The 72,089-nt window shown below is 36.6% G+C and overlaps 1 protein-coding gene, 1 long non-coding RNA gene and 1 pseudogene across 2 annotated transcripts; 1 reads left to right on the top strand and 2 right to left on the bottom strand.

Moving 5' to 3' along the window:
* Positions 1–12,292: 12,292 nt before the first annotated feature.
* On the bottom strand, positions 12,293–53,587 carry LOC122278312 (ankyrin repeat-containing protein ITN1-like). Its single transcript, XM_043088501.1, has 8 exons — positions 53,489–53,587; positions 52,755–52,860; positions 51,556–51,648; positions 26,095–26,349; positions 20,699–21,181; positions 19,806–19,955; positions 13,114–13,553; positions 12,293–13,016 (listed from the first exon to the last, which is right to left on the bottom strand). The coding sequence occupies exons 4-8, from the start codon at positions 26,279–26,281 to the stop codon at positions 12,387–12,389; spliced, it is 1,890 nt and encodes a 629-aa protein (XP_042944435.1). The 5' UTR covers positions 26,282–26,349; positions 51,556–51,648; positions 52,755–52,860; positions 53,489–53,587; the 3' UTR covers positions 12,293–12,386.
* On the bottom strand, positions 42,554–42,912 carry LOC122278472 (annotated as a pseudogene).
* Positions 47,928–50,107, top strand: LOC122278314. Its single transcript, XR_006229324.1, has 2 exons — positions 47,928–48,899; positions 49,904–50,107. It is a non-coding gene; the product is annotated as an uncharacterized LOC122278314 (long non-coding RNA).
* Positions 53,588–72,089: the final 18,502 nt, after the last annotated feature.

Here is a 72,089-nt window from a genome sequence, read left to right as displayed (position 1 = left end):
TTTGGCGTGCGTGTAAAAATGTGGTTTTATGGGATATGTGCATTTGCATTCTTTCATGCATATTGTTTGAGTTTAATATGTTTTTATCTTGTGGCGTTTAGATCTTTACTTACCTGCAGCACCATTTTGGTATCGTAGATTTTGATGCAAAGGTCAAGGAAGAAGAGGAGGCAGAGCCCGAGGAGGTGGCTCCACTGAAGTTTTGATTTGGAGTTTATGCTCTGTTCAAACGGGAAGAATTTATGTTCGAACAAAAGTCACTTGAAAAATGTGTTGGTTCGAATGCATAAAGTCTGTTTGAAAACTTTGTTCGTTCAAATAGGATCAAATATGGTTATTAGTTCGAATAAAAGTTTCATATTGTTCGAACAAAAGTGTCGGTTCGAACAAAAATTTTTTCATTTGAACGAGATTTTGAGACAACATTTTTTTTGTCTTAAAAAAAACATTTCGAACGGTTTCGACTGGTTCAGTCCAATTTCATCCCTAAAAGTACTTTTTGGAGACGAAAATTGATTTTTATCTCCAAAAATATTTTTAGATGATTATTTGGAGACAAAATTTGGATTTTTTGAGACAATTTTTTTGTCTAAAACACCCAATCTCTTGTAGTGAGATGATATTGGAGATGGCATAATTACTCCACTGAGCTTCGAAAGGTTTCTTAATCTATACAACTTTATAAGCCTATTGCAGCCATATATATATATATATATTTATACATATATATGAGTTTTGCTATACATAAGCCCACACACCTCATTTTTTTTAAGAAAAATTTTTGGATTGATTCTTCTTAAATTAATTAAATTATTCTACTAATTATCTATATATCAAATATTTGGTAAAAGAAAAAGAAATAACGTTTGGTGTGTGGGCTTATGTTTAGAATTATATATATACATGGAAAAAACATCACTTGCATGCTCAATCAAGCAACTGTATCAGTGGCTTTAATTATTAATTGATTATTTTATGAATGGGTACATATCCTCATCTAGCAAGTCTCCTTGTTGAGAAATGTCGTGCGTATAATATTTTTCCGGTTGATTGGTTGTTCCAAACTCTATGTTGATGAGAGTACTCTATCAAAAATATATGGCCGAAAGAAAAAAGAAAAAGAAAAGTATGAGTATGAGTATGAAAAGTATTGAGACTTAAGCCTAGTATTGAGAATGGGTATGAGTATAAAAAGTATGGTGAGTCTCTTGTTGCCAAATGTGCTCTCAACACACAAATTAAGGTAGATGAAACAGAGTAGCAGCGAGAGAACATTTTTCTTACTAGATGCCACATCAATAACAAGGTGTATAGTATAATCATTGATGGAGGGAGTTGTACTAATGTGGCTAGCACTACTTTAGTTGAGAAATTAAATTTACCTATCTTGAAACACCCTAAACCATACGAGTTGCAGTGGTTGAATGATTATGGGGAGGTTAGGGTAAATAAACAAGTGTTAGTTTTTTTTTTTTTTTTTCAATTGGGAACTACAAGGATGAGGTGCTTTGTAATGTAGTGCCTATGCATGCTAGCCATATTTTGTTGGGGAGACCGTGGCAGTGTGATAGGAGAGTGAACCATAATGGGTTCAGGAACATGTACAGTTTTGAAAATGATGGAAAAACAATCAAACTTGCTCCTTTAACTCCAACACAGGTCCATGAGGATCAATTGAAGCTAAAAAGTAAGGTTGATAAAAAAAGAAAGGGTGAATGTGAGGTTGATCAAAAAAGAAAGTGAGATTGGTAAAAAAAAGAAAGAGCGAGGATGAGGTTGATCAAAAAAGAAAAGAAATAAATTGAGATTGATAAAAAAAAAAGAGAGTAAAAGTGAGGTTGAGCGAAAAAGAAAGAGTGAGAGTGAGATTGAAAAAGAAAGAAATAGTGAGACATAAAATGAGAGAGAGAAAAGAAATGAGAGTGAGGCTAAAACCTCAAGAAGAAAAGAGAGTGAAAAGAAAAATGAGAATGAAAAGAAAAACAGGAGCGAAGAAAGTGAGAGAGAAATAAAGAGAGAAATGAGTTTCTATGCTAAGGCAAGTTTTTATACTAAAGAATTTAATGACTCGTTGCCTAGTGTTGCTGCTTCTTTGTTGCAGGGATATGAGGTCATGATTCCTAGCATTGTGTTTAGTAGATTGCCACCTATTAGATAGATAGAGCATTGCATTAACTTTGTGCCAGGTGCAACAATCCCTACCTGACATTTCTTTGAAGAACATGAGTCCTTGACACACTTAAAGGGACAAGCCAAGTTGTTGACTAGAATGCATGTTAAGTGGAGGACTGTATTGAGACTTTTCCTCATGAAATCAAATACACACATGGTGAAAAAAATTTTGTGGTTAATGCATTAGCAAGAAAGTATGACCTTATCTTTATTTTAGATGCAAAGTTATTGTGATTTGAATATGATAAATAATTGCATGCTAATGATGATGACTTTGCTAGTGCATTTGGAGTACGTGAGAAAGCATTGCTTGGTAAGTACTATAACTATATTGGTATTTATTTAGAGAGACTAGACTCTATGAGCTTGCTAGTCTTATGCATGAGTTGCTTATAGAAGGTTTTTGTCATATTGCATGAACACTTTTTGGAGTATGGTTTACCATTCATTGAGGTTGCATATAATTGGAGATGTCATTTTGGTGTAAGGAAGACTTTAGATGTGTTTCATGAACGTTTGTGTGAACATCAATTGCCATTCATAAACTTGTTGCATGAATGTTTGCGGGAGTATCATTTGCCATTATTAGAGTTTGCATATAATAGGACCATACATATTACTATTTCTTATTCTTCTTTTGAAGTTTATGGTTTGAATCCACTAATTCCTTTAACTTTGATACTTTTGCTTTTTGATGACAAGAGTAGCTTGGATGAACTTTTCCAAATTCTTAAACAAATTAATGATAATTCATATCAAGTGAATCTTCCAGGAAAGTATCATGTTTATGCTATTTTTAATGTTACTGAACTTTTTACCTTCTATGCAGGTGGAAATTCAACATCAAATCCTTTTGAGAAGAGGGGGAATGATGGGCCCCAAGGTGGACCAAGCCTTAGAGATCATTTGCAAGTTCCAAATGGGGCAATCACAAAATCAAGAGCCAAGAAGATCAAGGAGGCAATGTAAGGATTGATGCAATCCACTTGGGATGAAGCTAGTAAGAGCCCAACACTCAAGATGAGTTTGAAAGAAAGAGAACCAATTTTGATCAATTTGATACAAGCTATAGAAAGAGCAATATGACTTAAAGGCTTTAGGCACTTAAAGGCTTTCAACTTAGTTAATTCATTTAAATGACTTATTTTATTAGTTTAGAATAATTAGGTTTTTTGAAGGACTTAAAGGCATGTTGGGAAAGTTATTATTTTGTTGAACTAGACCTATTTTATTAGTTTAGAATAATTAGGTTTTTTGAAGGACTTAAAGGCATGTTGGGAAAGTTATTATTTTGTTGAACTAGACTTATTTTATTAGTTTAGAATATTTAGGTTTTTTGAAGGACTTAAAGGCATGTTGGGAAAGTTATTATTTTGTTGAACTAGACTTATTTTATTAGTTTAGAATAATTAGGTTTTTTGAAGGACTTAAAGGCATGTTGAGAAAGTTATTATTTTGTTGAACTAGGGTTTCAAGAAGTTATTGTAGCACGGCAATATTCACGATACTGTAGTGCCGCACCGTTCACTTAAGGGTAGTTTTGGGAAGGGGCCTTATTTTTGGCCTAGGGTTATTTTTGTTAGGGAGTATTTAAACATCTTTGGCCGTCCACTTCAAGGTTAAACAATATTGAATTTTCATTGTGAATTGAGTTTACTCCTCTTATTCTTGATTGAACTTTTGAACTCATCAAAGATAAATCACAACTTTTGTGGCATTCCTCCTTGTAATCTGGGTTCTTGATCAGACAAATTTTTCAACAGGTCTAGATTTTAATATAATCTAGGTTCTTGAAACGAGTTCTCAACGGGCTTAGATTCTCTACCCATTGACTTGATTTAGCTTTCTTGGATGAGTTTTCAAATTGATTGTGGGTTCAAGGGGTTCCAATTATGTCGGTTCACATTAATACCAAAACCACTAAGTCTGTTGCACCTTTTAATCTTGTTTTTAGTGATTTATGGGGTCCTTCACCTCATGTCTCAACTAAGGGTTTTTGATTTTATATATCATTTTTAAACGATTACTCCAGACGTACATGGTTGTTTCCTATGCAACACAAGTCTCAAGCATTATCTATTTTTATTAAATTTAAGGCTTATGTTGAGTTGCAATTTAATACCATGATTAAGCAAATTCAAACAGATTGAGGAGGGGAATTCAGATCTTTCTCTGAAATCCTCTCTAACTTTGGAATTGTTCACCGTGTCACATGCTCTCATGCTCACACCCAAAATGGCATAGTGGAACGTAAGCATAGGCACATTGTAGATTCAGGTTTGGCCTCACTTGCTCACATTTCTCTTCCATTAACCTTTTGGCCCAATGCTTTTCAAAATGTAGTCTGTTTAATAAACATGCTTCCATCTTCTTCTCTTAGTAACTTATCTCCATTTTTTCTTCTCCACAAAACTGATCCTGACTTCAATTCTCTACAAGTGTTTGGATTGGCTTGTTGGCCTCTAACTCATCCATTCAACCATCACAAATCCTTCAGTATGTTTATTTTGGTTTAAGCCCAGACCAATCCGCCAAAGGTGGAGATGGTAAAGACAAATATTAGCTAAGATTAGATGACTATATGATAAGACTTATCTTATCATTATATTTGAAATTATTTGATGAATGTAAAATAATTATTGATTTATCTCTAAACAATGTTGGGCCTATCTAGAAGTCTTAGAGATTGTTTACATAAGTCATTGAGGTAAAAATTGAGTCCAGGAGGATCTATATTTATCTAGAACGAGAGCTTAATAGAGATCAATCACTACAGAAGAGTGTTATCGCGAAATATCAGCAATTCGTCAAGAGACGTTCTCACGACAGATTCTATCAGTCAGCAGAATCCTACTTCAACTGGAACTCTTTTCAGATTGTTTATTTAAGAGATCATATTGGTTAGGATCTGTAGAGATTCAAATCTACATATTTTTTAGAGCACTTTCTAGTGCAGATTTTGGTGAGAAAATTTCTTAGTGAATTTTTATATTTATGATCTCTCATTGTGTGTGATCGTGCTTCAAGTGTGAATGATCATTGATTAGATTTCAATCACTGGAGTTCCAGGAGGGAAGTCAACAGTTTGAAAATCGCTAGAGGTTCTGGTTGCTACTGCGATAGAAGACAAATGAGTCATTTGTTTAGACAAGTAAGAGAGTCAAGTTACAAAGGTTTTGTAATTGAGAATTACTTGTAATTGATTTTTAAACAATAATATTGACTTTCCTAGGTTTGGCTGCCCGTAGGGTTTTACCTTAAATGAGTTCTTTTAAGGGTTTCTCTTAGTAACCAATCGTTATGTTTTGCAAGTTTAACTATTTTTTTAAGTATTTGATTCGTTTAATAATCATATTATTGAGATCTAACCAATTTGTTCAAGAAAATTGGTAGACAATTTCGTAATTTTACAGGGGTACGTTGGGAATTTCAATTGGCATCAGAGCGTGGTTCATTCATTCGAGTGTGATCCGTGCGCTTGTAAATCATGTCGATGTCATTATATGTTCCACCACATTTCGATGGGAAAAACTATGCTTATTGGAAAGTTCGTATGAGGGCTTTTCTTAAGTCCTTGGATGAACGTATATGGCATTCGGCTGAACGAAGATGGACTAAACTCGAGACATCTATAGATGCTTGGACAAAAGATGAAATCAGCAATTGCAATTTGAATAGCAAAGGACTTAACGCTATTTGTCATGGCTGTATCCCTCGAAGAATTTAAAAGAATCTTCATGTGTGAGATTGCTAAAGAAGCTTGGGATATTTTGAAGGTTACACATGAAAGCACAAGAATAGTAAAAAATTCAAAATTGCAGATGCTAACCTCAAAGTTTGAAGACATTAAAATGTTGGAAGATAAAAATTTTAATGATTTTTATGCTAAACTGAATGATATTGTAAATTCCAGGTTTAATCTCTCAGCTAGAAGGTGGAGGATTCAAGGATTGTGAGGAAGATTTTAAGGTCTTTACCTGAAAGATTTCGAACCAAAGTTACTGCTACTGAAGAAAACAAAGATCTTGATGCAATAAGGGTAGAAGAGCTGGTAAGTTCTTTACAAACGTATGAATCTTCGCTTCCTCAAGTAAGAAAAGGCAAGTCCATTGCCTTAAAAACTATAGAAGAAAATCATGAGGATTTTTCTGATGAAGAAAACTTAAATGATGAGGAGATAGCTCTACTTGCAAGAAAATTCAGAAAATTTATGTTTAATCAAAAGGCAAGTGGTAAACAAAAACGAGGAAAAAATATTTTTGTTAAGAAAAACAAATTTGAAAATTGGAAGAAAGAAAAAATTGAGAAAAAGGATAAGATACAGTGTCATGAATGTTTTGGGTATGGTCATATAAGAATTGAGTGTCCAAATTTCAAGAAAAATAAAGGAAAAGTATTGAATGTCACACTTAGCGATAGTTCAAATTCTGAAAGTTCAAACTCGTCTTCTGATGGTGAAAAAACTTTTATGGCTTTCTCTACTATTGTGAATGATTTTCCTGAAATTACACTAACAAAAACTGAAAGTGGTTGTGATTACAGTCATTCGGATGTATCACTTGTTAATGTTGATCAATAATTGAGTTTACAGGAAGCTTACAATGATGTGTGTAAAGAAGTGATCAAATTAAAGAAACTCAACAAGAAGCTGTACAAAAAATTCACTAATATGGAGAGTGAGAAAAATAACTTTTCTGAGGTATTAAAAATTTCTGATATTGAAATAGCAAGATTAAGAGATCAAAAAATTGCACTAGAAAAAAAATTGGAAAAGGTTCAAGAAAAAAAGCAACACAAAAATTATAAGAGATGTTAAGTGTTCAAAAGATGAGTAGTGATAGAACTGGCCTACGGTACACGACTTCAAAGGGGAAAGAAAAAATGGTCTTATCATCCGCTGCCACAACTTCCAAAGGTATTGTTTTTGTTAAAGGAAGTCAAGGTAAGAGTTTTTAAAATCATGCTGAAGCTAAGCCAATTTATTCAAAAAATCTTTATGGTAAATTTATTCCCACTTGTCATTATTGTGGTGTTGTTAGTCATATAACGCCAAATTGCTTTAACTTGAATAAAGTGAAGAAAAATGGAGGTGCAGGAAATCTAAAAAGGAAAATAAAGAGTATAGAGAATTAAGTTTGTGATATTAGTCAACAAATCAACTTTTTAAGTCTCAAACTTGGTGAACTAGCAGATTTTTACTTTCAAAATAAAGAAAAGATCATACAAAGTGGTGTTGATGAAAAGAATAAACCAAAATTTAAAGCAAAGTGGGTGGTCAAAGAAGATGTCATGTCACATTAATTAATATGAGTACTTGCATATTTTTGCATTCTTTATATTATTGCATTAGTCTTGGACATGCATTTTATTTTTCTGTTTTGCTATTATGTTTCTGTTTTTCAATTTTAAATAAGAAAAATATAATATAAAATTTTTTTCTGATTTGGTTCAAAGCTATGATATTGAGATGGCATAATTACTTCACTGATCAGCTTCGAAAGGTTTCTTAACCTATACAACTTTATAAGCCTATTGCAGCCATATATACATTATTATATTTATACATATATATGAGCTTTGCTAGACATAGGCTCACACACCACATTTATTTTATTTTATTTTATTTTTAAAAATTGGATTGATTCTTCTTAAATTAATTAAATTATTCTACTAATTATCCATATATCAAATATTTGGTAAAAGAAGAAAAATAAAAATAAAATGTGGTATGTGAGCTTATGTTTAGAATTATATATATATGAAAAAAAACATCACCTGCCTGCTCAATGAAGGAACTGTATCGGTGGCTTTAATTATTAATTGGCTATTTTATGAATGGGTATAGGGGTGCTACCCGCACCATATGGTGCGGGGTAGCCCCCCCCCCCCCCCCCCCCGCCCCCCGCCCCCGCATGGGGCGGATGGGGAAAATTCCCTCCATCCCCCGGCCCCGGTGTGCGGGGGCGGGGTACCCCGTCCCGCATGACGGGGTACGGGGTGGGGGGGCAATCCATCCGGCCCCCCGGTGCCCGGGTACAAAGGGCACGTACCCGACCCAGAAACCTCTCAGCGACGGCAGCAAGGGCCGTCCGACCATCAGACGGCGCCGACGAAGTCACCGGAAGCGGAAGGCAACAAATCCGAGGCCAGATATGACGTCGAAGTTGATCCGCTCACCCAGTTGTTATCGGCAGACCCTGCTCCAGAACCTGTGGTGGTGCTCCCTCCACCTCCGAGTGGTGGTCCACCTATGGCGACTGATCAGAACCTGTCGGCCTTTCAACAGACGCCGTGGAAACTGCCGACGGGAGGGGAAAACGATGCAGTGCACTTGGGGAGTCAGAGCTTGTCGACGGGACAAGGGGATTCAGATCCTTTAGTGCTAATATCGGGAGGCTGTCATACTGTGGAGATGGTACAGCTCATGCCGATGGGACAAGGGGAAAAGGGTGGAGGCCAGCTGAGAATTTCAGGGATGAACAGTGCCATCGTGGAGAAGAACGGGGCGGGGGAAAAACGGACCGGGGGGGGTCCGTCCCCGTCCCCCGCCTCAGCTGGGGTTACACCATACGGGCCGGGGGGCCCCGCCCCGGCCCTGACGGTGCGGATGCCCCGCCCCGCCCTATGCGGGGGCGGGGCGAACGGGGCGGGGCAGCGGGTAACGGGGCCCCACTGCCCACCCCTAAATGGGTATCCTCATCTAGCAAGTCTCCTTGTTGAGAAATGTCGCGCGAATAATATTTTTCCGGTTGATTGGTTGTTCCAAACTCTATGTTGATGAGGGTACTCTATCAAAAATATATGGCCCGAAAAAAAATAAAAATATAAAATAAAATAAATAAAAAAATTCTAAACATAATCCCACACATTGCATTTTTATTTTTTTATTAGTTTTTTAGAATTTGTTTTGAGTTCATTTTTCTTAAACTAATTGAATTTATCTACTCATTATTAATAAAAAAATAAAAATAAGAAAAGTATGGTGTGCAATCAAAAAATTTAAAAAAACTATGAAAGCTTACAATTAATTCTTACAACAGAATGAGATATATGGAAAAGGAAATCATTTATCTTATCAAAATTTCCCATAGTTTAGGAAGTAGTACTAGATGCGATCGAGTAAGACTAGTAGCTAGTTTCTCATGATTCCCAACTAATTAAGGACATTTCAGTAAAAATGTCATCAAATATTTAATTAGCCTACTTAAATCGATTAGTTGTCCCGTCGAAACAAAAGTCAACTAGTTGGTAAATCATTTATACATAGGAAAATTCCATCTATCATCATCACGCACCGCACATCATAGTTATTTTAATTTTAATTTTTTATTTATTTTATAATAAATATGTAATGTATGAATAATAAGAAAAATGTTAGTTATAGTCGTGAGTACATAAATGCTATGTAATCACTTTAAAAAAATGAATAAATACAGGATCTATATAAAAAAAAATTAATTTTTTAATAATAAACTGCACTCTTTTTTAAAGTGACTGTACGGTACTTATGCATTCTACAATTATACGTATTATTACTCAGATCATGATAAATAGAACAATTCAATTAGTTTAACAAGAATAAAATAAAATAAAAACAATAAAAATAAAAAAATCTTGATTAAATATGTAAAATATGTAAAGTGTGTGGTGTGGAATGATGAATATAATCTGTCTTTTATATATATATATACACGTGCGTGCCAGTACTAAAGAAAATTGGGTTGGCAGCAGAAGTTTAAGCATCTTTCATTCCCAGATGGATAGCTGACTTTTGCTGCCGATTGCATCAGGTTTTTTGGCCAGCTCTTGCAATGCTATCTTCCCAGACTTCCCATATGCATTCTTCATTGTTGCTAATTCTGGATCTCTTTTCAGAATTTTCAATGCTATATCTGTCCATGAAGCAGCAGTAAAATTGAATTGATCACAGTCGACGGATCAGGTTAATTAGGCTAGGTAATTGGCCCATGGTCAATAACATTATTAATTAATGTTAGTCATTTTGAAAACTGAGCATGATATAATTAATGTTAATCGACCGACGATTAAGTCAAGTTGATCAATTACAATAAAGACATCAAACAAACGTAACGGCCGCATTGTAAATTATTTGCCACAAAACTCACAACAACAACAATAATAATAGTATTTAAGGAAAATGCTAAATGTATTTAAGGAAAACTTATAAAAACTTATTTCTCTACATTTTAATTATTGATATATTGAAAATCATGAAATTTGAAATTCAAAATTTGAATAATTTTAAAATAAAACTAACAAAATGAGTTTTGTAAGTAAAAGTGTAAATAAAATTGTAAGTACTTACAAGTTGTGATTTAGGGTAAGGGTGGGCATTTCTAGCCCACATTTATAAATTGCAAACTAGTGCAAAAGTGAAAATTCCAACAATCCTTTATGACATAAAAACAATACGTATGAGGGAAAAAGCCCAACAACATAACTCAAAAACAACTATAGTTAAATTAGGAAATTCACAACAACACTTATGCAATAGACTAAAAAAATGGACAACAAATAAGAATTATACTAGAAAACCATACAAAATGCCAACACTTCCACAAAGACACTCAGCCACAAAATAAAAACGTAGGGAGAGAGAGAGAGAGAGAGAGAGAGAGAGAGAGAGAGAGAGAGAGAGAGAGAGAGAGTCTATGGGAGAGTCGGTCTAGAATGGAGCTGAAGAAGATGGAAACAGACAACACGACAGTGGCAAGGCGGAAGAAAGGAAGGAAGTGGCAGTTACATTTGTTAAACTCTGAAGTGTTATGGTGCCTATTTGATTAATAAGAATGACATTGTTTATTATATGTTTATTTATGTAATAAGTTTAGTAGCATCGTTCTAATAGGCCCTCATGGGCGTAATAGGCTTCAACCTTGGTTTGTGGAGGAGGGCGGTGGTCAGGGGTAGTAGGGCCTAGCCAGCAGGCTAGTTATAGTATGGGTAGAGGTATGAGATGTTGGACATAGGAGAGGGAAGGGGAAGATGACAAGGAGGGGAGAGAGAGAATGGGGGAAAGGAAAAAGGAAAGGAAATTTAGGGTTTATGATGGATATGAAAGGTGTTGTTTTGTCAATGGGCTAGCCAATCTTTCCTGAGGGCTTGGGTAGGGTTTGGGATAGTGAACAATTTAACACCCAAGAAATATTGCATCTCCATGAGGTCTCTGATGACCAAGTAAGATTCTAGATTGGTGACGATGGATTGAATGGCAGGCCAGGAGGAGATAGTGATCAAGATATTAAATTAAGGTAAACTTAATTAATTTAAATGATATCTTAACACTTCTCTTCACGTATAAGTCAGACTATTCTTCAATAAGTAGACCTAATTACCTATAAAATATTTAAATAGAAAAATAATATTTGTTGTTCTACAATGAGAATGCTCCGCACACTCCCTTTGACAAGAGTGTGTAAATCTAGGACCCACATCAAAACATCGCTTTTTTTAATGGAGGACTTCACTTTTACTTTTTTCAAATGTAATACGTAGGTCTTGCTTACTATAGGATTGCATCTAGTATTACCCATTAATGAAAGAAAGTTTGGCGTAGAGTCAAAGTTCGAACTTAAGATTTCTGCTGATCTAATACCATTATAAGAAAATGAATGAAAGTTGAATATTTGTCTCAAGGCCCGTATTGAATAGGTGGACTTTTATTTGTATTTATAGAGCTTACTTAAATACATTTGTTACAACTGATAAGATACAGACTCAAGATATAAAAAGAGAGGCTATATATATAGAGCATAGTTTACACCAATCGTGTGGTGGAAAAACTTCAGAGCGGAACTCTTGAGATCACACAGATACTACTCAAATGTGTAACCCATACCCTAGTATATAAAACCTTATTAGATCAGAATAGCATGCAAATTTTCACAAAATTAAGGATATGTAAGTCGAGCATGTGCTTGCAAAGTAATAGATATAACAAAAGGAGGCATACAGAGGATGGGCACATTACAGCTTGACAAATGGAAGTTCTTTCTAAATGGCAGTTTCACTGCCATCAAACTGTGGATTTGGGAATGCAAAGTACAATTTATAATCAATATAATCAATTTACAATGCAAAGTAATACATCTAGCTAGTTGAAAATCACTTGATTTGCTTTAACAATTTCCCTTCCTTTTCTTTTGTCTATCATTTTAGATTTTCTACCAGTCAATTGCCTAGTTGAATTCTTCCTAGAAAACTCTACGTTCATGTGGTCGGAAAAGAAACCTATAAACATATGTTGAGCGGAATATATCCAACCAAAGTCTATAATGTAAAGTTAAAAACAATGTAACTGGAATGGCAGCCAAACTTGTTATAATAATTGGAACACTTGTGATTTCACTGTCGTATACCAGAAAGCAGGTAGCGCTGAAAGCTATCACCATGCTTGCTATAGAGATGAAAAGTGTTGCAAGTCCAAGCAACAACCTTGCAGGTAATGAGTACAGGAAATCCTTTTCTGCATAACGTGATGTGAGGATTGACAAGAATGTTAATATCGATGTCGATGAGGAGACCAATGCAATTGCATCTGATATGAAGAACGCCATAAACCATTTGCCACTTAATAAAATTGGAGTGCCTTGTTCTTGATGGTTGCCACCTGGTACAGTGAAGGCTGCAGCGAAAACTACAGTCGCAATCAGTGTCGCCACAAGCATGCCATAGTTTGCAGTGTCCTTCATCCACTTTTCACCTTGTTTCTGCAAATTCTTATGTGTCTTCGTAAATAATTCCCATGGTGTATATAAAGTTTTGTTGTTTTCATCTATATTCTTCTTCTTTCTGTATGAAGGCTGAACAATCTTTTCTATCTCCTGTAATATTAATTCAAGTCTTAAGTAGTTGACAAGTAATTTAAAGTGAAATAAATAGCCAGAATAAATAGAATAAGTAAATCAAATAGATCTGAACCTTAAACCACAATAGCTCTCGTTGCAATTTAAGTGCTGCCCCTGATATGATATTTAGTCGGTCTGGAGGAGCTATTTCTGCAGCTAAGTGCAACATATTGTTATGGTGATTGTCAGTATAGAGGGCGATGATACCCTTGATGGCACCTAGCTCATATATTAGACTAAATACACTCTCTTGCCGATATATAATAGCAAAGTGAAATATACTTCTTTTTTTCTCATCTAAACTCCATATGAGATCAGGATATGATCGTATAAGTATAATTAGAAACTCAACATTCCCTGATATTGCAGCATCAAAAAGGAAAGACGAATGGTTTTGAACCATGTCTGAGAAGTCTTTCTCTGGCAATTGTCGAACGTTTACCCAGAGTAGATCAACCAATTGATGGGCTATTGCGCGCATCAAAGCTTTATTATAGATCCCTTTGAACGGCCCTGGGATTAGGGGAAAAAAAAAAATCAACCGTCACCTCATTGAAAACAAGTATTGATTTTATAAACAAAAAAGATGGAAACCCTGCATGGATACATTACACTAAGAAGAGACCTGATATTGGAGATGGCATAATTACTCCATTGAGCTTCGGAAGGTTTCTTGACCTATACAACTTTATAAGCCTATTGCAGCCATATATACATTATATATAAATATATATCTATATATATATTTATACATATATATATATATATATCTATATATTTATACATATATATGAGCTTTGCTACACATGAGCTCACACAACACCTTTTTCTTTCAAATTTTTTTTAAAATTTTTTTTGGATTGATTCTTCTTAAATTAATTAAATTATTCTATGAATTATCCATATATAAAATATTTGGTAAAAGAAAAAAAATAAAATTAAAATTTGGTGTGTGGAGTCTGAGTCTGATGGCTTGACATGGGGGAGATGCCTTCGAGTTAGAGTTGCAGTGGACCTACATAAGCCCTTGTTCAGAGGAAAATGGTTGCAATTTGAGGAACACCAATATTGGATTTCCTTCAAATATGAAAGGTTTCAGAACTTTTGTTTCAATTGTGGGGTTTTGTTTCATAAGGGTAGGAATTGCTCAAGGTAGAGGATGGAACATCAAGGAGATAGTGTAACATCTTAGCAATATGGTCCCTGGCTTCGTGCACAACCCATGATCACCAACATTTTTGATGGCCAAAAGTATGGGGGAAGAGATAGTCAGAACCGCCACCCAAGGTGGCAGCAAGCTGATGCACAGGGAGGAGTTGGTGGTGCAGCCACATTTGGCAAGGAGGAAAACAAGGAGAATGTTAAGGCTGAAGAGAAGGACTTACCTTATGGTAAGAAGGTGCATAAGGTAGTTGAGCCTGGAATGGAAAGTGACCAAAAGGAGAGTGCTGAATTTCAGGACATGCTTTTCTGCGGCTCTAATACAGCTATGCAGAATAATTGCCTTTCTGGTACTTCTAAGGAGAAGGTCTTGGATAGTAATTCAGATGAGGTGGAGGTGCTGACAGTTCAGAATGAGGGCTCTCTTTCCTTTTATGAACCCAAGGCTACAATTAAGGGGGAATTTGATTGCCTAATGAAAGTTGTTAAAGCCAAGCCTGATATGGTAAGTGTCTCTCAACCTGAAGTCCTTTCCAATTCAATCGAGGGTCATAGGAATCCTACTCCTACAACTGATTCTTTGCCACGTGGCTCCACCTCCAAGACCAAGCCAAAAGGACCCACGTGGAAGAGAAGGGCAAGAGGTGTTAATAGGGACCTGGTAATTACTGAGGTGGAGCCTAAGTCAGGTCTAAAGAGAAGCAAAGCTGTCTTAACTTCAGAGTCAAGCAGTGTTTTGAAGAAAAACAAGGGTGAAAAGGAAGTGACACTTAATAGCAATGAAGCTAAGTTGGTGGAGGTTGCAATGCAGCTCCACCAACAGCAATGATAGGCCTTAGTTGGAACTGTAGAGGGCTTGGGAACCCTCGTACAGTTATGGAGCTTCACATGTGGGTGAAGAAAAAGTGGCCCAAGTTAGTTTTCTTGATGGGAACTAAGTGTGGAAGGGAGAGAGTGGAAGCCGTCAGGACTTCTTTGGGTTTTGATTCTAGTTTTGTGGTAGGTAGTAGAGGTCTAAGTGGGGGGCTGGCTCTCTTATGGGATAGCTCTGATGATTTTCTTTTGGAGTCCTTCTCCCAGCATCACATCTCAGTAACTTTGAAGAGGGTAGAAGATAATGAGGTTTTATTATTCACAGGTTTTTATGGGAACCCTTTAACTGCTCAAAGAGAAGGTAGCTGGCAACTGATGAGGATGTTAAAGCCTCCAGAAAATAGAGCATGGCTGTGTTTTGGGGACTTTAATGAGCTTCTGCTTCAACATGAGAAGCAAGGGTCTAATATCAGGCCATACCAACAAATGGAAAAATTTAGAGCAGCGGTGGATGATTGTGGGCTGAGTGATCTGGGCTGTGAAGGGTCTAAGTTCACATGGTGTAACAATAGAGAGGGGCATCATTTTACTAAGGAGAGGCTAGACCGTGCCCTTGGAAACATGGCTTGGACTAGGAAATTCAGTGAGTCTAAGGTCCTTGTATTGACAGCACAGTCCTCTGACCATTGCCCACTTTTATTTTCCATGAGTAGTAGGGCTGAGAGGAAGATTTTTGAAGGAGGGAGAAGAAAACTGTTCAGATATGAAGCTAGCTGGGACCAAAGGGAAGATTGCAGGGGTATCATTCAAAATAGCTGGTTTCACCAGCATAATAGGCAGGGTTCTTACTTGCAGAAGATTCAACAGAATTTGAACAGATGTAAGGATTCTTTGCTGTCATGGAATAAGAACACGGTCTGCAAGCATAGAAAAGAAGTGAATTACAAGCTAAAGCAACTTTCTAAGCTCCAAAACCACAATGTTGGAGATCATACAGTGGCTGTGAAGCAAGTTCAAGTAGAGGTTGACAAGTTATTAGAGGAGGAAAATTTGAAGTGGAAGCAAAGGGCTAAACAGATATGGCTCAAAGATGGGGATAGAAATACCAAATTTTTTCATCACAGTGCAAACTAGAGGAGAAAAGTCAATGAGATAAGGAGTATTACAAGGGAGGATGGTGGAGTGGTGTGTAGGGATGAAGACATTGCTGAAACTTTCTGCTTGCACTATCAGAAACTGTTTTCTTCTTCTAACCCTGTTAATATTGCAGCTTGCTTGACAAAGGTGGAGAACAAGGTGGATGAGGACATGAACTGCATGCTATCGAAAGAGTTTACAAAAGAAGAAGTATATACAGCTTTATTTCAAATGAACCCTCTGGGGTCTCCTGGCCCAGATGGTTTCTCAGCAGTGTCTTACCAGAAACATTGGGATACAGTGGGAGAGGACCTAACCAAAGCTGTGCTTGAGGTCCTTAATTTTTCAGGAGAGGTGGGGAGTATCAATGAGACATATATTGTGCTCATTCCTAAGATTAAAAAGCCACAAACTGTCTCTGATTTCAGACCTATTTCTTTATGCAATGTTCTTTACAAAGTAATCTCAAAGGTTCTTGCCAACAGACTCAAACTTATTCTGCCTCGAATCATCTCCCCTACTCAAAGTGCTTTTGTGCTTGGGAGATTGATTCTTGATAATGTTATTGTGGCTTTTGAAACCTTGCATTCTATGAACATGAAAGGGAAGGGCAATCAGGGATATATGGCTTTGAAATTGGACATGAGCAAGGCCTATGATAGAGTGGAATGGAGGTTCTTGGCTGAAGCTATGAGCAAGTTGGGGTTCAATTCAAGATGGATAAGGTTGGTGATGCAGTGTGTGGAATCTGTTTCTTACTCTCTCCTTATCAATGGTTCTCCCCAAGGCTGGTTCAATCCTTCAAGGGGCATAAGACAAGGGGACCCTTTGTCCCCTTATCTATTCATTATTGTGGCCGAGGTACTTAGCTCTCTTTTGCACCATGCCGAGTCAGTCAAACAGATTCATGGCTTTCTTATAAGCAGGGGTAGTTTTAGTATCAATCATCTCTCTTTTGCTGATGACAGCTTGTTGTTTTGTCGAGCTAATGCCATGGAGTGGGCTAAAATCCTTGAAATGCTCAATATTTATGAAAGGGCTTCAGGTCAGAAACTCAACACAGATAAAACCTCTATTTTCTTCAGCAAAAACACTAAGAGGTTGACTAAGGAGTATATTTTGGAGATGGTTGGTCTTAAATCCACCTCTTGTTATGGAAAATATTTGGGCTTGCTTGCCCTTGTTGGCAAGTCAAGGTTCCAAGCTTTTAAAGGGTTGTTGGACAGAGTAAGGTCTCGGGTTAGTCAATGGAAAACCAAGTTGTTGTCCTTGGCAGGGAAGGAGATCCTCTTAAAAGCTGTGATACAAGCTCTTCCTACCTACTGCATGGGGGTCTTTAAACTACCAAAAGTCCTTCTTAAAGAGATCAACAGAGTCATGCATCGGTTTTGGTGGGGCCAGCAACAGCAGGAGCATAGAATTCACTGGGTTTCTTGGCAACAAATGGGAAAAGCTAAGGCTATTGGAGGTTTAGGTTTCAGGGACCTGGAAAGCTTTAATTTGGCTTTATTGGCCAAACAAGGATGGAGAATCCTACAACACCCTGATTCTCTGGCATCTCAAGTTTTGGAAAGGAAGTATTTTCCATCTTCTGGTTTTCTTGATGCTAAGGTGGGATCGAGGCCTTCTTTCCTATGGAGGAGTATATGTGCTGCTAGGAATTTAGTGGAAAAAGGGTCTTTTTGGAGGATTGGTAATGGTGCAGACACATTGATTTGGAAGCATAGGTGGTTTCCAACCCCTACTAGCCACAGGGTTCAGTCTCCTATAAGATGCTTATCAGAATCTGCTAAGGTGGCTGACCTTATAGATGCTGAATCCAAACAATGGAAGAAGGAGCTGGTAGCTGTAGTTTTTAATGAAGATGAAGCTACTGTTGTATCTAAAGTTCCTATAAGCTCTGTTGGCTCGGGAGACAGATTGATCTGGTTGGGTACTAAGGATGGATCTTTTTCAGTTAAGAGTGTTTATCACCTACAAATGGAGCTTAATGACAGGCCTAAAGGACAAACTTCCTCAAGGCTCTCTCTGCCTCTAGAGTGGACTTCATGCTGGAAGCTCAGTATTCCCAATGCTACAAAAGTCTTTCTTTGGAGAGCATGCCTCGAATCTTTACCAACCAATCTCAACCTTTTCAAGAAAAAGATCACTAAATCTCCTCTTTGTCCTATCTGTTTAAGGGAAGAAGAAACAGTTACTCATGCCCTGTGGGATTGTTCTTCTGCGAGGGATGTGTGGAGCCAAGGTCCTAGTGTGATCAGTAAATGTTCTATTAGGCCTGGTATTTTCAGAGAGTTGTTTAAGTGGGTGGCTTCAACTAGTTACAGCAAGGAATATATAGTACAGGAGAAACAAGTTTATCTTTGAGGGAGGATTTGAGCATCCTTCTGTACTTGTAAGGAAGGCTAGGGAATTGATCAATCAGTTCCATTCTGTTATTCTTGGCTCTAAATCTTCATCCAGTGTTTCAGTTCCACCTAAGGTGAGTTGGATCCCTCCTACTCCTGGTCAAGTCAAGATAAATTGGGATGCTGCATTATCTGAATCTAAGGGAAGAGTAGGTTATGGTCTTGTTGCTAGAAATCATGAGGGTCGGGTTTTAGCCACCAAGAAGTTCTCAAAGCCTAGCTTGTTTGATCCTCTTCTAGCAGAATCTCAGGGAGCTTTATTTGCAGCAGTTTTGGCAACTGAATTGGGAGTGAATTCAATCATCCTGGAAGGTGATTCACAACAAATTGTTCTTAGGCTTCAGCAGCAAGGGTACAGAGTTGATCGAGTTGGTATGTTACTTAATGATACTAAGACTCTACTGTCAAACATTGGTAATTGGCGGGTTGATTTTGTTAAAAGAGGCGGCAATGTTTTTGCTCATGATCTTGCTAAGGGTTCTTTAGAGTTAGAGCCTGATGTGGTTGAATTTATTATTCATCCTGATTGTAAGTCGTTTGATTTGACAATTAATAAAATTTATCCTTTTCTTTAAAAAAAAAAAGGAACTATATCGGTGGCTTTAATTATTATTTGGTTATTTTATGAATGGGTATCCTTATCTAGCAAGTCTCTTTGTTGAGAAATGTCGTGCGTATAATATGGCCAGAAACAAAAATAAATAAATAAAATAAATCTAAACACCATATTTTTGTTTTTCAATTTTTTTTAGACTTTTTTTTAAGTTCATTCTTTTTAAATTAATTGAATTCATCTACTCATTATCTATATAAAAACAAAATTATTATTTTTTAGCTTATTTTTTCTATAACAAATATGTAGTGTATGAATCATGATAAGAGAAATGATAGTTACAGTAGTGAGTACGCAAACTTTATGCAATCATTTTGAAAAAAATAAATAAATATGAGACCCATATAAAAAGAAATTAATTTTTTAATTGTAGATTATTTTTTTTCAAAACGACTACAATATACTTACGCACTCTACAACTATACGTAACATTACTTGGATGATAAATAGAATAACTTAATTAGTTTAATAAAAATAAAATAAAATAAAATAAATAATAAAAAGAAAAAATCATAGTAAAATATATAAAATATGTAAGGTATGTTGTGTAGAATGATAAGTAAGATCCCTCTTATATATATATATAAACGTGCATGCCAGTACTAAAGAAAATTGGGTAGGCAGCAAACTAACAGAAGTTTAAGCATCTTTCCCATATGGATAGCTGACTTCTGCTGCCGATTGCATCAGGTTTTTTGGCTAGCTCTTGCAATGCTATCTTCCCATATGCATTCTTCATTGTTGCTAATTCTGGATCTCTTTTCAGAATTTTCAATGCTATATCTGTCCATGATGCAGCAGTAAATTAAAGTTGAATTGATCACAGTCGACGCAGGTTAATTAGGCTAGGTTGGCCCATGGATAATTAAGAACAAATTCCCTATATGGTCAATAACATTATTAATTAATGTTAGTCATTTTGAAAATTGAGCATGATATAAGTTTTGTACGGTAATTCGATCCGACGATTAAGTCAAGTTGGATCAATTACAATAATAACATCAAACAAATGTAACGGCTGCATTGTAAATTATTTGTCACAAAACTCACAACAACAACAACAATAATAATAATAGATAAATTCTATTTTCAATCATCAAATGGGGATTGCACGTACAGACCATTTATTAAAAGAGAAAAAAATTATTTTAAAATGGATATTTTAGTAATTTTAAAAAATTTTAAAGATAAAATTATCTATGCCTGCATTGCAGTCTCCAAATAAGGACTGTACGTAGTATTGCTCATAATAATATTAAAGAAAATGATAAATATATTTAAGGAAAACTTACAAAAAATTTATTTCTCTATATGTCGATTATTGATATGTTAAAAATTGTAAAATTTGAAATTTAAAATTTAAATTTTATAAAAAAATTAACAACATGAATTTTATAAATAAAAATATAAATAAAATTATAAATATATGTAACACTGCAATAAAATGAGATCAAGAAGTAATTTATAAGTATAAGTAATTAATAAAATAATAAAATGAGATCAAGAAGGGCGGAGTTCGTACATACCATACAAATCAGTGGAAATACAGACGACAAGGATATCAATGCGTTCAGGAGGAGTCAAATCTTCAAAAGGAGTGACAGAGTACAGATAAGACACCATGTTTCTACGTCCGTGCAAAGCTGCCATGTAAAGAGGCGTGACTGATTCGATACTAACACGAATCTGCGGCAGTTGATTGTTCTTATTCACCATCTCCTCCGCAATTGCCACGATTCCCGATGCAGCAGCGTAGCAAATGGCTGTATTATTACTTCTATTTTTTATTTCTAAGTCGCTTGGATTCATCCGCTTTACCAATTCTTTTACAAAATCAGTGCTCTCTGCTGCAGCCGCGATGTGAAGAACTGTATCCTTCTGTCTTGTTATGGAATATGTAGCAGCTTTTGGATATTTATCAAGTACCTCCTTAGCAGCTGACCAATCACCTTTTAGGGCAGCTTGGTAGAGACAAACAGAAGTGTCGAGGAAATGAAATCTTCTTGTCCCTGTATATATATTTTTTTTCGTGCATAAGTAATCACAATATTTAGTTTGTTGATATTTCAATGCCGTTTAGATTCTAATTAAGAAGCCGGAACATTTAAGAATATACTGTCTGGAAACAAATTAGTTTCTGTGTATTAATATAGAAGATATTGATGCACCAAATACAACAACTGTAGAGGCACCGTAGGCATTGTATAGAATTATATATTCTGTTTTTTGTCTCAAGTTTTATAACTGATTTTATTCCTTTCTGATTCTAGAATATTGTACAGAATATATGTATAAATACCCTTGTTATTGTAATGAAAGTGTGTTGAGAATTCACATAATATTTCATTCTATTATGGTATCAGTAAGCTCACGACTAACAGTCCTCTGATCCATGGCTACTTCTCCCCCCCTTCCATCTCCAAACTTCTCACATTTAGTCACCACCAAGCTTACCAATGAAAATTATCCATTATAGAATGTGCAGATCTCAGCCTATCTAAGAGGTCAGGACCTCTATCAATACATTGATGGCTCACTATAACCACCTCCTGCTCAGGTTGACTCTCAACCTAATAAGGCTTATGCCTCCCGGAAAAGAAATGACCAACTGGTACTCAGTATACTCTTCTCATATCTCTCATACTCAATTCTTGGACATGTTCTTTCCTCTCAAACATCTCGTGATCTTTAGCAATCCCTCTCCTCTCTGTTTGCTTCTCACTCTCAAGCCAAATGGTTTCAAGTTAAATTTCAACTTGCTAATCTAACTCGAGGTGATGTAAGCATCACAGATTATTTTGGTAAAGTTAGAGCTCTTGCTGACATGCTTACTGCCTCTGGCACTCCCCTATCCGATTATGATTTTGTTACATATCTACTCACTGGTCTTGGTGATACATATGATTCATTCATCACCTTTATAACAACACGGGTAGAACCCATTTCTTCTCATGAACAATTTCAGTCGCTTCTTGTCCATGAAAATAGGCTTGGTCACAATACACGGAGCTCTATCTCTTTGCAACCCTCTATCAATGTTGTACACACTAGTGGGCGAGGACATCTTCAATCTCCAGGTGGTCGCAATGGTAGAAATGGGAGAGGCAGAGTCAATTACCCAAACAAAGGAGGTCGCAGTTTTTCTCCAGCTACTCAACCAAACCCCTTGACATCACAAAATAATCACTGCCCCACCTGCCAAGTATGTCAAAAAGCAGGCCATGTAGCCCTACAATGCAGGCACCGTTTTGATCATAGCTATCAATTCAGTGCGCCTCCTTCCTTCTTAGCAAATTTCACCCAGCCTAGCCCCATCACAGATCCAACCTAGTATCCTGATTCGGGAGCAACCCACCATATAACCCACAACCTCAACAATCTGAACCTTGCCTCCGAACATTATTGTGGTAATAAACAGATCCTTGTAGGAGACGATATAGGTCTTTGCATTCAGAATACGGGTGAATCCTTCTTATCTCCTTCTTCTTCATCTTCTTCCTCTCCCTCATTTCTTCTTAAAAATCTTCTTCATGTTCCTAAAATTACCCAAAATCTCATCTCTGTTTCAAAATTTTGCAAGGATAACTCATGCTTTTTCGAATTTCATGACTCTTTCTTCTCTGTGAAGGACACATCGATGGGGACGATCCTCCTCACAGGGCCAATCCGTAACGGCCTCTATGCCTTCCCTTCGACGTCCAACCTCTCCTCCATCCGCCCTTCTCCATCAGTCAACATAGGTGAAAAAGCTTCTGTCACTCAATGGCACCGAAGACTAGGCCATCCCCATCACTCCACTCTCTCACATATCCTGCGCACCAGCTGCTTGAAAGTTCCTCTCAATGTTTCCAAGTTCCAGTGCCCCGAGTGTCCTTTAGCCAAAAACCATCAACAGCCGTTTATTTCTCATTCGGCCCACTGAAATAAGCCTCTAGATCTAGTTTGTGCTGATGTTTGGGGCCCAGCCCATTTTGTTTCTAGACAAGGCTACAAGTATTATGTCTCTTTTGTAGATCAATACACTCGGTTTACTTGGTTTTATCCATTAAAGTTCAAATATGATGTTCTTAAGGTCTTTTCCAATTTTTTTACCTGTTGTTGAACGCCTCTTAAATACAAAACTCATCACTCTTCAAACTGATGGTGGTGGTGAATTTCAATCACTCACATCAATGTGTCAAAAACTCGAGATTCATCATAGGTTTTCATGTCCACATACCCATCAACAAAATGGACTTGTGGAACGAAAACACAGGCATATAGTTGAGACTAGGCTTGCCCTTTTAGCCCAAGCTTCTCTTTCTTTCTCTTATTGGGCTGATGCGTTTGATACGGCAGTCTATCTCATTAATCTCTTACTTTCACTAACAATTGACAATCAAACACCATTCTTCAAAGTATACAAGCATGATCCCGACTATAATTTTCTAAAAAGTGTTTGGGTGTGAGTGCTTTCCCAACTTACGTCCTTACAATTAACACAAATTAAATTTTCGTTCTACATCATGTCTCTTTCTTGGGTATAGCTCAATTAATAAAGATACAAAAGCTTCGACTTAAAAACAAATCGGCTATACTTCTCCCGTGACGTCATATTACATGAAGATAAATTTCCATACTCAACTACTCGGCCACGTGTTTGTCCAAATAGCAATCTTCATATGCCAACCTACCCATTTTACATTCACAGTCCTCTCTCTTAGGCCCAGGCCCAACCCGTAGACCACTCTCATCTCACAGCCCACTAACGCACATTTCCCCCATTTCCCCTTCGTCTTCTCAACCTGAAATCCCTAATTCCTCATCCCGAACATCACCTGCTATTTCCCCTCTCATACCACCGACCCACAATTTACCAACTTCTTCTTCGTCTTCTCAACCTGAAATCCCTCCTTCTTCATCCCGAACATCTCCTGCACTTCCCCTTCTCATACCTCCCCAATAACCCATCATCACAAGAGCTCAAACAAATTCATCCCGACCTCGTATTTGAATGGATGACACTGTGCCTTATCCCTCTAGGCACTGTCTTGCTACCATAGTGGTTCTTGAGACACCCAATAGCTATACCATTGCCTCCAAATGCCCCGAATGACAGGATGCCATGACCTAGGAATATCAAGCCCTTTTAAAAAATAAAACATGGACCATCGTTCCTCCTAACCTATCCTTTAATGTACTTGTTTGCAAATGGATTTATTGCACAAAATTACATGTCGATGGGTCTATTGAGCGACGGAAGGCACGACTTGTTGCTAAAGGGTACCATCAACAGTCTGGACTTGATTTCCACGAGACCTTCAATCCTATAGTCAAGGCACCAACTATTCAGTTGATCCTCTTAGTTGTTGTTGCTCGTGGATGGCCCTTGCACCAGATTGGTATACAAAATGCGTTCCTACATGGAACCCTTACTGATCAGGTATATATGCATCAGCCTCAAGGATTTATTGATTCTCAATATCCTCAATATATTTGTAAATTGCGAAAAGCGATATATGGCTTGAAACAAGCTCCACGGGCATGGTTTGCCCAATTAAGTTCATGGCTACTTAATTATGGTTTTTGGGCATCTCAGGTTGATGCCTCATTCTTTGTGCTTAGTCAGGATAATCTACGTATATATGTCCTTGTTTATGTTGATGATTTTATAATCACGGCTTCTAAAGACTCTGCCATTGATATGTTTATTTCAAACCTGAGCTTGGCATTCCCAGTTAAAGATTTAGGTGCTCTATCATACTTTCTTGGTGTAGAAATAAATCATTTGAGCACTGGTCTATTAATCTCTCAGACAAAATACATTAAGGATCTCTTCACTAGGAGTAAAATGTTACATGCCAAGCCTGTTACCTCACCCATGGCAGTAAATCTTAAGTTGTCCAAATTTGACTCACCAACTTTTGAGGATGCTACTCTATTTAGAAGTATTGTTGGAGGGCTACAATACTTGTCCCTCACCAGACCCGATATATCTTATGCTATCAATAAGGTGTGTCAATTCATGCACACACCAAAAGTGCCACATTGGGTTGCAGTGAAACGCATATTGCATTACTTAAAAGCAACAATCAACCAGGGTCTGTTCTTCTCTTCTCAATCCTCCTTTAAATTACACGCTTACTCAGATGCGGATTGGGCTGGATGCCCTAATGATAGAAAATCTACGGGTGGTTTTTGTACTTTCTTGGGTAAACATCTCATTTCTTGGAGCTCAAAGAAGCAAAGAGCAGTTGCAAGGTCAAGTACCGAAGCTAAGTACAAATTTGTAGCTTCAGCAGCTACTGAACTCATATGGCTCCAAACTCTTATTTCTGAACTTGGCCTCCCACTCAGTCAAGCTCCAACGCTATGGTGTGACAATATTGCGGCCACTTACTTGACTGTCAATCCTGTCTAACACTCAAGGACAAAGCACATGGATATTGACTTTCATTTTGTTAGAGACCGCATTTCTGCCAAAACACTCAACATCTCCTTCATCAGCTCCAAAGATCAACTAGCGGACATACTTACCAAACCCTTGGTAACTGACAGATTTTGTAAGCTGAAGACGAGTCTCAATGTTGCTGACACGCCCTTAGACTCGAGGGGGCGTATTAATATAGAAGATATTGATGCAGCAAATACAAAAACTGCAGAGGCACCGTAGGCATTGTATAGAATTGTATATTCTGTTTTTTGTCTCAAGTTTTATAACTGATTTTATTCCTTTCTGATTCTAGAATATTGTACAGAATATTTGTATAAATACCCTTGTTATTGTAATGAAAGTGTGTTGAGAATTCACAGAATATTTCATTCTATTAGTGTGTATCCAGTTATTTATGTCGTTTTTCTCTTTGTGAACGAATGCAATTTATTCGCGTGTTAATTACATTTGCACATGTGGGCGAGCTAGAGAGAAAGAAAAAGTACTTACTCTCATCAATGTCATCATGATTAGACTCATTTTCAGATTCCTCCTCGATCGAGCTCAACGCATTTAATGATTCGGATGCATCCCAATAATATTCTGGTTGAGGAGATGATGCAGATGGAACAGAGTGGGGTCCTCGTTTACTCATGCCTAACTGATCACTCCTTGCAATTATCTTTGTGATCTTCATAATTTTGAGATGCTCTTTTAAGTATTTGATATATAGCGCCTTCGTTGACTTAATTCGTTTGTTACTCCCTGGTAAGAAATATTACAAACAGATTATGCATAGAAAAGAAATAAATAATAAATATACTTAATATATGTGACGTTATGTATGCACAGATGAATTCCTCATGCACTTGCGCATGATTTGTGAGTCAATTTTAGCAGAACACGATGACAATCAAATGCACAACGTACGGTAACTACTCATTTATATCGCTCATGATCACAATTTATTGATCTTCTGATTTTTCTCCGAAATTTCTTCACACGTAATTGCGAAGTACGAGTACATGCATGACTAGTATAGACACACACCAATGGATGAAAACACGGGTTTGGGCGAATGCCATAAATCCTCTTTGCTGTAGTGGCTTGAATGCTTCTGTCAACAGATTAGTATGAACTCATCATAGTAAATCTGCCCTCCAAATGACTCATGAATATAGGCTTATGACAAACTACGTAAATTTGTATGTCTCATTCTCTATTTATATTTCTTCTATTTATTTACTATTTACTATTGTGGATTTACGTACGGGTACCGTACCGACTCCCCAAACTGCCACTGTGGGCTTCAGAGCCTATTCATTATCGTGGGTCAGGGATGATTCTTTCTCTCGTTCTAGCCTGTTGTGTGATTAATTTATTCATTAACAATATGAAAAGTACCACAATATACTATAAGAGAAACATAAAATTAGTCCACACTTTCTATTTGTATTTGTCACAATTATTATTCTACCATAGCCACAGACGGGATAAAAAATATTTGCATCTTCGAGTTTATTTTTTATAAGGGCATACTACTTAATACTTCAGTAGGTTTTTTTAATAATTCAGTAGTTATTAGCTAGTCAGGTAAATATACTTTTTGAACCTCGTCGAACTCTTATAAATATATTATAAGAAGTCAATCTGGAATATTAACTGGAGGAAAAGGGAAAGCAATATTTATTTTTAATGACACAATTAAGGCATCTCAAGCTGCTTGTCAGAGAACAGATCAGAAATTCAATTTTAGGAAGAAAAGAAAAGGAAAGTTGTCGAAAATATGCCCAAAGAATGTTCGATTAGGCGACATTACTAAGAGTGGGGCAGCGCTTGGCACCCATCATACGCATCCATCAAACCGAATTTGAAATAGACGGAACCATGCATACCCAAACAAATACTTCAAGTTTATGAAAAAAGAATTTACCTTGTATCTAAAGCAATGGTGAGAAATAGAGGGAAAGTCCAAAAGAAATATATTTGGAGTACAAGGAAATCTTGGAGAAAAATAATGCAGCTTTACATCAGAAGAGTTCTTAATGGGGAGGGTCTAAAAATGTTCTTATGCGATCAGTTCTGGGTACAAGTAAATTTTTGCCTACTACAAAGTTACCTTATCAAAGGTACATGAAGGCGAAATGCAAGAAAGAAGAAAGAAAGAGCTATGCTATTTTTACAATGATAAGTGGTGTCAAGGCCATTGATGTGTGAAACCAGGAATGTATTTGATGGAGGGCATGCAGATTTTTATAAGTTCTAATACTGAAGTGGTAATGGATACGGAGCCAGTATTTGATAATGCCCTCAATGTGGTTGGAAAATGTGGAAACGTTACCTCCATTTCATTGTAAGCCATTGTTGCGACTCCGAACCCTAAGACAATGAGGGTTGTGGGTGATATTAATAAGAAAAAGGTTGTCATTCTGATTCACAGTGGTATTACTCAATATTTTGAAGATACTGCAGTGGTAGCTCTATATAATATGGCTTTGTAGATGGACCACCCTATTTAGGTGAGGGTAGCTAATGTGATCTATTGAGTAGTAAGGGCAAGTCTACATTTGTTGGGGCACACATGCAAGGCTCTATATTTACAGTTGATTTTTTCACATTGAATTAGGGAAGTTGTGATGTAATTCATGGAGTAGAGTGACTTTCGTCATTAGGTCCCTTACTTTGGGACTTTGTAGAATTAAAAACGGAACTTTTCTTATGAACAAAAGTCAGTTTGCCTCAAGGGTCTCATTTCCACTACCACTGAATTAGTTGATGATATAGAGATTTGAAGAATTTCCAAAGTGGGATCTAAAGGGTTGTAGTTGCAACTATTGTCTTCTACAAATAATTGATTAGGGCCTATTAAAAGCTCTGAAGTTTCATAGTTATTATAGAAATATAGTAAGGTTTTTGATGAGCCTAATGGTTTGCCAACCCAAAAATCTCAAGATCACGAGATATTTATTTAGGAGTCTTTCCTAGTTAGTGTCAGGCCTTATAGGTATCCCTATTATTAGAAAGTAGAAATTGAGAAGATTGTCGCTGAGTTGTTGAAATCTAGTGTAATTAGCCCTGGCCAAACCCAAGTTCCTTCTCCAATTTTGTTAGTATAGAAGTCAAATAAATCATGGAGAATGTGTATTGATTATAGGGTGTTGAATTAGACTACTATTAAAGATAAGTATCCCATACCTATCGTGGATGAGTTGCTAGATGAGTTGTTTTGCTAAATTAGATTTGACACCAGGTTATCTTCAAATCTGTTCAAGAACTAATAACATATATAAAACATCCTCCAAACTAATGAGTGGCATTATGTGTTCCTTTTCATGCCATTTTGACTCACTAATGCACCCTTAAGATTTCAAGCCCTCATGAAAGATGTGCTCAAGCCATTTTGGAGCATGTTTGTAATACTATTTTTCACTGTTATACATGTTTATATCCAGGATCTAAAATCTTATCTACAACAGCTTGTTTATGTTTTCAAGACATTGGAGAAAAATCAGTTGTCTACAAAGAAATCAAAGTGTCATTTTACATGTGTTGAGATCTAGTACTTGGGACACTTGATTTCTAGGCATGGGGTGAGAGTTGATCCAAAGAATCTTGATTCCATGATAAACTGGCTAGTTCCTAAAAATGTTAACACTTTAAAAAGGTTTTTTAGGGATGACAGGTTATTATAGGAAGTTTATTAGAGGCCATGGTCAGATAGTTGCTCCCTTGACAAATTTATTAAAAAGGGATGCATTTCAATGGTCCTCATAAGTTATAGATTCATTTGAGCAATTGAAACAAGCTGTGACTAATGTTCCTATGTTATCGTTCCAAACTTCACACAGAAATTTGTTATATAATGTGATGTTTGTGGCTTTGGGGTGGGTGTTGTTTTGATTCAAAATAAGAAACTAATAGCCTTTCCCAGTCAACCTCTTACGTGTAAAAGCTTATTGTTATCCACTTACGGAAAAGAATTATTGATCATGATGATAGTTATGAAAAAGTGTAGACCTTAACTACTCAAGAGTGCATTTGTCATTAGAACTTATCACAACAATTTAACATGTCTGTTAGAGCAAAAGATTGGGTTAACAGCTTAGCAGAAGTGGATCTTGAAGCTATTGAGGAATGAATTATCGAGTATAAAAAAGGTGAAGAGAACATAGTGGTTGATATCTTATCAAGAAGGAATATTTCAAATGATTCTGTGCTACTCACGGCTATATCATTTCCAACCGCAATTTGGTTGGAAAAATTGAACAAGGGTTATCTTGAAGATTAGTTAGCACAATGGCAAGCAATTTAGTTTGTAGCAAACTGGCTTATCTTTCACATCTTTCTTACTCTTAAACATGGTCTTTTGTTTAGGAGGTGAAGAATATATGTTCTAGATTGCCTTAACTAAAAAGTCAAAATTTTGCATCATATCCATGCTAATCCATCTATAGGTCACTTTGGAATACATAAATCATTACAGCGGGCTAGAAGTGACTTTTATTACCAGGATTAAAAAGGGAGGTGAAGCAATATATTAGAGAATGTGAGACCTATCAGAGGAATAAGGTGGAGAATGTATACCATGAGGGCTACTACAGCCCTCACTTTGCCTCAACAGATTTGGACAAATTTATTTATGGACTTTGTAGATGGATTGCCTATTTGAAAAGTCTACCAGTTGTCATGGTGGTATGTGTTAGATTGTCGAAATACTTTCACTTTATGCCATTGTAACACCCCTTTACAACTACAAAGGTAGCATCTTTATTGGCAAAGTGGTGGTACAATAACACTTTTCACACTTTCTGTAATACCCCATATTCGCGTGTATTTTTATTGAAAGATTATTTTATTAATTGTAGTTTTGGCTCTCTTGTTTTAAATTTAATGTATTCTTTGTTGGAATTATTTTATGATTTTTGAGTTGTACAATTTATTTTAATATGTTTTCTTGTTATTAATTATTGTTTTGCATTTAAATGACTCTAGTTAAATATTCTATTGTTGGGCATTAAATATTTTAATTTATTAATGTTGAGTTGTAGTGGTTTTTAATTGTCTTTTATTTATTTTATTGTGCATTTTTATTTCTTAGATCCTTATTTCTGATTGGGCTCTTTCTATTGTTTATTTCCCTTCATTTTTGGGCCCACCCCATTCAATTCTAGGCCCAACCCATTACTCTTGAAACCCAACCCTTTAATTTAACTTAAACGGCATCATTTTTGGCCGTGTGCCCTTAAGGCTTCTTCTCTTTTCTTCTCCCCTGTTTCCTGTGCCATCCACTTCCTTTCTCTTCTACATTTTAGTTCTTCTTTCCTTGCAACCGAACGACTCATTCTTCCTCTCTTGTGCCGCCTTTCCTTCCACCATCTTCTTTGGGTTAGCTTGCATTTATTCTATCTTGCATTTGTTTCTTTTTTTTTTTCCTTTTTTTGGCTGTAAAATGAAGCCCCTCTCTTCTCCTTTGCTGCATTTTTATTTCATGGGTTTCTCTCCATTGTTGCAAGTTTGGCCAAAGCTTTTGTGCGCCTATTCCCTCTTCTTCATTTCTTATGTATTTCTTGTTATTGTGGTGTAGAAACCCTTGCTTTTCTCTTATTTTCCCCCTTGAATCACTACCAGTTTTGGCCCCCGATTTTTTGCTCTGTTTTGCCTCCAAACGTGAAGCTTGAAGCTCCATTTTCCTCTTTTCTTTCCCAAGTATTTTGTGTGCTAGATTGTGGGGAAACTCTTGCATATTTTTGGGTGTTTTGGCCTCAAAATCGAACCTTATTTTAGCTCCTTTTTCAGTGCCCTGTTTAGCCCAAACTATGATCTTCACTTTGCATTTTTCTTTGTTATTTTCCTATGCCGTGAACCTTATCTTCCAACCACAACATTTTGATTTTATCCTAGTAAATCAATCCTTTGTTTCCCAAAAATATTACTCCAAGTCCCCTTGTTTTCGAAACCCATTTTAGTCCCAAAAATTATAATTTTTGGCTGTTTATTTTGAAGGTAGTTTTTGGGAGTTAAATCGAGAGCGCGATCTTTTTGAAATATTGCCTTTAAAGCGCTGTAAGTTTTTTTTCAAAGAACTTTTGAGATTTAATTATATTTTTACGCTAACACTTATTTTACTGTGAGTTGGTTGGTTGTACCAGACTGAGTTTGAGGAGTTGGGGGTCAAATGGATTGGAGGACAGAGTTATTTGTATGATTGGTTGATGTTGGAATTTGTTGGTTGTTGGATATTTGTTTCGTGTTATACATTATATAATTGCACGCATGTTCATGTGTTGGAAATGAAAACTGGGTTTTCGCATAAGTGCATACAAGTTCATGTGGATATTTGAAACTAGGGTTCACGTGTTAAAAGTATTTTTGGGTGCCTGTGTATCACGACCCAAAGTCGAGACGAGAGATTATCTCGGTGGAGCTCCTTTGGTCACTCATGAGCGGAATATACTGAGTGACGTCTCCTAGGTTGTTGCTGGGCGACAACAGGCTCGGATGATACAGTAACGCTATTGTACCGATTTTGTGGCCCCTCTATTAGCAGGGGCTAGACAATGCTTAGTCATAGTTGTAATATCCACTCCTTCCTTCTTCTTCTTTACGTATGAGCCTCATTCTAAGTGTCAAGCTTCGATCTACATGCTAAGTCTCGATCTATGTGTCGAACTTCTGTCTACGTGTTGAGCCTCACTCTACATGCTGAGATTCGATCTACGTGCTGAGCCTTATCCTAAGTGCTGTACCTCGATGGCATGTTCCAAAAGTAATCTAGCGGATTTCAAAGTAAGATAGCTATTTTAAAGCTTACGGATATTTTAAATATTTTGGAAATATCTATAGAAGATATTTCCAGTATTATTAGATAAGCTTGTTTTTTAAAGTAACACAATTATAATATTTTAATGAGCTCTAAAAATATTATAATTGTGGATAATTACTTATATTGAATATTTTAGTTGTTTTAAAATATTAAGAGGCTTAACTTAAGTTGAAAACTCTTATTTAATTTAAATGATTTTATCGTTTTTGAGTAATTAACGATACTTTATCATTTTAAATAATGATGAAGAAATATTATTTTATAAAATAATCTTCTATCTTAATTCCTCTCAATATTTTATCTATGTGTTTTATTTTAAATAAAACACTTAAGTGTTTTCAAATCAGTGTTTAAACTCATCGTTAGATCATTTTGAGAATCCTGAAGCATAGGACTGAGATTAAATACCCAGACCCTACCCTTTTCCCTTCACTTTTTCCTTTCTCATTTTCTTCTTCTCTCTCCTCTCTTTCTTTTTCATGGCTGACGTGCATTACGTCTTCTACACCGCGCGGGTTGCACCTCCAGCCTAGCCACCTCCGACCATCGATGGTCTCACCTCCAGCCACCGATCACTTCCCACATGCCGGCCAATACTTCCTCCCATCGGCCAAGCCATACTCTCTCTCTCTCTCCTCCCACAGCTCCACCAGTCGAAATGGGTAAGAATACATTCTCCACCTCTAGTCAGTAAATGACCACTACCCTCCGGCCATCATTCCCTCCTACCGACGAGCCCCCACGTGCCCTCCTTCTCCCTCCATGGCACCACTCTCAAAATGGGTTTTACACCATTTTCTCCTCTTTGAGCCACCATACACTGCCAAAACAACCACCAAGCACCACCAATGGATTCACCACATCATGGGCTTCCTCATCATGTCTTTCTTTTCCTCAACTCTCTCTTTTTCTCTGATGGGTCTCCATAGCTAGAGTTTCAGTTGCACCACCGTGCGCCGCCGTACACGGCTACCCATGATGTTTCACCGCCACCACTTTGTTCCTCTCATCACCATGACTTTCTCCAAAAAATTTCATGCCCAACAGAGCTTTGTACAGCTCTCACTCCCCCTCAGTCTCCAAGGCCGTGTTTCACTTCATGAGGCCGATCCACAGCCGTGAGCCACTGTATGGCCACCACCTCGCCACCACAGCTTCACTACATCTTCCTCTACCTTTCCCTAGCTTTCTAAGAAGTTCTATGGCCTTCATCCATCTCAAGCAACCTCCCACCTTTTCAGATTTACTGTTCACGACGTGATGCCGCTGTGCTCCGCCACCTTTGACCACCGCGAGGCCATCATGAGCCTTTCCAAGGCCACACCTAGCTATTCTCAGCCCAAACTGCCACTTTATGTGGTGGACAGCCACCGTACGCGATGTTATCGCCACATAGGGTCCTCCGATGCTTGATCGTGATGAGCAGCGAGCGACGCATGGGCTATCCCATCGATGGTATAACCCTCTATCCTTTGTTAATTATATTTATAGTAGTTGATTAGTTGAATTGTACACTGTGTAGTTAGTATTTGTGGAGTTCGCTGTGTAATTGTGAAGTGAAGTGTAGTTGTGAAGTATTGGGCTTCAATGTGTAGTATTGTGGACTGTGCTATGAAGTATGGGTGCGAGATGGACGCCGTGGTTGTAATACGGTGTGAAGTGTGAAGAGAGTACGCGTGGAGCATACTCTGTGTAGTGGAGTGACGCGCCGTGTGATGTGCGCTGTAGTGATGTGTGGCGTATAAGGAAGGGAGTGCACATGGAGCATACTCCATGTTGTATGGCGATGTACTGTTTGGTGTGCATCGTGTTAATAAGTGTCGTAGCGAAATACTCCATGTCACTTAGCGATGCACCATGAGACGTGTATCATAGTGATGTTTGTCATAGTGTGGATGAAAGACAGTTCACGTGAGTGTACTCTATGATAGGTCGTGATACACCGGATGGTGTGTCACGACTCACGAAGGGTTGGATGGCATAGCAGAGAAGTGTGGAGTGAATGGTGCAGCGTCGGGAAACTGTGTAATAGTGTCCCAAAGCAATGGTGATGTGGCTGTAGTCCGAGGTAACGGGTGTTGCCTTGAGGCTAACTTGTGGTTGAAGGTATGTGTGAAGCGGTGAAAAAGGTATCAAAGAGTGCAGTGGAAGCACAATGGACGTCTTGCTATTATTTGGGAATTTGTCTCAAGCTGCATAATGTGACAGACGCGCATTTCTGGATGCAGTCCTATTATCAAGTGGCGGGAACTGTGTAACAGTGTCCTGAAGTATTGGTGATGTGGCCCGTAGTCCGGGGTGACGGGTGTCACTTTGTGGTTGACTATGGTTAAGAGTATATGGAAGTGGTGGAAAAGTATCAGAGCGTGTGGTGGAAGCATGATGGGTATTGTGACGTGACTTGGGATTAGTCTCGAACTACGTGACGTGACAGAGGTGCATTTGTGGATGCAATCCTCTCCTATCAAGTGTTGGGATGAACTTGTAAAGGGTCGAGAAGTAAGAAGAGTCCTATAGACCGGGTCTGAGCAAATTGGTATTGGAGTATGAGCTTGTTTATACAAGCGGGCGTCCATTGGAGCTATAAGTTACTCTTAAGTGATAGAAGGGGATGAGATACAGGTGTCTCTGACGAGACATGTGTACTAGACAGGTTTACCATATACAATGGGTAAGCTGTCCTCAGCATGGTTATATGGTGTTGTAGCCCCAGAGTTGGCTTGAATTCATGTAGCCTAAGTGGATGGGAATAAAGATTTCATATGGGCTAGGATACGTGAAGGTAGTAATGGGAAAGTTGTCTAAGGTTGGGACACATGACTCTGTCGGTTAGAATCATGCGCCGGATTGTGAAAATAGAAGGATGAGACGGAGGTCTTAGTGTCTTAACCCTAAGGTGAATCACAGAGGTTCACTTTAAGGAATAGGACCCAAAAGGTTTTAGCATAGTAAATGAAACGTAAGAGTCCGGGGATGGACGGAGAGTGTTCCAAGTGAGGCATAGTTCTATTTTTAGAATAGTTACTTATGCATTAGATAGATGATAACGTAAGGTTATGTGTATGCATGTAGGTGGCCATCTGACACGCACAAGAATGGACTGCATGGAATGAGTATGGCATGAAATCCAAGTAAGTATTACATTCATACTCTTTTAGAGTTTTCTATATACAAACGAAGAAGAGGACGAAAGCTTTTCTCAAAAAAAAAAAAAAGAGGAAAACAAAACATTTTCTCCATGAATACACGTTTTACTAAAGAAGAAAAGAACAAAAGGTAAGTTTTCAAATATAAGTACATAGTAACCTTCCTTGGCAGTCCCTTTTTACGCACCCAAAGTATGTACGTTTATGCATGTGAATGGATGCTATAAGTAGTACGTATTATATGTATGTTCACGAAAAGAACAAAACGAAGCTTTAAAAGACGTAAGAACCGTTAAGGAATGTAAGTACTGAAACTGAAAAGAAAAGAAAGAAAACAAATTTGTTTTAAATAACTCTCTCTCCTAAAAATGACTCTTTCCAAATAACGTTTCTTATGATAAAAGAAAGAAAACCATTTTCTCTTAAAGAAACTTATTTTAAAGCGACTTTTATAAAAATAAAGGAGAGAAAACCCTTTTTATTAATTAAAACTTTTATGAATTGTAAGAACCGAAGAACCGTAAGAACTGTAAGAAACTTAAGAACTGTAAGAACTGAAATGAGAGAATGGACTGTAAAGGAAAGGAAAGAATTGTAAAGGAATGTATGATGTATGAAAATATGTAAAGGCCACATGGACTGGAATGGAAATGGTACCAAATGAATAGACTGGACAGGCAGATTACAATGCCAGGTAAGTAGTACTGGTAGTGCACCCAATGCTGCACCGTGACAGAATGGATTTCTAGCCCGTGGCCACGGGCAGAATTAGGTCCAAAAGATTGCTAACCCCAGCACACGGGGCGTTGTGCTATGGCCAATGAAAGTGAAAAGAATGAATGATGCATATTAAGAATGTATACATATATGTACGTATGGACTAAATGCATGAACGTAAGTAAGAAAGATGAACGCATGAATGTATGTATGCAGGAATGTATGTAAAAAGATAAATGCATGAAAAGACTCTTCAAGAAATGAAGGCAGCGATGCATGGGGAACTGTTTTAAAGAAGAAAGCATGTTTTAAAGAAAAACCTCACCTCGCAACATTTTAAAACGAAAAGAAAGACATATGCATGCTATGTAAGATATGTATGTATGGAATGATAAATGCATAATTGAAAATCTATTTTATTATATTTTAACTGTATGAAGTAATGCTTACGAGTCATTGACTCATTTTAGTTTTTATGTGTGCCCTCCCAGACACAAGATGAGCATGACAGATCAGGATGGGCACAACCTAAGGGGAAGAGCACGAAGGCCTAGGCATGATATTTTATACTAGAAACTTTAATTATGAAATCTAATGTTTTTCGCTGAAATCTTTAATTAAGAAAAAACTGAATTTTATTTATGACATGGAGTCTTTTGTGTCCTGGCATGAATGGAAATTTTTTTTTAAAAGAATCGTAATTCCCATCGATTTTTATTAAAATCAATATGAAAAGGACCCACCATAAGGATGGGCGTTACAATAGTACACACAGGGCGCGGACCTGAGATCGCTCATTACGAAATCACATGCGTGGTCGTTACCTGCGCTGTGGTGATGAGAGCTAGAGTGAGTGGATGATCCCTAAGGGAGATCATGGTGCATACGGTAAAATTAGATAATTGGTCTTGATAATTGGATAATGGGTCATTTTCTGGAAAAATAATGAGTTTTTGTTGAAGGAAATGCAAACCATTTTTGGGAAAAATTGTGGATTTTCTATATGGGCCATTTTCTGGGAAAATGATGAGATTTGATTAATGGAAATATGTGTGCCATTTTTTGGAAAATGGTGGATTTTATGTTGGGGCGGATATGTTTTTAATAGATGGGATATATTTTGGGCCAAAATGAGATTTTTGCGTACGTTGGAAAGTATTCATTTTCGGAAAAAATGATTTTTGGGTCTCATGCATAATCCATCATATGCATGCATGTTTGTTAGTTGCATCTATATATTTTATCTTATGATTTGTTTGAATTATTACTTACTTGCAATACCATTCCATGGTACTATAGATTTTGATGCAGGTGATGAGGAAGCTGAGCCTGAGGAGGCGACTCCGCCGGAGAAGTGATTTGGTGCCATTTGCTTGTATATTGGGATTTGTTATCGAGCTTTTGAATTATGTATTTTGGCTTATATTATGCTTTGCTGGTTAACTGTAATATTTTGATACGCTTGTGTTTAAGCGAATTTGTATTTAAACAATTATGGTACTTAGTGGACTGACTTTAATACATTTTTGCATCTACACACACTTGGCACTTATCAATGAGTTGCATGACCTGTGTTGTCATCATTCTAATCCCTCAATTCCCGTGTTTTCATATGTGGGAGTTGGGGGCGTCATAGCTGGTATCAAAGTTGTTTGGCTCTGGGTAAAACACATGTCTCGTTGGTGCAGTCCCAGAAAATTTTAAAGTTGTAATTGGAAATTATTTTTATTTAATTTGATTTTATTCAAGTAGAATTTATGTTATTTTATTTATGGAACCTATTTTATTTGGTTTTATTTTACCTTGTTTTGTTTTGCCCGGAGTTTAATTGGGGTTAAAGGTTATGCTATGGCAGGAAGATGGTAAGACCGAGAAGGCTGTCCCATGAGCCTGAGAATGATTTGCCACAAGGCAATGGGAACTATACCATGGCTAGGGCATTAAAACAAATGATGAAATTCCTTCAACAAAATTTTTGGTTGCCGTAAGGAGATCAGAACAGAACTATGCAAGTCGGATGCACCTACGAGTGCTTTTTAGCATATAGGACTTCTTTTTTCAATAGTGAAGAGGATCCAGTTTGGGTTGGAAGGTGGATTCAAGATTTAGAGAGGACGTTTGAAGTTTGTGGATGCACTGAGGCTCAACAAGTGCTATATGCGAGTTATCTGCTGCAAGGTGATGCGGCTAATTGGTGGAAAACCAAGAGGGAACTTCAAGTGATGGAGTTTGGATCTTTTGCTGCTATGTCTTGGCAACGTTTCAAGAAAGAATTTGATGACTGTTTCTTTCCCCTTTTTGTGAGGTGAAAAAGGGTGTGAGAATTTAATAGTCTGGTCCAAGGAATTATGACTGTTGAATAATATGCCCGGATATTTATGGAGCTCGAGCGATTTGCTACTCACCTCATTGCCACGGAAGAGATGCAGGCTGAGCATTTCCAGGAGGGTCTGGGACATGATATACACAGATAGGTAGCTTGTCATTAGATTATAAATTTTTAGAGGTTAGTTGATATGGCCACCATTGCCGTGAGAATAGTTTTGTGGTAGGCTACCCTCCGGGTCAGAAGAGGCAGAGTTTTGCTAGTTAAGGGAATAGTTCTAGTTTGCCTCAAAAGTTTGTACAGAAGATTGATGCCCAATCACAGTTAGCCTCTGATAGACGTGTGGGAGACCAAACTCTAGTTTGCAGTAGGTGTAACAGAGCCCACGGTGCTGAGTGCCCACAAAGTGGGACTCGGTGTTTCAATGATGGCCAGCAGGGAGACTTTGCTTGTGAGTGTCCTAACCTAGTTCAAGGAAGCCGTGGAGGTTGACGTGGTGGAAGGAATAATCAAAGGCAAGTTGTGCAAGCCTAAGTTTATGTTGTTACTCTTGGAGAAGTTGATGACAAGGCACCAAAGACGTAGGATGCTGAGGTGATTACAAGTAGAGTTCATTTGTATGTTTTTTATATTTGATTCTGGGGCATCTCAGTATTTTGTGTCAACCACTTTTGCACGATTGTGTAATCTAGTCATAGAGCCCTTATTATCTTTGGTGGTGACTCTCATTAATGGTGACATTGTGTTCTGCTCTAAAGTCGCATTAGGCTATCCTTTGGATTTTGGTAGGATGACTCTTGAGGCATATTTAATTGTGTTCAAGTTGCTAGTGTTCGATATTATCCTTGGAATGGACTAGTTGTATCAATATTTTGCCAATATCAATTGTTGGAGTTAAGTAAGTAGCTTTCAAATCCCAGAAGGAGATTATTTGGAATTTGTGGGAAGTAGGTTGAAGGAGAGGTAAGCAATTATATATGCAATTCAAGGAAAGAGTGATATAGTTTGTGGAGCGGATGCCTTTTTGGTTCAAGTGTGTTTACGCCATTTGAGAAGAAGTCTCTAGTGGATATCCCAATTGTGGAAGAATTTCCATATGTGTTTATGGATGATTTGCCAGGGTTGCCTCCAGTTCGCGAGTTGGAGTTCACCATTGATTTGGAACCTGGAGTGGCTCCTGTGCACAAGGCTCCTTACCGTATGGCACTGGCTGAGTTGAAAGAGTTGGAGAACTTGATAAGGTGACTATCAAGAATAAGTACCCTCTCCCTCAGATCAATGACTTGTTTGATCAGTTTCAAGGAGCAACTGTTTTCTCAAAAGATTGACTTGAGATCGGGGTATTACCAATTAAGGATAAGAGATAAGGATGTACTCAAGACTACCTTTAGGTTGAGGTATGGCATTATGAGTTTAAAGTTATGCCTTTTGGGTTGGCTAATGCCCTTGCAGCTTTTATGGATTCGATAAATTGGGTATTCCAACCTTACTTGGATTCTTTTATGGTGGTTTTCATCAATGATATTTTGATTTATTCTCGAGATTTGGAAGAACATGCTTATCATCTTCATCTGGTGCTTGGGAAGTTAAGAGAACACCAGTTGTATGCAAAGTTTAGTGAGTGTAAATTTTGGTTGGAAGAAGTCAGGTTTCTTGGACATGTAATTTTCCAAGATGGTGTGACCTTAGATCATAGCAAGGTGGAAGCTGTTTTGACATGGTTGTGTCCTTCAATGGTGCGTGAGATTAGAGTTTCTTGGGACTTAACGGTATTATCGGAGATTTGTGGAAGAATTTTCTTGGTTGTCCATACCTCTCACTGCTTTGACTATGAAGAATACTGAGTTTGTTTGGTCAGAAAAGTGCTAGAGAAGTTTCCAAGAGTTGAAGAAGAGACTGACAGCAGCGCCTGTGTTGGCACTTTCTAAATTGCACAAGCCGTTTGTGGTTTTTAGCGATGCATCCAAGTTTGGATTAGGATTCATTCTTATGCAAGAGGGACTAGTTGTTGCTTATGTATCTTGTCAGTTGAAAGATCATGAGAAGAATTATCCCACACATGATTTGGAATTGGTAGCGGTAGTGTTTGCTCTTAAGGTCTGGCAACATTATTTGTATGGAGAAGTTTGTGAAGTCTACACTGATCACAAGAGTTTGAAACATCTATTTTCTCAGAAGAACCTCAATATGAGACAGAGGTGATGGTTAGTGCAAGATCAAGTATCATCTAGGGAAAGCGAATCTAGTTGCAGATGCGTTGAGTCGGAAGTCTCATTTGGTGGATGAGGCTGAGGCATTAGGGTTGGACTCACTTTGTAATACCCAAGTCTTACTACTTAGGTCCTTACATCATTTCATTTTCTATTAATTCTTTAATTTAAATTTTTTAAGATAAAGATTTTTTTTATAAGTAAATAAATTATATTATCAAAAGAATAGGCAATTGCTCGATACAAAGTATAGTTTCCATCGCTACGTTTGGACTATGGACATCAGAAAATCATGTAGCTCTAAGCCATTAAAATCAACCGCTATGGTCCAAATACATAGAGTTCTAAAAAAGAAAACTTTCAATTCCTCCATCGATCTCTCTTTGTCTTCGAAGGTCCTTGCATTACGTTCTTGCCATAAACACCACATGATCCATATGGGTATCATCTTCCACACCTCTTTTATCTGTTGGTTGCCTCTCATATTTGTCCAAATAGCCACTACTCCTGCCACCTTCTTAGGCATAACCTAAGCCAAGTCGATTCTGCCCAGCACCTCATTCCATAACCCTCTTGCTATCTCGCAATGTATTAAGAGATGGTCCACCGATTCACCCCATTTCCTACACATACAACACCAATTTAAGATGATCAACCTACGCTTCCTCAAATTATCAGTAGTAAGAATCTTGCCTAGGGATGCTATCCACAAAAAGAACGCAGCTTTGGGAGGTGCCTTATGTCTCCATAACTTTCTCCAAGGGAACTGGGCAGGTGTCTCTTGAATAAGAGACTTATAAAAAGAGTGCACCGAAAAAATGCCTTTAGCTATAGGTATCCACCATAGACTATCCTGTGAAATACTCGCTTCACTTGAATACAGAAGGCTGTAAAAAGCTTCAAAACTGCTCACCTCCCAATCTTATGCCGCCCTACTAAAGTTGATGTTCCATTGGATTTGCTCCCCAGATCTTACCCTTACTTCTGCTACTAAAGCTTCAGTATCTCTTGCTACTCTAAATAGTGCGGGGAAAGATTCCTTTAGAGCAACATGGTCACACCATGTGTCATACCAGAACTTTATGCAATCTCCTTCTCCTAGACGAAATCGAGTATGGTGTGAGAACACCTCCCACCCTCTTCTTATATGTTTCCACAAACCCACTCCATTTGCTCCTCTCACTTCTTTTGTGCACCAACCCCCCCATAATTCCCCATATTTGCTCTCTATTACCGTCTTCCAAAGGAATTCAAGTTCCTTATGATACCTCCACAATCATTTACCTAGCGACGCTCGATTGAAGGTTTTCATATTTCTAATACTCAAACCCCCGTTCGAGATAGGGCTTCATACATTTTCCGATGAAATTTGTGTTCCTTTCCCAATCCACCCCACAAGAAATCCCTTTGAAGTTTCTCCAATCGGATTGCCACCTTTGCTGGAATAGGAAACAATGACAAAAAATAGGTAGGTAGATTCGATAGAGTACTCTTAATCAGTGTAATCCTTCCGCCTTTTGACAAGTACAATCTCTTCCAACCGGCTAGACGACTTTCCACTTTCTCTATAACTGAATCCCATATTGGAGCCACTCTCAAAACTGCCCCCAACAGAAGCCCCAATTATGTCATAGGTAACACCGCGATCGTGCATCCCAAAATACTAGCCAACTATCCGATACGCCGAACTCCTCCAATGGGTATCATCTCTGATTTTTGCAAGTTAACCTTCAGTCCGGAAGTTGCTTCAAAGCAAAGGAGAAGGGCCTTCAGGACCCTTCCCTTTCCCAACCTTCTTGGGCAGAAGAGTCTGGTGAAGATTAGGCAGGATGCCTCCATTAGCAATGGTAACAGAGCCCAAAAGCTTGCTCAGCTCCTCATCGTTTCTCACTGCAAGTTGGATGTGCCTCGGCACAATTATGTTCTTCCGGGAGCTTCGACACCGACACACTCAGCATACTTGCTAGCCTTGAGAAATCTAGCGATTCTCCCCACCGGGAACTGAAGTCCAGCCTTCTGTGACCTAGACACCAACTTCGAGGCCTTTGGTTTGCCCCTCCCACCCTTGGTCGACCCACCTCCGCCACCTCCACCCGTCGAACTCATCTCTACGCTAATTAATTTAACTCCAAATGGACCTCACGAACTGGAGAAAAGTGGTGCCAAAATAGCTCCCAAACCCTACCACTTCCGCCAAATTTTTCCTGTGTGATGTGAGACTTTTAAGATAAAGATTGTTTTTATTATCTTATCATCTTACTATTTTATTTTAAGATGGTTGTGTTTTATTTTTATGTGGATTATTAAAATAATTAAGTACATGATTTTAAGGCCTTATAGTATTTTCTCTTAAAGCCCCCCAAATTTTTATTATTTATGAAAGAGTCCAAATGATTCCCACCATTGGATTTGGTAGGTAAAGTAATTATCTTCCTACAATTAATCCTAGTCATCCATTTCCTTAAGATTTCAACGTAAGGTTTGACCAAGACTTGGCCTTTTTCCCTCCCCCTTTCCGTCGGTTACTTTAAGCAAAGACGAATAAATCTTCTTCCTTCCTCCAAGTCTACACCTAAAGCAATCAAAGAAGGGAAAAAGATAAAAGACAAATCCTTCAAGTCTTCTCCTTATCCATTGGTCATCCTTACAAGCTTGTGAGATAAGCTTTGACCAAGTGACATAAATCCTTATCTCCTTGTTGAACCCGTTAGTCTACCTCCCAAGCTTGTAAGACAAGCTTTGACCAAAAGGCAATTAAGCCTTTATCCCTTGAACCCGTCAGTCTACACCCATGAAATGAAGAACAAGTTTTCTTCACCTCCCTTTCCATGCTAGCCAATGCCACTTTCCCTCTTTTCTTCTCCTCTTCAAGAAATCAAGTTTCCCTCTTTTCTCCTCCACTTTACCTCTTGAAAGAAGCTAGGAGCTTAAGGTAAATATCCTAATTTAACTCTTTTGATTTTGATGTATTTTAGAAGCCAACTAAATTGTTTAGCTTATGTGTTGATGTATTTAAATTCTTATATTGCAAATAAACATGTATGCTTTGTTTTTGGCCCAAACCGAAATTTATTTAGGGAATTTACTATGTACTTCTCCTATATTTAAAAATGGTATTTTTAATAACTAACTTGATTAGTCATAATTGATGTTAGTTGATCTTTTGATATATATATATATGTTGATGCCATGTGTACTATGTTGAGACTTATTTAGAGATTTGCTTGGGTTTTATAAGTTATACCTTGCTTTTAAAATGTATAAAATGGGTAAAGCATAAGCTCGAGTGTTTAAAGGTTTTACAATTTGTTTAATGGGTAATTTTGCTATACTTTATGCTATGTTTAATTCTAATGGGAGATGTTATCTAAACTATTAGATATTGCTTGTGCAATTAGAGTATAACATGCTCTACTATTAATTATGTTACTCTTGTAAAGGTTAGATGAGAGGTTAGTTAACTAAGATAATGTTAAGGGTAGAAAGGATGTTAGATTGCAATATTATAGCTTTCTGGTTTAAAGAGAGGCTTAAAGGATATTAGATGAGTATCAACACATTTATTATTTATTAGAATAGCACTTATATTGACGATTGAAAGTATCGAGGAGCATAGAGGTAAGTAGGTATGACTATGCTCCTACGCCAAGCTCTCTTGTGAAAGAATATCTCTCTATCTCTTTTCAAACGTTCCTCTAATTAAAGAGTAAATGAACTTATATTATGTACAAGCCTTCCTTGGTAGCCCCTGTTAAGCACCCTATCGATTATAATTATGTGTAGGTGTATATGGTAATGCACGCACATAGATGTTAAGTCATGAGATTTTCATACATGCTCTCTCAAAGTATTAACATCTTATTTATACGTAACATGACATGAAATGCTATTTTTCAAAAATAAATGCATATTCATTGGACTAAGAAAAGATAATGAAAATGTTTAACCGCAAAGAAAGAAAAGAAATGAAAAGAATGTTAAGGTATGAAATTACATAACTGCATGACGTTTTTCTATGAATGAACTATTAAATAAAAATGACTAAATGAAAGAAGGAAGGACTGAAAGGAAATGAATGTTTTAATGTATGAAATTACGTAATAGCCATGCCTAATAAATGAATGATTGTACCAAAGGATTAGGCAGATTGCAATGCCAGGTAAGTACTACTGGTGGTGCACCCAGTGCTACACCCTGATGGAAAGGGATTCCTAACCCGCGACCATGGGCAGAATTAGGTCCAAAAGATAGCTAACCCTAACACACGGGGCCTAAAAGTGTGTACCGGCCAAATGAAAGTGAAAGATGAAAGTATAGGTATGCATGAAAATATGATGTAAATGTATGCATGAAAGTATGATGTAAATGCATGCATAAAAGTATGATTTAAACGTATGCATGAAAGTATGAAGCAAGTGTGTGCATGAAAGCATGACTAAACTCTTAACTATTTATGCATGGAAGTATTTTTTTAATGTTATGCATAAAAGTATTGTTTAAATGTTTATGCATAAAAGTATTGTTTAAACATTTATGCATGTAAGTATTGTTTAAATATTATGCATGAAAGTATTGTTTAAATGTTTATGTTTGCATGTTTTCAAAAGAAAAAGAATAGATGATTAGTACGTTAACGGCATGGTGTAATGCTTACTGAGTATTAGACTCACTTTGTGTTTATGTTTTACATGTCTAGGTAATGATGAAAAGGCTGGAGAGTAGGGCACTACTGTAGAGGGAGAGGTAGACGTTTAGTGTATTCCCTGTTGGTTCGACCTTACATGAATGATGGGTTATGTTTATGGAAGTTATGTTTTTATGTTGGGTTGAGTCCCTTGTCGAGACGTTTTGTCGGATTTGACTTTAAACCATGTATCTTTTCGTATGGTATAACCGTTATGGTAGGGTGATAGTAAACCCTTATACATTGACATAGTGCCTTATTGTATGTATGGTAGGGATGGAGTCCCTTCTTAACTAGAATAGTTATGTTTTTATGAACATATGATGGACTCTAAGAGTCTCTTATGGATGAATGTTGAATAGAATGTCCATCAGGTGTTCCTTTATTAAATTAGAAATTTAAAGTACATGTGTGACATGTTCGTGTTGATCGCATATTCCTAGAAGAACCAATTTAAAAAGAGAGGGAAAGAAAAGAAGGAAATAAGGACATGTATGTACGTAACGATTCCACCCTTCCCAGGGCGGGGTTGTTACACACTTTTTTGTGGGATGAGAAGGCTTCTTATTGAGAGCTCACAGCAAGAAGTGTTATCTTCAGTTCTTGATGTTTGAGTGATTGATTTTGAGGAATTAAAGACTCTAGAGAAAGGACCTGAAGTTTTTAGATATCACGAAGAGTGTCAGGAAATCTAAAGGACCTTCATACTACAGTTTGGATAAGGATGATACTCTTCGGTTTCATAATTGTAGAGTAATTCCTCAAGATTCAGAATTTAAGAAATGAATTTTGGTAGAAGCTCATACGGCTCCTTATTCAGTTCATCTTGGAAGCACAAAGATGTATCGAGACTAAAAGAGAAATTACTGATGGGAAGGGATGAAAAAGGATATCGCCATGTTCATTGAGAGATGTGACACGTGCCATCAAGTTAAAGCTGAGCATCAAAGACCTACTGGTGTACTTCAACCTCTCCTTACTCCTGAGTGGAAGTGGGATGACATTGCTATGGATTTTGTAGTGCGCTTACCAAGGATTCCTAGTGGAAAGAACTTGATTTGGATGGCTGTTGATCAGTTGACTAAGAGTGCCCATTTCTTGCCTATCAATAATACCGACTCTTTGGGAAAGTTGACTCGGTTTATGTTAAAGAGATAGTGTGGTTGCACGGGATACCCAAGAGTATTCTGTCGGACCGGGACCTACGGTTCATGTCTCATTTTTGGAAGAGTTTGCAGGCAGCTTTAGGTACAAAATTGAAGTTTAGTACTGTGTATCACTCGCAAACCAATGGTTAGTCGGAGCGCCTATTCAGACTCTTGAGGATATGTTACGAGCTTGTGTTATGGAATTCCAAGGAAGTTGGGAAAATCATCTGCCACTTATAGAATTTGCTTACAACAATAGTTTCCATGCATCCATTCAGATGGCACCATATGAAGCTCTTTATGGGAGGAAGTGCAGATCACTGTTGTGTTGGGATAAAGTTGGCGAGAGTAAGTTAATTGGGCCCAAGATAATCCAAGAAATTCAAAGTCAAGTTTGGATTATAAGGGATAAAATGGTGGCAGCGTAGAGTCGTCAGAAAAGTTATGCGAACATGAGGAGAAGAGACTTATATTTTAAGGAAGGTGATTTGATTTATCTCAAAGTCTCTCTCATGAAAGATGTTAAGCATTTTGGTAAGAAAGAAAAACTTAGTCCAAGGTATGTTAGCCCTTTTTCAAATTTTGGAGAAGGTAGGGCCCATTGCTTATAGAGTTGCATTGCCAGATTATTTTGGAGAAATTCATGATGTATTCCATGTATCATCGTTCAAGAAGAGCTTTGGACAGCAAGTGCAGTGTTTTGTCAACCCAGACGCATTCAGCTATAGCCAGGTGTTACTTATGAAGTTGCCCGACGCAAATTGTGGATTGGAAAGAGCAAAGATTGAGACCCAACTCAATACCTTTGGTAAAAGTGGCATGGGGAGATCCATTAGCTCAAGATTTCTATTTGGAGTTAGCAGCGGACATGAGGGAACAGTATCCGTATTTGTTTGAGTGATTGGCGGCATGTTTTCCAAGCCTGCTCTTAGTCGAATCTTACAACTTGCTTTAGCATTAATGTTTGACCTTGCAAATTTCGAGAACGAAATTTTATTTAAGGGAGGGAGGATGTAATACCCTGTATTTACATGTATTTTTATTCAAAGATTATTTTATTTATTGTAGTTTATGGCTCTCTTGTTTTAAATTTAATGTGTTATTTGTTGGATTTATTTTATGATTTTTAAGTTGTGCAATTTATTTTAATATGCTTTCTTGTTATTAATTATTGTTTTGCATTTAAATGACTCTAGTTAAATATTCTATTGTTGGGCATTAAATATTTTAATTTATTAATATTGAGTTGTAGACAGTTTTAATTGTCTTTTATTTATTCTATTGTGCCTTTTTATTTCTTAGATCCTTATATTTCGGACTGGGCTCTTTTTATTGTATATTTCCCTTCATTTTTGGGCCCAAGCCCATTCAATTCCGGGCCCAGCTCGTTACTCTTGAAACCCAGCCCCTTAATTTACCTTAAACAACATCGTTTTTGGTCGTGTGCCCTTAGGGCTTCTTCTCTTTTCTTCTCCCCTGTTTCTTGCAATGTCCACTTCCTTTCTCTTCTTCTTCATTTTTGTTCTTCTTTCCCTGTAGCCAAACGACTCCTTCTTCCTCTCTTGTGCCGCCGTTCCTTCCACCTTCTTCTTTGCATTAGCTTGCATTTATTTTATCTTGCATTTGTTTCTTATTTTTGCTGTAAAACGAAACCTCTCTCTTCTCTTTTGTTGCATTTTTATTTCATGGGTTTCTCACCATTGTTGCAGGTTTGGCCAAAGCTTTTGTGCACCTCTTTCCTCTTCTTCTTTTCTTATGTATTTCTTGTTATTGTGGTGTAGAAACCCTTGCTTTTCTCTTATTTTTCCCCTTGAATCGTGACCTATTTTGGCCCCTTATTTTGTGCTCTGTTTTGCCTCCAAACGCGAAGCTTGATGCTCCATTTTCCTCTTTTCTTTCTCTAGTATTTTAATGTGCTAGATTTTGGGGAAAACCTTGCATATTTTTGGGTGTTTTGGCCTCAAAACCGAGCCTTTTTTTAGCTCCATTTTTAGTGCCCTGTTTAGCCCAATCCGTGAGCTTCACTTTGGGTTTTTCTTGGTTATTTTCCTCTGCCATGAACCTTGTCTTCCAGTCACAACATTCTGATTTTATCCTAGTAAATCAGTCCTTTGTTACCCAAAAATATTACTCCAAATCCCCTTGTTTTCGAAACCTATTTTAGTCTCCAAAACGATAATTTTTGGTGGTTTATTTTCGAGATAGTTTTTGGGAGTTAAATCGGGTGCGTGATCTTTCATAAATATTGGCTTTAAAGCGCTGTAAGTATTTTTCCAAAAAAACTGTTGAGATTTAATTATATTTTTGCACTAACACTTATTTTACTGTGAGTTGGTTGGTTGTGCCAGACTTAGTCTGAGGAGTCGGGGGTCGGATGGATTGGAGGACAGAGTTATTTGTATGATTGGTTGATGTTGGGATTTATTTGTTTTGTGTCATAGATTGCATAAGTGCATGCATGTTCATGTGTTGGAAATGAAAACAGGGTTTTAGCATAAGTGCATACATGTTCATGTGGATATTTGAAACTGGGTTTTCAAGTATTAAAAGGATTTTTGGGTGCGTGTGTATCACAACTCCAAGCCAAGATGGGTCATTATCTCAGTGGAGCTCCTCTAGTCACTCGGGAGCGAAATAAATTGAGTAACATTCCTTGGGTTGTCATTGGGCGTGATTAGGCTCGAATGATACAGTAATGCTATCATGCCAACTTTGTGGCCCCTATGCTAGCAGAGGCTAGAGGATGCTTGATCATGGTACGCGCTAGGCGTGGAGCTGGGTATCGCTCGTTACTAAGTCACATGTGTGGTCGTTACCTGCGGATAATCCCTAGGGGAGCTTATGGTCCATATGGTAAAATTCGACAATTGGATAATGGGCCATTTTCTAAAAGAAAATGGCGAGTTTTGGTTAAAGGACATGGACCAATTTTGGAAAAAATTGTAGATTTTCTATATGGGTCATTTTCTGAAAAAATTGTGAGATTTGATTAGTGGAAATGTGTGGGATATTTTCTAGGAAAATGGTGGATTTTATGTTGGGTCATTTTCAAATGGCGGATATGTTTTTAATGGACTATATATGTTTTGGGCAAAAATGAGATTTTGGCGTGAGTTGGAAAATATTCATTTTCAGGAAAAATGATTTTTGGGTCTCATGCATAATTCATCATATGCATGCATGTTTGTTAGTTGTATCTATATATTTTATCTCATGAGTTGTTTGGATTATCACTTACCTACGGTACCATTCGGTGGTATTGTAGATTTTGATGCAGATGATGAGGAGACTGAGATTGAGGAGATGGCTCTGCTGGAGGTATGATTTGGTGCCATTTGCTTGTATATTGGGAATTGTTATCCCGCTTTTGAATTATGTCTTTTGGCTTATATTATGCTTTGCTGATTAACTGTAGTATTTTGGTACGCTTGTGTTTAAGCAAATTTGCATTAAACAATTTTGGTACTTAGTGGATTGACTTTAATTATCTGTTGCGTTGTTTTTTTTGTTTTTTTATACACTTTCACATGTACACACACTTGGCACTCATTGATGGGATGCGTGACCCATGTTGTCATCATCCCGACGTCTCGATTCTAGTGTTTCTGTATGTTGGAGTTGGGGGTGTCACACTTCCACCAGGTTGCCTCCCTCTGAGGTAGTGTATGGTAGACCTCCTATGAGGGAACAAAATTATATCTTGGGGTTGACTTCTAATCAGGCAGTGAAGGAGTTGTTGAAGACCGGGGGATCAAATTTTGACTATCCTAAATTAGAATCTGCTTGTAGATCAAGATATAATGAAATCTCAGTTTGATAAGAAGATGACTGATAGGGACTTTTTAGTGAGGGATTAAGTGTATATTAGGCTTTAGCCAACAGAAAACACTCCTTGGTTGGTAGGCAAAATTTTTTACTTTTTGCAAGGTTCTTTGGGCCTTTCCAAATTACACAAACTTGGTCAAATTACTTATAGACTTGATCTTCCTCAGCATACCTCAATCCATCCTATATTTCATGTTTCTTGTGTAAAGATGAAAATGAGTCAGCAAATTTCACCTCTTTCTACACTACCATCAGTTGATCTGCGAGGGGAGTTGACACTAGAACTGGAATGCATTCTAGAAAGTAGAAGCAAGGAAGTTAACAATAGAGCTGTTGTGGAAGTTTTAGTGCAATGGAAAGGAGCTGGAGTACTGGATGATGCCGAGTGGAATCTTAGTGAAAACTTTGAGAGAGATTTCGCCACCCTATGGGCAAGGTGTTTTGAAGGGTAGTGGTTTATTAAAGGTTGAGATGGGAGCTAGAGTGGAGGAGTATGGTGCGAGTGTGGGAAGTTAATATGAGAAGGAGTGAAAGGGAGGAGATGACAGTTTAGTTAGTTGAAGAACTAATGATGCGTTGCCATGTTCATTAAGTGGAGTGTTGTCATTTTGAGTTGTTTTGTGAGAATAGGGCAAAGCAAATAAGTGGGACAATGCCAATTGTTATAGAAATTGTAAAGTAGAAAGTGGCCGCTTCTTTTATGGTGTGATATATCTGTTGAATTGCTATAATTTTTTAAGAAACATTGTCGTTTAATAAATACTCGTATAAAGACACCATGAATTGGGAATAAGGCAAACTCCGGCAATTATTGAGTTTTGGCATAAAAATTATAAGATCAGACATGATTGGACAGCATCATAATACCTAGCACACTTTACCGTGTAAACATTAATTTATGTTATTTCACGTTGAATACACCTGTTTGGAAACTAGTCTATTTATTTAACACAATTCAAAAAATCCAAATTGACAAAGTTATATCGATTAAGCAAAACTATAGTTTCATATATATATATATATATTCTGGTTCATACTTTCCATTCAACATATTTCAGAAAAAAAAAATATTCGACAAACATGAAAACTTACAGGTGCTGGGCCGTCCGTAATTGAAGAAGATGGACGGAGAATACTACAAGGTCGAGCGGAAGACCCCTGCCCTGTCAATATCGACGGCCTTCCCTAAATGAGCAATCCCAAATTAGTTTGTAATGACTCTTAACAAATACTCGACATAAAGACCCACACTGTGAATGTGTTCTTGTAATATATAAAGGTAACAACTCAACGATATGGCTGTAAATAAAACAGAAAATAGGTAGCCAATTATATGCCTCCTTTCATTATAAAATTAACTCCTATTTTGGGTAAAATGAAGATAATCTAAAAGCATCCGAACAAAAAGAGAAATCTCAACTACTAATAAGCTGGTTCTTGTTAATAAGTTGAAATCTATTTTTTCCTTCAATTTTGAATCTCAACAAATTCCAAGAAAATATTTTCTCACCAATAAAAAAATGAAGATTTTGGTAGGAGAAGGATTGAATGCACAATTCGCCATAAAACATTACTACCCAAGAAGATTTTCGATCACACGAAATCCACTTTGAGTGCTTTATGATATGGCCTATATATATATTTTATTATTCTCATATGTTTTGGCATGAAAAATGTATGATGAGACAAGATTGGAGTGATTCGTAAGATCTAGCTATTAAAATGTACCCTCGTTTGTTTACCCAAATCTAAACTATCTCATCTTATCTTATTATTACAAATTTTTCAATTCTGCATATAAAATATAATAAAAAATTCAACTTTTTCAAATCTCAAAATAAAACTAATATTTAAAAATTATATTATAACAACATTTTATTCAACTTTCAACAAAACATCTCATCTCATTTAATTTAAACTGTTTAACCAAACGGGTCAAAACTACCTTACTATTAAAATCAAAACATCTGTTGGGGAACTAGTCTATGAAAAAAACGAGTCAAGAATACAAGTTGAATACGACCTTCCATAACTAGCTCTCGGATAATTAAATTTATGTCATCATTCAAAACTCTGGTTTTTAATGTTCTGGTCCATGTCTTCCATTAAACATCTCTCGAAACAAATATACTATAGACAAAACGCTAGTCTATTTGCTAATTAACAAGATCCAAAGAATCAAAATTGATAAAGTTATTTCGGCTATGTAGGACGCTAGTTTCATATATTCGGATTCACATTTCCTATTAAAAATAATTTGGAACAAATATACTACAAAAATTTAAACTTACAGCTGTTGAGTTGTTTGAACGGGAATGCGGATTCGTATCTTAAACTTCACCTGCTTGATTGGCAGACGGCAGCTAACCATGTCATACCCCAACTAGTATATCACTTCTTCGAAACAAAAACATTTCGACAACAATATCTCAATCAGAACATAATTTGAAACGTCCTACAAATTTGAGAAAACTTCATCTGACTCAATATCTTCAAAAGTTTTCAGAAGAATCTGTCATTTTTTTGAAAGTCTGAAACCAAATGTTAGATGGGGGAATATGACAAACTTTTTTTTGGCAAGCAGGATAGTGTGTTCTTGTCATTTCCAAAGGAAACAAGTCAACGGTATATCTATAAATAAAATAGAATATGGTATACAAGGGTACAGCTCTTTTCATAATTATAAAGTTGACACCCATTTTGGGTAAAATGAAGATATATTCTGAAAGCACCTGAACCGAAAAATATCTCAACAACTAGTAAGCCCGTTCTTATTAATTATAAGTTGAAATTGACCACGATCTACTATAACTAGGTCTCGATTATGCAACAGAAACACTCTAGTTTCTTATATAGATATCAGTTAACAAGCCCAATCAGTCTTGCAGAAATGCTCAACATCAAGAGTAGTAATTCCACCGTTTCATCAATTATATCACCGTTTTATGAATTGCAGATGCATTAATCAGATGAATTGCAGAGAAAACGGAATATGACAAGATCCAGTTTGTGACAGACAAATCACCTGTAACACAGAGATGTATAACGGGTTCTCCCTCGTTGTCTTCGTAGAACTTTAGCGGATCAATGCAAGCTCAAGGAATTTGCTTGCAGTTTGCTTCGGGTTGATCCTTTTTATTGACCTGCATTATACCTCATTAAATACGAAGTGAAGTAGAGCACAAAAGAATAAATTAAGTGATAATTATGACCAAATCAACGGTAGTAGGTTTGGTTTTTCCCTTATTTTATTTTATTGCAAGAAATATGCGTATAATTAGCCCCGTACACGTTTGATCAAAATCTAAAAAACAATTAGCACACGGAATGCGCATTGTCAAAGTAAGCAGTTTCCCTTAATTGGTGATAGAGGCAATTTAGCAGCAGATTATTACCAGATTGTATGAGTTGAATAAATAGAACTACAAGAGTTTCTTCTCTCTGGGTGAAGACTTTGCAACGACCTAGTCCAACTTACGTATACCTTCCTTTTTGAAGGTCTAAATTCCTAGCGTTGCTTCAACCAGCAGGTCACTTTCCCTCTTAGCGGAGTGTATGATAAAAGAACACGATAACATAGCCGGTGTGGGATAATGTTAAATAATGGTATAGAAGTATCTCATTTTCCCCAATACATTAATGAAAAAGACAAGAGAAAGGAAGAGAAAACGTGAGAAAGTAGACTGAAGAAAATCATGCTTCATCAAACATAAAAAATGACCAAGAATGAATAAAAAGCCTAAAAATCCTGGATGCCAGTCAGCACCAAGCTGACTTCTCCAAGAAATGGTTTCTTTCTTGGTATACTGGAGAAGCAAACGTTAGCCAATTGAATAATAATAATAATATATTATGGCCTCAAGCAAATTTAGCAAATGATATGAGCAACTCATTAAAAAAACTTCTAAAATTCAATAAACTATTATCGAACCAGTCTATGGAGCACACCATATGCATTACTTAAATAGTAATTTGATTAGGAAGATTTAAAATTCAAAATTTATATTCAAAATTAAATTATATCAGGTAAGTACTTTATTAAATCAAATTTGATTTACACACCACCTTGATAATATAATTTTATTTTCACTAAAAATGAATTTCAATTTTAAAAAGCTGTTACTCATTTAATACATGTAGGTGTAAAAGGTTATAAGAGATAGAGCTTAAGTAAATTATTTTTGTTGTTTATATCAATCAACATCTGATTGATTATGTTTTCTTCTATTCGGAGCAGTTGGTGCAGATCAAAGTTTTCAACCACTTCATAGCAAATTGGCACGTTACATTTCTTTAATTTTCTCAAAGACGTGAGAAACAAGCTGGAATGATTTCCGATTCAAGGTCTTTGAATATTTTGTGTCTGTGAAGTTTAATTAACTAGGAAAATCAGTGTTTTAGGTTTAGATAGTGAATTGAGATGAAAGTTGAAAGTTGAATAAAATATTATTATAATATTATTTTTTTAATATTATTATTATTTTGAAATTTGAAAATATTGAATTGTTTATTATATTTTGTGTGAAAATTTGTAAAAATTATAATAATAATATGAGATAAGATGAGATGGGTTGAGAGCCCTTCTCTATCCAAACCATAGGCATTGCATCCCATTTTACTCAAGGATCAAGCAAGCTTGACGTGACAATAATGAGAAACAATTGGTATATATACATTAAAAATAGTTTGGTACACAAGGAACAGCTTGTAAACTTGTACGTGTGATCTAAGCCATCGAAGGTGATTTCTCTAACTCACTATCCTTCAAATTCTAATGATTGCCACCACTTGCCACCCCGTTAAACCTCACGGCCAGACTATCTCTTAATTCCCACACCAAGAGAGGTAAATCTCACTCGATTAATCACTATCTCTTCTGTAACAACCCACTAGAAATTCAATAGTCGAAGTTCTATAGGCTTTAGGAATATCATGTAAACTTCGTAAGTTTTCACGAATCGACTAATGGCATAAATTTTAACTTGTCAGCATAGTCAATGTTATCACTCACTATGGTGTCAGAAGTGTGATTTTATTTATTTGAGATATTTAGAAGTGTCAAAATGTGTTATGGTCTACGCCATTAGACTTAGTTGATTATTGAAGACTTTATGGAGTGATAATCCCATTTTTAGTTTTGGAATGATATGCTTGTTTGAAAATGCTTTTTTTTAGGCACTTTGGTGTTGAATTTTGATAAATGAATTGTACAGTTAGGTTCGTATGAATATTTAGGATTTTACAGGATATTTTATTTTTCACTTTTCCAAAGTGAATAGTAACTTCACTAGTAGCACCTAGATTTGTATTTTCAAAATCACAATGTAGAATGTCCAAATTATGTTAGAGAAATTTTATTTGGATACTTGGTAAGATCTTAGCCATACTTGGTGAATAGTTTTAGACACTTCACACCTTGAGGAGCCTTGAGTTGTTTTGTGAATGAATCAAGGTGTGAGATTATGCCACCTAAGAAAAACCATATTGTTTCATCTGATCAACCAATTTGTGCCAGACCAAAGAGAGTTTTAATCTTAGTAAAACCATAAACATTTGGAATCCAATTGAAATCCCAAAAACTTGGTTAAAACTGAAACCGTAAACAGTTTCCATAAACCCTGAAGTTGGTCTCCAAACCCTTGTTGATCCTATTTCTAGTATTGTGTTTACTCACTTGATTAAATTACTTTCATATGCTATTAATTCCTCAAAATCTTGTTATGATATCAATATCCAACCTTTTAAACTTTAAAAATTTGATTCGGTCAAGAGAAATTGGTTTTGGACTTGATAGCATCCTAAAACTTAGCCAAACCCCCTTAAATTGAAGCTCACTTGGTTAAGGTCCACGAATTTGGCCACCTTGGCAAAGCTTCTAGAGGAAGTTTCCTCCCCCACATGGTAGGCCATCCCCTACCCTTGACTGCATCTAATAGTGCCTTGATGTGAAAGAAAAATCCACCTCATCACCCTTCATACCTCACTACTAATGTAGGTAGTCTTTGCCCCTTCCTATACTTCACTTTATGTGACACAAACACCTCCAATCAAGGGTCATTCCACCTCATAACTTCCCCCTCTAGAGGTCTAAAGCCATGCAAGATACAATTCACAACATTTCCCCACTTCTTCACCCCATTCTTAGAGAGAAACTTAAAATAGCTCTCTCGGGCAGATTTCTGAGTCTTTTTGCATCGTGAGTTTCTACCCTTTTTATGTATTTTATCACGATTAATTCTTCATAAAATTTATTTATCTTTGAGTGTAGTTTCTATGGATATCTTATTCATTTCATTTCATGGTCATTCGATTAGTCAAAAGTAGTTTTAACCTTGGAAAGGTCATTCTAGGTGTTAAATTGGAGAGTGTGTTATATTTTAGAGTATTTGACCAAGCTAATGGACATATCTTGGTCCAAAATTTTATGCAATGTTGTTAACATGTGTTTATGAATAGTAATGGAGGTTTTGTTGCATGACTAAAGCTTTTGATGATGAATTTCCTTATATCTAGAAACTTGGAAACTGGAAGTAGAAAAACAATTTCTTTTTTGAGAAAGTTTGAATATTTCATAGTTTAATTTTACTCCAAAGGCTTTTGAAGATATTTAGTATTAGTTTCAAATATATGATTTTTCTATACAAGAGCATTTCGGTTAGGCTTGAGATTTGATGTTTTTGGGGTTAGATCCATATTTTATTGATTTTTAGCTATGTAATTTTAAGTTTGATAGTTGGATCTTCTTTAGAACACAATTTTAAATCATGTGATGTTTTAATTTGAAGAACACATTTTTTTAAGCTATGGATCAAGAGACTCATCAAAGTTAGTTGAGAAAAAGTTTCTCTTTTTGGACTAAGTGTAGAACCGAAAACTCTAAGTGTTGTTTTGTGATTTTGGTAACTTTTGTTAGATGATTTAAAGTATGGTTGATCTTAAGATGATGTTATGAATATGTTAGAAGTAAGATTTTATTTTTTTGGAATTTTTGGAGATGCTTTATTTAAGGTCAAGACTTGTAATTCAAGGGTTTGCTTTTTATTAAAAAGTTTGGGTTTTTTTACACAACGTTTGGTGTTGATGATTAGATTTTTCTTAATGGATGTTTTAAGTATGTTTTTAAACTTAGGATTAGAAGATATTTGCTGCAAAATTTTGATTTAATCATGAGTTTTGAAGTTAGAAGAAATTGCAACAAAAATCAAGAGAAATAACCTATGAATATTTCGGCCACAGTGAGTTTCCCATCGTTGTCAATTTTTTTAAATTTTTTTGAGTTGGTATTTGAGTTTAGGACAAAATTTACATGAGGAATATATATTTTGGTAATTTTTGGAGTTAGGATATGAAATCTTTAAAGTTAGGGTAAATGGTCGTTTTCCCACATGTAGAGGGTAAAATATTAATTTTATTCTAAGTTAGCATTTTTCTATATTTCTAATTGTTAGTGATTAAATTTTGAACTTTTAGAATACCTATTTTACAATTTCTCGTGTTTTGCATTTTATTCTCATAGAGCGCAACAATCGAGGTAAGTTAGCACTTAACTTACTATCAGTTTAATGTGTATGTGTGATAAGTAAGAGAACTACAGTTTATATTTATATGTTTTTATATATACCATGTCATTACATGCTTATTTGTTATACAAATGATTCTGTCATGAAATACTTATATGTTAGACAATCTAAGTATGTCACGTGTTACTATCTATTGCAAGTATGTCACATTACGTATGTCATCTGTTACATGTATATTATGTCATATAATATTAACTGTCACATGTTATGCCATATTATGAAATATTTTGTGCTACATGTATGCTATGTTATAAAATATTGTCTATTACATGTATGCCATATTATGAAATGTTGTCTGTTATATGTTATGTCATGTTACGAAATGTTTCTTTCTCAAGTAAGTCATGTCTCTCAAGTTACGTTCAAGTCATATTAGGTGATGTAAGGACTTCTATCCTTTCATATTCTAGTTACGTTTCATCTCGAATACAGTTATGTATTTTGATAACAGTTAAGTTTCAGTTATCAGTTAATTTGTACTCTGGTCAAGGATGATATGAATTGTCTGGTATTGTGGTCAAGGCTATGCACTGCCAAATATTAAGGTGAAGGAGTATAATTTGTTGTACTACAGGGGAATAAATCAGTTAAGTTGTATTATGATCAAGGATAATAAGCGTTGCCTGATACTATGGTCAAGGCTATATACTACCGAATACTACGTTGAAGGAGTATAATCTGTCGTTATGTTAAGTTCAAGTTCATGTCAGGTTATATTTAAGTTCACATTCATGTTATGCTATATTCATGTTCACATTATGTTTTCAGTTTACGTTCATGTCACGTTATGTTACGTCAGGATTTATGTCCTTTCATATTCATGTCACATCCCATCTCGAATACAGTTTGTGTATCTCGAGAACAGTTATGTCAAATTATTCATGTCAATCAAGACCCGAAGTACTAAGACGGGATAATATCCTAGTGGAACTTCTTTGTTCACATTGGAGTGTCTAAATAGGTGTGAAATTCTCTAGGTTGATGAAATACAGTTAACAAGATATGAATGGGGCCTAACTAGCTGGTCACTGAAGCATGCCAAGCACTAACATCAATGGAGCCATATTTTATTTTACAAGTATCCATAGCAATTGTGGCACAAACAATTCATGGGGCTACAACAACTGCAGAGTACATATTAACGCACTCATAGCTGGTGTAGATAGCTGTATTATGATGCACTAATCGGCAGGGACACACGGCTTAAGTGGACCCGTGTAACACCCATATGGTTACTTTATTAATTAAGTCTATTTAACAATATTCCAAGTTCATGCATTTCACATTCAAGTCATGTTTCAAGTTATGCTATGTTCAAGTTTAAGATCATGTCAAGTTTCAAGTTCACTCCATGTTATGTTTCAAGTTTATGTCATGTCAAGCCAAGTTTTAGTTTCAATTTAAGTTATGTCTGTCCATGCCATGTTATGTCTACTCACATTATGTTTATTATTTCATGCTATGTTATGTCAAGTCATGTTATGCTTATTATCTCATGCTATGTTATGTCAATATACATTATGCTAATTATTTTATGCCATGTTATGTCAAGTTATTTTATGCTTACTATTGACTTTGATTATGCATTCATATCTTTACTGTCATGCATGTATCCTTAACCTATGTGGGAATTTCCTATTAACTTACTAAGTTTTGTAATCAAATCTCACTATGGTAGTCTCAACTACCATTCCCCCCGAAAAGTAGGCGATGTGTCAAGATCGGAGCAGGGAGCAAACATGAGCAAACTTGAGAAGGTTGACTAGATGCCGCAGATGCCATAGTTAGGTTTCTGGATAGTATTTTGGCCTCATTGGTTGACTCACGTGAGTTACTCGATGAACTAGCCTAATAGTGTATTTTGGTAATGTAAATATAGAACTTAGTTTCCCATATTTGAGATTTCAGTCTTCTGAGACCTGTATTATAATCGTGGATGTTAATTTTGTTAAGTATGCATGGGATATTATAAGTTTGGTGCATAATATTACTCAAAAGAAAAAAATTATAGGCTACAAATATTGTATAATGCTATATGCATGTTAGAAACATTGCATCTTATATGTCATGAATAGGGGTAGGTAACCTTGGGTTGCATGTCCCAATGCTTCAGACATCCGTTCGATCCCAAGCAGAGTCTGGGGGCATCACATCTTCTGTGTGTATCTTTAGTTCACCATCATGATCTCCGTTTGCATTACATCATTGTCTTTGTTCAGCCAATCATATAAATAATTTTATACTTGTGTTCCATGAGATTTCAATCCCTTGTGCTACTCTAACTCATATAACTCCTACTATATGATTCATCACATATAAATTTAGCATGTTATGTGCTTACAATTTGATTTGAAGAGTGACCCCTTCAACTTAGAATGTAGATTGTGGGGGAGGCAATCTAGTTGGCCTTTGTGTTATAAACATTACTTTCCTCTTGATTGCTTCATGATGTGGATTACTCGACCTCTATACAGCGAATCGATTGGTTTGTCTGAGGTGAAATCTGAGCATTGTTGCCTTATGACTAGGAGCAAGTTTTAACATGTCATAAAATCTGCGTTCTATTTGTTGTAGCATTTACTTTTTTGTTTGGTGTTTCACCTTGTGAAGAGGATTATCTAAGAGTATTTAGTGGATTCTCAAGTCATTGTTTACAATCTTTAAGGGGTCAAGGGAATCTTAAACTTTGATAGCTACACTACCATACTTTTACTATCCTCAATGCTATTTATTGTGTTAGATGCTTTCATGTTAATTTTAAAGCCTAGTGATATTTATCTTCAGTGGTAGCGCAGGTGTATTTGATTCTTTGGACATGGTGCTTTGAGGATAGTAATGGAACTACTCATTGTGGGATTGTAATAGAGGATCATGAATGCATTTAGATCCAGTCCTTCATCTCGTGGGTTTGGATGTGCCTCTACCAATGTAATCTCTCTCTAAACCTAACGCATTTCCCTCGCATGTCTTGCTCGAGTCTCCTAGCTCTTGCTAGAGACTCGCAGCTCTTCTTGAAGCTCTTGATCTCTTGCCTCAAAGACACAAACATAGAAGCCAAGGTGAGATGATGTAACAGATGACCAAGATCTTAGGTGCACTACAACAATAGAATGAATAGTGGAAATGGGAGCTCATACCAAAGGATGGAGAGATGGAGGTAGAGGTAAGCCGCCAACACAAGCACTTGTTTTTCACTTGAGATGTTAGGGTCTCATAGTTGGAGCTGTACAATAGGTAAAAAGATCTAGTGGAACACCATATCTTCAAAGCCTATATGTCACTTAATAGGCCCCTCCGGCAGATTGCATGCATATCATTCCCTTTGACACTTAATGTAATGATTGGGAGATGGTTCGAGAGCCAACACTAGAACTTAGAAGTCAACTTTGATGAGTTGGAAAAATAACTACTTACCTAGTTCATGGCAAGCCAAAGGAGGATAGACCAATAGCATATTTATTAATGGTAAAGCAACAAGAGTACAAAATTGTAAAGGTGTAAATCACAAGGTTTAATGAGAGATATCTGACAACGGATGATCAGGATGGAAAAATAAAACTAATGATACTTTTGGTGAGAGGCATGGCCCAAAGTGTTTTCTTGTCCTAGTTAGCATGAAAGGCTTCATCAACACTTAGAGAATTCATGGATCATGCTAAAGAATTTGTAAATGCAAAAAAAACCTTGAAGCGCTCATCAATCCACAAAGAGAGGAGGTTGAGGGAGCCAAAAGGCAAGGTGAACAAGCACCATAAACATGATAATAGAGAAAGGGATAGGCAAGATAACATGCGTGGTTATATGAAGAAAAAAATGTTGCCTTGCCCCTTCAACTACACCCCTTTAACTGCCCTAATGACATACATTATGATGTGGGTGTAAAGTGGTTGGAAATTATGGAGACTCAAGAGGGATAATGCAACTGAGGGAACAATGATGGGCTGGTACTATACATTTCACAAGTCATGAAGCCACACTACAAAGCAAAGCTATGCCCTAAAGTTCCAGATATAAGAAATGCTCAATATAGGGCAACTGAAGTGGTTCTAGTGAACAACAAATGTGTTTGTTTTTCAAGTTGGCATGAAACACAATCAAAAGGCACTGAACCTAAATGACCCTGAGAAGCAAAAAAAAGTTGAGCACAAGGAAAATAAAGATGACCCAACTAAGAATGCCATAAACTAGAGGAAGCTATGAGAGCAGCGGCAACGGTAGAGGCACAAGAGGGAATATGCAAAGAAGAGAGCTCGAACAAATGTCCAATCCTATGAATGGTATCAATGAAATGGTCAATTGAGGATCATCTACATCAACATCATTATTAGAAAAGGTTAACATAAAACCTAACTCACAAAGTTGGACAATGGCAAGGAGATTTAACGATAGCTTAGGGACAAGGTATGTGTCCATCAGCAATGTAAATGGAACCTATATGACTAATTGGCAAATGAGAACCATCAGCAATGTAAATGATAGTATTAGGTGAGAATGCAAAGTGTTGAGAAAATGAGGTAGTGTTTAAGGTCATGTGATTACAACATGCAGAGTCTATAAGCCAAGAAGATTTGCCTGAAGAGATGGACAAGGCTATAGATGATTAGGATAAAACTTGATGAATTAATGCCTCAATATTAGTTGCACTCAGTGTAGTAGAATGAGACGAAGACTCTAGTGCAAAAGGAACAATGGAAGATATGATAGGAGCTTATGAAAAAAAAAGTCTTGGCTTGCTTTTTGTGTTGGAGTTTACAACATTTAGTGATAGAGTGGTCTGAATAAAGATGGGTTGGACTAGGCCAAAGATGGATAGAAACAATCAATATGTCATCTGCCACGAGGGGCACATGCACTACAAAGAAAGGGGAGCTATTCCATCGATTTAGAATTTGACGCAAAAGAAACCATCCCTAAAGTAATGAATTTATGTCGATTTCATGATTTTCACGGGATTCTGTCACGATTAAATGACGCTCGCATCCGTGCCTTAGTCTAATTCATTTGGCAGTGACTTTTTGTGTTATTACAATGGTTATGTCCATCATAATTGTCAAAATGTGTTCCGTCAATTCCATCCGTCAGTAATTTTCGTGTTGTAACGGCATATCGGGTCTTAGATAAGGTGCCAATTCGCACCAAAACTCATGACATGAGTTTTCAACTTTCCCTACTCAGAATCCCTAATTCCACACACATCCTCTCCACTTTCTTCTACTCCCCAAAATCCCCTTGCCAATAAGCACAAATATTGCTGGCTTTGGACGACTGTAATGTGCCAAATACGGTGTTCCCTCCTCCACAGACTTGACGGATCAAAGAGTCCTCCACAGGATTTCATTGCAAGTGAGTCTAAATAGGTGTCCTCCTCATCTTCCCTTGAGGTTGATCCCCATCTTCTCCCATTTTCCATAACTATAATCCTCACTACATTTGACATTTGTTATCCTCTTTTGATAGATCAAGTAAGAGCCAAGCTTAAAAATTGCACATTTTCAACACAAGCCTTTTGATCAATCTCCTTCACTCTCTATTCTCGATTCTTGTAGAAATCGTTGGGTTTTCCTATCCTAATCCAGACGACAAATTCTAGCGTGCAAGTATGTTTGATCCTCAATCGACCTCTTGTAGACTCTCTTACATGCATCACAGGTAATTTCGTTTAGCAGTTTCTGAATCTTTAGCTCTAATTCCCTTGTCTGTATCCTGTCTATTTTGCCTTCTAACAGGAACATCATCTGCATCTTGACAATGTGTGAAACCCCCTTAACCCTGGCCATTGTTTTCCTTGAATTGTTAGGAAGATGTACCTATTTTGTCTTGTGTGACCATTTGCTATGTCCTTTATGGTGGTTATACCTCTTCCCGTTTTGGTAGACTAATTTGACTTGTGAGTACAATTAGTTCATGATTGTCTTTATAAGAATAGTCTGGTTGCACTTGTAGAATAAGTTATTTATTCTCGTTATATCTCTGCCTTAAGGTGTGGTGATCTAAGTTGTGGGAATTTGATGCTTTTGCACTGATCTAGATTTCTGATGACACCCACGGTGTTTATTAGCAACTTTCCAATGGCATGAATTAAACATGGCAATAAAGGCCAAAACTGATGGTCATTCAACTAATGTTAGCTTCATTTTGTGCAAAACAAACTCTAATGTGGTTGGTTTTTGTCATACTAGTGCATTTTTAGACTACATGAGAGAAGGGTTCATTTAAGCACTTATTGTAACTTTTACCTTTCCAATGTGTGTTGGCATATTTAAAAATTGGCTTAGTCGAATTGTCTGAGGCATCCATCTTCGTCTTTTCACTTTGCTACTCCTTCAAAGTGATAAGCTCAAGCTACCTACATTTCTCATCATGAGCTTGATTTAACATTCTTGTAAAACTAATTATTGTTGAAATAACGAATCATATGCGATTGGTTATTTCAACAAGGTAGCATAAATTCTACTGAAAAGAGCTATGGGAGCACGGTCCTCAAACTTGAATATCTTGATGGTCCTCATTGATATATTTGATATGAAAAACTATTTTTCTTTAGCAAACTATGGACACTATATATTTTTCCATTCATACATCCTTTATAGATAGATGGATAACCAACACGTATATTCTTTAACGATACAAGGTTTAATAGAGTATGGTCACTAGAGTGACAATATGTGGAACTTTTGATTGGGGAAACACACAATTATATGAGCATAAATTTATTTCGAATCAGACACACGACAACTTCCAATCTGATGAAAAACTCACAAAATAGACAGATAACAAAGAATGCTAGTAAAACTTGGAGTTGAAGGCATTGTTTTCTCAATTTTTACATAGGAACCAAAAATGCTTAAAACAACCAATAGATTTAAAAACCAAAACATAATTAAATACAAACACTAAATTTTAAGCATTTCAGAAGATACAAATGTGAAATCTGGAAAGCTTTAGCTTCAACCTAAAGTACTAGGGGACTGGAACAATTTTGTTGAGTATTTTGATATACATGCAATGATCATCAACCCTTTTGTCATCTTGTGAAACGAGCTGATCATTCTGGCCACAGCTAAGGTCGAAAAAAGATGTTCACTTATAGTCGATAGAAATGTCCAAGTCATTACCCAAATCATACATATAAAATTATTTGTGACGATTATACTAAAATTCATTTCTTCCATACTTCTCCACACAGGTCTACTAAAGAAAACAACCTAATTGATTGCTTTCATGTTAATTATACTTCAATACAATAGTTAACATTTCTTCCATCTATACCTGAAGTAGCTCTTTCAATTAGTTTCCAAAGGCAACCTTCTATCTTACAAAATCCCTCATCTTTACCTTTGTGGAACTAATGTCCCATGTAATTGCCACTAGATTTGTTGCAAAACTTTATAAAACAAGATTCTTCCAAGATTTATTAGGATTTCGCATTCTCCAATCATTTATGGAGTATCTATAAATGATTGGAGTCCTTACTATAGCTGGCAACAGGAACTCAAACCAATGGACTATACAACGATTTGGCACTGAAGAGACCAACTTCTTTAATGAGAATTGTCTTCTTTGACGTGCTTCTAGAATGAATTTGTTTGGTAATTAAATGTACTCTTGCATTCTAACTTAGTGATGATTAATGTTATTTGGATTCCTAACATCTGTATATCAATGACCATCCCCAATTGATATTAAGCTTTGTGGTCAACTAATTGCATTATATTACTCTTTCTAGATAGACAGAAGTTGGATGCATTTAATTGATAAACTGCTATCATCTGCATATGCCGAAGAGGTTAACCAATTCCTTACACTAGCACAAACCCATGCAATGGGAAGTGACTAAATCTGGTGTCCTTGTTGTATATGCTGTAATAATCGATTCCTACCTTATCTCCAAGTGGAGACTCACTTTTTCATAAAAGGGATCAATCCAAACTACACAATGGATATTTCATGGAGAGGAGAAGCCACCTCTTACGAATGACGTTGATGAGGATCTGCAACATAGAGATGACGACGAATACATCGATGACATGTAAGGTATGTTGGATGACATCTGGGCAAGCACATCTCATGATGTTCCCCAACCTAGCAAAGAAGACACTTCGTTGCCAACTGGTGCCTCAGTGCTTGAAACTTCTGGGATTTCATCATTCGACCAGCTAATAGAGGATGCCTGACGTCCACTCTTTCTTGGGTGTACAAAGCTTTCGAAACTTTCATTTGTTGTGAAGATACTCCACATTAAAACACTTGGTGGTTGGTCAATAAAGTCGTTTGATATGCTCCTTCAATTGATGCGGTTTGCCTTTCTTGATGCTACATTGCCACAGTCATACGAGGAGGCACTATCAATGGAGTGAGGTGTGAGGTTCAAATACCACAAAATTCATGCATACCCAAACGACTGCATATTATTCTAGAAGGATCATGCTGATAAGAATGAGTGCTCTATTTGTGATGCTTCGAGGAGGATGTCAAATACACATGGGACACAATTTGTCCCTCAAAAGGTGTTGCGTCATTTCCCTTTGAAGCCAAGATTGCAGCGACTATATGTGTTTGCAAAGATAGCCGGTGATATGCAATGTCATAAAGAGCAATGACCCACTGATGATACTAATATGAGGCATCTTGCTGACACTAAGTCATGGAAGACATTTGATTTAGACCACATTTCATCTATTTCCATAAAGTCGTCGGTTGGTATGCGAGTTTCGTGATTATTTACCATAAAGCCATGCTGGATAACACTTTTTCATGATATGTTAATGGAAACTAGTAGACCCTACTCTATTGTGGTTGTAGAGAAGTGTTGAACCCAAGGTTTTAAGTTTTGTGTAATTATATATCTACACTTGGATTTTGATGATAACAAATTAATTCAAAGAATAAAGGAGTTTCAAGCTTAAGTTGTTTACATAATAGAGTCAAGCACATCAAGAAAACAAGCATGAGCAAGAAGGGAACAAGTTCACATTAAAATTATAGAGTAATGTTGTAAATCTCTTAAAAATTCAAAATTAGGATTAAGGCTCAAAATTAATATTTTATCATAAAGCATTAAAACACATTTTCCACATGTTCATGAATATTTTGAAAATTAAATTTGAAAATTTTGAAAGATGATTGATTGTCATCTTTCACATGTACATACCTTGATTAAAGGGTTGGACTTTGAAAATATTAAAGATGATTGATTGTCATCTTTCATATGTGCATGTTTTATTTGAATATTTTCAAAAGTGATTAATGCTTTTTTGACTTATGCAAAAGGTAGATGTTTTTGTTTGAAATATTTGAAAAGTAAAGCGTGCTCCTTTTGTCATATGCAAAAAGTAAAAGATTAGGTTTGAAATATTTGAAAAGTAAAGTGTGCTCCTTTTGTCATATGCCAAAAGTAAAAGATTAGGTTTGAAGTTTTTGAAAAATGAATAATGTTGTCTTTGACAATTGAAAAAGAAGAACCTTTTATTTGAATTTTTTGAAAAAGTGAATGATGTTGTCTTTGACATGTGAATCTTTTTAAATTTGAATATGAAGTCTCATATGCCTATAAATAGATCATTTGAGAGCTTCACATTCACAACACCAAGAGCATACAACATTCATTCAAAGCTTTCATTCTCTCTTCTCTACGCATTGAGCCTTAATTCTTGTTCATTTTGAGAGATATAGTTTACGCTGTATTGTTCTTATTCCACTCATTGAGGAGTGTTTTCTGATAACCTACCCACTATCAGCTCTTGTATCAGTAAAAGGGTGTGTATAACCCTTGTGCGTGTAGAAAGTGTTCTACACAGGGAATAATTGAATCACCACGTGTAAGGTGATTGTAAGTGTAGAGGGTGTTCTACACGGATCCTTTGTAGCGGTGTTGTTCAAAGGTGTAATAGGTTTCTATCTCCACCTGAAGGAGGTTGAATAGTGAATTTGGGAATGTTCAAGAGGTAGCTCGAGGCGAGGACGTAGGCAGTGGGGCCAAACCTTGTTATTGCTATTTCATATTTTGTTTATATTTTATATTGTATATTTGATTTATAATTGTTATTATTTTAAATACAACTCAATTCACCACCCCTCTTGTGTTAGTCATCTGGGCAACAAGAAGCATATGTACTCAATGCTGTTGGTTCCATACAGGTGACTTATAAATGGTTTTTTTTTTTTTTTTTTGCACTTAATTGCACGTCTATTTCCTAACATATTTATCTATGATGAAGCAAAATCCATCTACTCTCATTATCTTTGGATAGTTTAGCTCTATTACTGGGGTGAAATAATCTGATTTCACAGATTATTAACAGTTGCAAATAATCAAGTTTTACATACCAACCTTTTGCTCAAATGTTCCTAGACATCAAGAAAATGTCTAGGTACTCAGCACACATCACCACATTGTTATTCCCTATGTTGCATATCATTAAGGATAACCAAATACCTAGTTTGTTAAGGAAAATCTTATGGACACTCATGATTGAGAAGACCCATCAACGTTCTTGGATGATTCAACATTATAATATTGGAAAATCAACTCGGCAATTAGATTTGCATGAAGCAAATAAGACAAAAACATGCAAGCCGCCATAGAAGTTGACCATTTTGGAGAAGGGCTTGTACAGAGGATGCCAAGGTAAATTTTCAATTTTGCACTTTTGGTCTCAATTTTTCTATTCTCTGTTCTAACATTGAAAAAAAAAAAAAAAACTCTCAATTCAATTATTCTAGGACTTGGGGATTTCAACTGGCCTTGGAACTGATTTCAATATATATATATATATTTCCATGTTCCTTCTTTTCTATTTTCTTTACTTTCATTTGCAGATGTAGACATGGGTATTTCCATGTCTACAACAATGGATTGTGTCAACTTGTATATGTATGGAATTGGTGGCAGTGCTGCTTAAAATGTAAATAGTCAAAGGAACACATTTCTCGACCCCAATGATAGATTTAACAAGGAGGTGAGAAATCACATGTCATCAACTGTTGAATAAATATGGTTTAGCAAAAGTGAACCTTTGGCATTTAAAATCAGGCATGGATTCAAGTATGTCAACTGATTTAAGGTTACTAAGCACAATGATGCACTACAGACAAAGTACAATGGAACTCGAGCATGTTGGAAAATACTTACATGGATTTCTTAGTGTATAAAACCTGAGTATTAGTACTCCACTGAAGGAGAAAGTGACTTTTCGGCAAAATCCAAATCCTATCCTTTTCGGGTCAGCTAAGTAATATGTGGGAACTGGAAAGTAGTTTACTTTATTTGCTTTAAGACCGAAAAAGTTACATCCAATTTTCCTCCCAAATTTTGCCGCTAATGATATTTCACAGTCCCGCCCGTATTTTGGCTCCAAGTCTTATTGTGCTATGCAATTTTGTACAGCCCATGGGTCCCAGTGCATGATCCCACTTCTTATTTTATTCTTATTCTTATTGTACAAGTTGCATACAATACAAGCAATTGAATATTCTTATTGTCCCGTACAAGTCTTTTTCTTATTGAATTTATATGCCTTTTTGCCGCTCACAATACCAGGTTTCATGATGCAACTGCACTCTTTCGCATATATATTTCTTTATTTAATTAATATTCTTTAACCAATTACTGGATAGAGTTGCAATGTTGCATTAATTAATTGATCTTATATATATAATTACATTTGGACATATATCAAGATCAGTTTTAAAACTAAACACTAATTTAAATATCAATTTCAACTGATCACGGAGCTTTTTGCTCTAGAAGAATAGTTCAAGTCAAGAAAGACCTGGACAATATCAAAAAAAGTCTCTCTCTAGAAGCTCCCGCCTCTCTCATCTCTCTAGAAACCAAAAATCAAATATCTCCTCAGAGGGAGGCGGGAGCTTCGGCTCCTTCCTCCCTCCCTCCCTCCCGCTCCTTTGTTGTTTTTCTTTGTTTTGTTTTTCCTTTGTTTTTTTGTTAGTTTTCTCTTTTGTAGGCCCAGTTCCTAGATCTGGTTTTTTGGTTATAGGGAGACGATTCCAGTCTCCATGGCTTTGGAGCTTTGGAGCTAGGCGTTGGGGGTTTCAGGTCCAGTTGTTTTGGGGAAGCGTTGCCTGTCTTCCCGAGGAACGTAGCTCACGGTGATCGAGATGGTGGAGAAGGTTGAAGACGAGGTGGCCTACGGCGTTCAAGTCGGTGCGGGTCAGAACGAAGGTGAAAACACCGGAGAAATGCATGGGGAGGGCTTGTTTTTCCCTGGCGAGATACCGGAGAGCAAAGCTTTTCTGTGGCCTGCGGAGGACTGCCGGAGTATGCACGCATCCGATGTTTTCAGACTTTGGGGAGGAGCTTGGAGCCTTGAGCAGCCCCTGTTTTCAGATGGCGAGGAAAGTTTGGAGCCGTGAGCTGGGCATGGTGTTGATCTGCACCTGGTTGGGGGGGGGGGGGGGGGCGCCACACGGTGAGGGGGCAGCAGCAGAAGTTAGAGACGAAACCCTAAATGGGTTTGTACATGGGCTGGGTTTTGTTGGGCTGGGCTGTGTACGTGGGCTGGGTTTTTGGGTTGGGATGCGCTGTGTTATGCTTGGGCTGGGCCCAGGTTGTTTCTTTGTGTGGTTGTTTGTTGTATGTATTTTATTTGTTTTAATTAGCAGTAGGGAACATAGTCTCTAGGACCGAGGGTCCGTAGAGTTTGTACTCCACTCCTTGGGAGGGGGAGTTGTGTGGACTGTCTTTCTAAGACAGAGGTTAGTCTCTCAGACGGTTAGTCTGGAGATCTGTCCCTCAGACGATTAGTCTGGAGGCCTTGGGCAAGACCCTGTTAGTCGCAAAGAAATTTGTGGACTGAAGAGCAAGTAAATGTTTATATTTAACTTGTATTTTACAAGTTAAAAGTTGTAATTATCCGCTTTAATGAATGGAATTTCATTTAAAAAAAAAAAGTCAAGAAAGACCTGATTATTTATAGAATTGACCAATTCAATATGTAAAGTATGTCTCTATTGAGCATACTATGACTAAAGTAAACAACCACATACATTGTGTGCATCTGTCAAAAATTGAGCCGTACTCCTTAATTACTTTATTATTTGAATTTGGATATTACATAGCTAGAGTTAACAATTTTACACATAAATACAAATCCATTCATTGTTGATTGAAAGGAATTCCTATGCCTCCAATGAACAAAGTAAATATACCTAATACAAGCATAGGAAATATCATAGTAATATTTGAATCATGGGGATGTTGCTCAATTTGTTCTTAATACCAAATTGAGCAATATTAATAAAGGGTTGACACATCATCTTTCTTATATTAATACCAATTGGACACATCTTCTTCTGAAAAAATAAAAAAGAAATCATTTCATTATTATTCACTTGTCTCTAAAACGATAATTGGCACATGTTTCATTAAACCAACCAATTGATTTATGTTTTGACTTTTATCTGGAGAATGTCCACCCGACTGCTTCTATAGAATGAATGATTGATCTAGACCCTAAAAACAACATTAATGCTAATTGAATGAGCATTAGTAATCAAACTACTAAAATTTTCCAACAAATCAACTTCAGTAATAAAAATTAACTTTGTTATATTATACATCAAACTTCATTAGTATAACTTCATTCACCATAATCGGTCATGTGAACCAAACACCTATTATTTAGATAATCGGCCCTCTAGTCATGCACTTAGTATAAACCTTTTCAATACGGACCAGCCATAAGATTTTAGATTTTTGATAATATACACACAAAAATTATTCAATTTGCCATACAAGATGGCTGACTTCTGGCAATAGATTGATTGGCAACTTCTGCAATAGATTGTCCCTGTGAGGACCTGACTTTTTATCTGTATTCATTTTTGCCTTGTTATATCCCTGTAGTGACCTGATTTGAGTGATTCAGCACATTAATTTTGCCCAAAATCAAGCATGTAGTGACCTGATTTCTAGCATCTATCGCTTACAAACCATCACCTATTGATTTGATCATAATATCACATGAGTATCTCATATTAAGATCACGCACAATACATATATATAGTTTATGAAAATGTTGGTATTAT

The sequence above is a fragment of the Carya illinoinensis genome, chromosome 10, assembly GCF_018687715.1.
Source record: "Carya illinoinensis cultivar Pawnee chromosome 10, C.illinoinensisPawnee_v1, whole genome shotgun sequence".
Lineage (NCBI taxonomy): Eukaryota > Viridiplantae > Streptophyta > Magnoliopsida > Fagales > Juglandaceae > Carya > Carya illinoinensis.
This window is presented reverse-complemented; position numbering and strand designations above follow the sequence as displayed.

Bases quoted from the DNA above. Each gene is read 5' to 3' on its own strand.
- LOC122278312 (XM_043088501.1), bottom strand. From the start codon at position 26,281: ATGAAGATCACAAAGATAATTGCAAGGAGTGATCAGTTAGGCATGAGT. The intron at 21,182-26,094 runs GTAAGTACTTTT...ATATATATACAG, and splicing joins TCATGATGACATTGATGAGA to GGACAAGAAGATTTCATTTC. The intron at 13,554-19,805 runs GTTAGTTTGCTG...CCCTAATCCCAG, and splicing joins GGAAAGATGCTTAAACTTCT to GGCCGTTCAAAGGGATCTAT.